General features: G+C 40.7%; 1 pseudogene; it reads right to left on the bottom strand.

The window, feature by feature from the left end:
• Positions 1-26607: 26607 nt before the first annotated feature.
• On the bottom strand, positions 26608-30189 carry LOC127095889 (probable uridine nucleosidase 2; annotated as a pseudogene).
• Positions 30190-72089: the final 41900 nt, after the last annotated feature.

Below are 72089 nucleotides of genomic sequence, written 5' to 3' on the forward strand. Positions count from 1 at the left end.
TGTGGATTTCCTGCGGATTTTTAAATCCATGCAGAAGCGCGCGCTAGGGTTTAGGTGTCCAAACTACGTCGTTTGGCTTTGGCGCGTTTCTGAATTCAAATATGGCCATGGTTCGAACCTGGCTGAGAGCTTTTCTCACATTGCCTTGTGTTTTTCTCCTTTTTTTTTCATATTTTCATGCCTTGGCTCCAAAATCATTTTTCAATTTTCCATGAACTTCCAAAATTCACCATACTTTGAAAACTCAACCAAATGATCTCCAATTTTTTGCATTGTGATCCTCATTCTATCTAGTTTTTTATGATCATTTATTTCAAAATTGTGCCTGGCCTGGAAAATATTTCGTCTAAGGAGTTTGAACATGTATGTATGTTTGACATTGCCTTGTTATATCATTTGTGAAATGCTTGATTCTTATCCAATGAATGTGAAATTTTGCATGCTATAACTAGACACATTGCTTGACATTTTGGTGTTGATTTGGTATTTTTATCAATTACCATTGCTGTTTTATGATCATGCTAAGTTGGTGTGACAATTTGTGTCACACCTTGTGATGTTCAACTTGAATGATGTGCTTGCCATGCCAAATGATCTCTAATTGCCCTGATTTTTTGTGTGATGCATGTTATAGATGTTCTGATTGCTCATGATTTTGGCTGGAATTTTTGGGATCATTTCTGATTTAATTGAGATTTTCCATTCTGGTTGGTCACATTTGAGCTTTAAAATTGCCTTGAATTTCATTTGATCACAAAATGCTTGTTTCTTATCCAATGCTTCTGAATTTTTGCATACTGTTTCTAGACATGTTGAGTGTTGTTTTGGCTTTGGTTTAAGGATTTTCCCAATTACCATTTCTGTTTTATGCCTATGCTAACTTGGTGTGACAATTTGTGTCTCACATGTGCTTGTCTTGACTTATGCTATGTGATTGCCATGCTTAATAATGTCCAATGCCTCTAATTTTTTGTGTGCTGATCATGTTGTATGTCCTGTTTACTCATGAAATTTGCCAAGATTATTTGAATCATTTTTGATTTAATGTGCATTTATTGCTTCTGATGTCACAATGTGGTCACAATTTGCATACCTTGCCATATTTGGTTCATGAAATGCTTTTGGTTAATGATATTGATATGGGACCTTTTGGAATATGTTCTTGAGCGATTGAAGTTGATTCATATTAAATTTCATGTTCTGTTTTGAATGTTTGACCCTCTTTTGACCCTAGGCTTTGACCTAGTGGTTTGGACTCACTATTTGGATTGTGGATTTCAGGTTAAGAAGCACATTACCATGGTTGAAGTGGTTCACTCATTTGGATTGATTAGTTGATTGATGTTGGCTAATATTGAGTTGTTTTGTAGGTTTTAAGAACAAGTTCCATTGAGCTTGTGCCTTGCACATTGTTGCCTATTGCCTTATCTGTCTGACTGTGTACTATTGCCTGATGATTGTTGTCTGTCTGTTTGTTTGACTTGTAAACTGATTGGTTTAGATTTTTTTAGGTACCTAAGTTGCTTTGAGTTCTTTTGAACTTGCTTTTGCTTTGCTTGGTTGCTTAACCACTGAGGTATAGCTCTCTGACTTCATGTAGTCTGGAAGACCTGTCCTGTTATGTGGGCAGGCACCTGTCTGAAGCCCTCCTTAAGAGGCAATGCTTGTGTTTGTTTACTTTTGTGCCAAGCAGGAAAAGTCCTCTTATGAGGCAATTGGCAGATAAAAGAGATGTGTAATCCATCTCCTGCTATTCAGTGTGTCATCCACTTTGCTCACACCATGTGTTGATGCATTGTGGATATTAACCCAAGATCTTTGTTGTGTCAGTCATATGTGGAGAAGAGTTCCTACTTTCTGAACTCCCACACTTTCATTTGTCTGAAGCTCTCCCAGGCCAGGGATAAGAGCTGTGAAGTCTTACCCTCACTCCCCATTTCATCTGCTTCACCCTAACTCTCAATGTTAGGGTTAAGAGCTAAATACACCCGATTCCAGTTGGCTTGTGTCTCACAGCCTAACCTTGTATGAGCCCAATTGTGTGCATATAGTGTGTGTGCTTGCTTTGTGTGCTTGTATGTATTTGCCTGTGTTGTTTAGGATAGCTTGCTCCCTGTGCAAGTTAGATAGAAACCTTAACTTAGGGATCGTATGCATGACAACTTCTAGGCTCGAGTCGTAGTCTCCCTAGTAGTTTGTGTCTCCCTTTGCATCTGGTTAGGCTAGTCCTTTTTCCTTGTGTAGGGGAACTACGTCGCCCTGATCCTCATACCAGATGAGGTACGTAGGCAGGAGATGAACTGATCTCTCCGGGCAACCTTTTGTTTTGTTTGTGTGAGTTGTTTCTCCCTTTCTGGTAGGAGTCTGACGTAATTCCAGCGATTGGCAGTTGGTTTCCTGTGTCTTGTTTGCTTGTTGGAGTCTGATGTAAGTCCAACAATTGGCATTTGGTTTCCTACCTGTGTTTGTTGGTTCGGAGTCTGATGTAAGTCCAGCGATTGGCATTCGGTTTCCATGTTTGCCTGTTTGTGTGGAGTCTGACGTAAGTCCAGCGATTGGCAGTCGGTTTCCTATGTGTGTTTTGTTTGACGTGTGTTAGCCGAGCTACGAGTGCTCTGATTCTTCTTCAGTCAGAGAAGATACGTATGCATAGGATGCGACATCCTAGCGAGTTATCTGATGTTTGTGTCTGACAGACTACGTAGGCCCAGGACGCGATATCCTGCTGAGTTATCTTCTTTCGTCTTTCTGTGTTTCCTTCCAGCCTTGTGCAGTGTTTGAGCAGTTTTAGCAACCTTTCTTCTATTCTTTTGTGCGTGGATCCCGTCGAGTACGACGGATGCGTAGGGGTGCTAATACCTTCCCTTCTCATAACCGACTCCCGATCCCATCAATCTCTGGTCGCGAGACCATGTCTTTTCCGGGTTTACTTCGAGCGTTTCCTTTCCCTCCTTTGGGATAAATAACGCACGGTGGCGGCTCTGTTGTTTCGTTTTCCCGCCGGTTTTTCGCGTAATGCGACAGTAGGCAAAGGGTTCATCCGTTCAAACACAAAAATAATAACTTGTATATTCTTTTCTCATCCCTTCAATCCATGTTTGCACAATAAATATTTCATAAAAAAATAACATTTCGTACAACAAGTTGTGAAAAGGGCTCCCTAGGAGTACCTAGGACGTTTTGGGTGCCTAACACCTCCCCATTGCGTAATTAACCCCTTACCCAGATCTCTGATCTTTTCATTAGTTTTCTATGCATAAAACTTAGGCTTTTGTTCGCTTTTTAGCCATTCCTTTGGATAAATAAAAGTGCGGTGGCGACTCGATTCTTTGTATGCTTTGCTTTTGATTTAATCAATAAATCATAAAGTGATGAATACACCGCTACAGTAACAACCATCTTCTGTATAATTTTCTTGATATTCTTATTAGCAGCTTCAACAATCCCATTCATCTTGGGTCTATAAGGGGAAGAATTATGATGTGCTATCTTAAACTCACTACACAGCTCTTTCATCATTTTGTTGTTCAAGTTAGATCCATTTTCAGTAATGATCTTATCTGGCACCCCATAGCGGCATATGAGTTGATTCTTGATAAACTTCACAACCACCTGCCTGGTCACGTTTGCATACGATGCCGCTTCAACCCACTTGGTGAAGTAATCAATTGCTACGAGAATGAATCTGTGTCTATTGGACGCTTTTGGCTCTATCATGCCAATCATGTCGATTCCCCACATGGAGAAGGGCCATGGTGATGAAATCACATCCAGAAGTGTCGGAGGAATATGAATCTTATCCGCGTATATCTGACACTTATGGCATTTCTTCACATATTTGCAGCAGTCAGACTCCATTGTCAGCCAATAGTAGCCTGCTCTCAACTTCTTTCTAGCCATGGCATGCCCATTGCAATGTGTACCAAATGAACCCTCATGGACCTTAGTCATCAACAGGTCTGCTTCGTGTCTATCCACGCATCTGAGCAGCACCATGTCAAAATTTCTCTTATAAAGCACTTCACCATTGAGGTAGAAACTGCCCGACAATCTCCTCAAAGTCTTCCTATCTTTCACAGATGCCCCAGGCGGGTAAATCTGGCTCTGAAGGAAACACTTGATATCATAATACCGTGGCTTATCATCTTTCACTTCTTCAATTGAAAATACGTGGGCTGGTCTATCCAAGCGCATCACAGTGATATTGGGAACTTCATTCCAAAGTCTTACCACAATCATCAAAGCCAGTGTAGCGAGAGTATCTGCCATCCGATTCTCATCTCGAGGAATATGATGGAAGTCAACCTCAGTAAAGAACGTTGAAATACTCCTCGCATAATCCCTATATGGGATGAGACCAGGTTGGTTCGTTTCCCATTCGCCCTTAATCTGATTAACAACGAGGGCCGAATCACCATAAACATCAAGATGCTTGATCCTAAGATCAATGCACTCTTCCAATCCCATAATATAGGCCTCATATTCAGCCATATTATTCGTGCATTTGAAAGTTAGCCTTGCGGTAAAAGGAAGATGTGTGCCCTGAGCAGTAATAATCACTGCCCCAATACCATTTCCATATTGATTTCCAGCGCCATCAAACACCATACTCCATCTGGAACCAGGTTCTGGCCCTTCGTCGAGTGTAGGTTCATCGCAATCTTTCATTTTTAAATACAGAATCTCCTCATCTTGGAAGTCATACTGAACAGACTGATAATCTTCGATCGGCTGATGTGCCAGGTGATCTGCCAAAATACTACTCTTAATAGCCTTCTGAGCTCGATACTCAATATCATACTCAGACAACAACATCTGCCAACAGGCAATCCTTCCGGTTAAAGCAAGCTTCTCAAAGATGTACTTGATTGGATCCATTTTGGATATCAACCAGGTTGTATAATTTAACATGTACTGGCGTAGACGCTTAGCAGCCCAAGCCAAAGCATAACACGTTTTCTCAAGCATTGAGTATCGAGACTCATAATCAGTGAACTTCTTACTCAAGTAGTAGATAGCATACTCTTTCTTTCCTGATTCATCTTGTTGACCAAGGACACAACCCATTGAGTCTTCAAGAATAATTAGATACATGATCAATGGTCTCCCTTTAACAGGTGGAGACAGAATCGGAGGTTCAGACAAATATTCCTTAACACTGTCCAAAGCTTTCTTGAAATCCTCGGTCCAATCATGAGACTGGTCTTTCTAGAGGAGCTTGAATATTGGCGCACATGTGGCAGTCATGTGGGATATGAATCTGGAAATGTAATTCAGGCGGCCAAGAAAACCTCGGACTTGCTTCTCAATTTTGGGTGCAGGCATCTCTTGTATTGCCTTGACCTTTGCAGGATCAACCTCAATACCTCTTTCACTGACAATAAAGCCCAAAAGCTTGCCGGAACGGACTCCAAATGTACACTTGTTCGGATTCAAACGAAGCTTGTACTTCCTTAAACGTTGAAAAAGTTTCAACAAGTGCTCTACATGTTCAACTTCCGTTCTTGACTTTGCAATCATATCATCGACATATACCTCGATCTCCTTGTGCATCATATCATGAAACAAGGTAGTCATAGCTCGTTGATACGTGGCTCCGGCGTTCTTCAAACCGAAGGGCATCACTCGATAATAGAATGTTCCCCAAGGTGCGATGAATGTTGTCTTCTCCATATCCTCGGGTGCCATTTTAATCTGATTATATCCGGAAAATCCGTCCATAAACGAGAAGACCTTGAATTTAGTTGTATTGTCTACCAACATATCTATATGTGGTAGAGGGAAATCATCTTTCGGACTAGCTTTATTCAAGTCTCCATAGTCCACATACATCCGGACTTTTCCATCTTTCTTAGGCACGGGCACAATATTGGCCACCCATTGAGGATAACTAGAAGTTACCAGAAACCCCGCATCAATTTGCTTCTGAACTTCTTCTTTGATCTTTACTGCCATATCGGGATGAGTTCTTCTGAGCTTTTGCTTCACAGGCACACACTCAAGCTTCAAAGGCAGGAAATGTTGCACGATATCAGTATCCAGACCGGGCATGTCTTCATACGACCAGGCAAAGACGTCAACGTATTCTCGTAGCAACTCAATCAACCCCTTCTTAACAGACTCTTCCAGGAGTGCCCCAATCTTCACTTCTCGCACACAATCCTCAGACCCCAAGTTGACTGTTTCCAGATTCTCAAGATGCGGCTGAATGACTTTCTCTTCATGCTCAAGTAGACGGGTAATCTCGTCAGGAATCTCTTCAACATCCTCTTCTTCTGCCTCAAATAAGGGAATTCAAAGTTGGGAGATGGTGTTGGATCATTATGTTCAATGGGTTTGATCAACCTGCATAATGATTTTGGATATAAAAGAAGCTTTAGAACTTAAACAAGGCAAATCATTATGCAGATGAAAAGATTGATTTTATTCTTATTTTTAGGGTTTTATGTGATCACCAATTTCATGCAAAAAGTGAAAAGGGAAAATAATTGGAAAAACAAACATTTAGCATGAATTTATTGAATGAAAATATCATTGAATTTATGTGCCAACAATGTCACCACTCCTCCTTTTGGCATGGGAGAAGGGTTTTCAAACACAATGAACATTACTTTGACTTATGGATAACTGTTGGAATATCCACAGCGACCCAATTATTGCAGACCCCTCCAGGGATGACGAAATTGCCAAGATCCTCTTCCAGAATGGTAGCAGCCTCTTCATCTCGACCGGTGTGGATGAAACCTCCACTCTTGAATAAACCTTGCTTATTGAAAGCACCAGAAGAATACCATATGCCAGCTCGAGATTTGTTGTCTTCCAACTTGATCATTTTCCCCAAACCAGCAGTTGCACCATGCTCAATGGCCAACTTTGCATCTTTATAGGAAGCAAATGAAGAAGTTCTCTTCTCAACAGGTTCAGCAATGGATAAAGCTTGGAAGGGAGTTCCAACTACATCTTCAGCATCTATATATGAGAAAGAAGACAAATGGCTTACCAGGAGAGCCTTTTCTCCCCCTACCACCACCAGCTTCTTATTCTTAACAAACTTCAATTTCTGGTGTAGGGTGGATGTCACGGCGCCAGCCTCGTGAATCCATGGTCTTCCTAGGAGACAGCTATACGATGGGTGAATATCCATAACTTGGAAGGTAATCTGGAAATCACTTGGTCCAATTTTGATTGGGAGGTCAACTTCTCCAATCAACGTTTTGTGAGACCCATCGAAAGCCTTCACAACTACTCCGCTCTGCCTCATGGGAGGCCCTTGGTATGACAACTTCGAGAGAGTGGTCTTTGGCAATACATTCAAAGATGACCCAGTGTCCACCAACACATTGGACATGGCGTCGTCTTTGCAGCTCATAGATATATGTAATGCCAAGTTGTGGTCTCTTCCCTCCTCGGGGAGATCAGCGTCACTAAAACTCAAATTGTTACAAGCAGTGATGTTTGTAACAATGCTATCAAATTGTTCTATCGTGACGTCGTGATCCACATACGCCACATCCAACACCTTCTGCAGAGCTTCTTAGTGTGTTTCTGAATTCAAAAGCTATGATAACACAGATATTTGGGATGGCGTTTGTAAAAGCTGATCTACAACATTGTATTCACTCCTCTTGATGAGCCTCAGCATCTCATCACAATCTTCTTTCGTATTGCCACTCTGGCCAACAGAAGCAGGAGTTTTCAATATAGAGGAGGGCTTAGCAACAAGTGCCAGATTCGGAGTGCTCACAGCATTTCCAATCAGGCGTTCAGGAAAACCAGTATCAACACTTCCTCGAGCATCAGCTTGAGGCTTCAACGGTGCTGAAAATACACGACCACTACGGGTCAAACCGCTGACGTCAGCAATATTAACATTAGATGAAGCGGGCAAGGACACCTCTTTCCCATTCTCTACTGCTACAACATTGTAGCGATAAGGAACCGCCTTCTCAGAAGAGTACGGTCCAGGGCCGACAGGCTTGATGACGAGAGTAGGAAGAGACTTTCTGCTTGCTACCATCATACTTGATGACAACAGGCTCAGGTATCCGGAATACCGGAGATATTACATTGACTTCAACAGCATCTTCGTCAACATTTCTATTCTGAAGGATCTCAATGACTCCCTCATCCAACATCTCTTGAACGTCTCTGCGCACTTGGTGACTACCTCTTTGATTGACATAACATACTCGACATCTATCGTGGTCATGCTCATAATGGCTATAGTGACACAGCAAGCGATGCATCTCAACCAACGATTGTCGGATATGACTGACATATTTAACTTTGTACTTGCCAGGGCAGCCCTGGACCATATTGACAGACTTCCCATGTTCGGGCAATGGGTTCTTCTTCACGTTCGGTCCTACGTCCTCAAAAAACAAAATCCCACTTCTCACAAGGTCTTGCACCTTGGTCTTCAAGGGATAACAATTCTCCACGTCATGTCCGGGAGCACTGGAATGATACACACAGTGAAGTTTAGGCTTGTACCACCACTGGGGGTTAGCAGGTACAGCGGGAAGGTCTCGCGGAGTGATCAACTTTTTATCGATCAGAGATGGATAGAGTTCAGCATAAGTCATCGGAATTGGATCGAAGGTGAATCTTTTCCTCTCATAGCTGGTGCTGGCATTGTTGTTATTTCGAGGCTGGTAGGCCTGCTGTTGTGGACGTTGTTGTTGTTGATATTGCTGAGTTTGCGTTTGTTAAAAATGTTGAGCTTCTATGAAAATAGGTGCTATATGAGCCACCTGACGCTGATCGTTGACTAGGCGAGCAATCTTCCTCTTCATAGAGGGTCTTCTCTTGACATAGCAAGACACAGCATGTGCCTCTCCCTCCTTCTTCTTTGCAAAGCTTCCATATCTCTTTGTTGAAGATCCTTCATCTCGGGTTAATCGTCCTTCACGAACCCCTTCTTCCAGTCTCATTCCCATATTCACCACTTCGGTGAAGTCTGAGGGAGCACTGGCTATCATCCTCTCGTAGTAAAACGAGCTCAAGGTCTTCAAGAAGATCTTGGTCATCTCTTTCTCCTCAAGGGGAGGTACTATCTGAGCTACCAATTCACGCCACCTCTGGGCATACTCTTTGAAGGTCTCCTTATCCTTCTGCGACATTGCTCTCAATTGATCCCGATCCGGAGCCATATCCATATTGTATTTGTATTGCTTGACGAAAGCCTCGCCAAGATCATTGAAAGATCGGATGTTCGAACTCTCCAAACCCACGTACCAACGGAGAGCGGCACCGGATAGACTGTCCTGGAAATAATGGATGAGCAGTTGGTCGTTATCAATTTGCGTCGAAATCTTGCGAGCATACATCACAAGATGGCTGAGAGGGCATGTGTTTCCCTTATACTTCTCAAAGTCAGGCACTTTGAATTTGATAGGGATCTTCACGTTGGGCACAAGGCACAATTCAACAGCACTCTTACCAAAAAGGTCCTTCCCCCTCAGGGTTTTCAGTTCCTTGCGAAACTCAAGGAATTGGTCCTTCATATCATCCATCTTCTCATAAACGTCTGGGCCCTCAGACGGCTCAGAGTGGTAGATGGTATCTTCGACCCTTGGTAGCGTGTGCACAACGGGAGGTGGCACAGACATGACCGGGCTAGATGCCGACAAAGAAGCAAGAGTTGGAGCAAAACCCTCTGGCATGAAATTGGCAGGCATTCCCCACGGGAACCCGGCTGGCATGGATGGTGCAAAGTGAGCAGTTGTAGCAGGCACAGTAGAAGTCACGATCTCCGAAATGACCGTCCTCTGTGGTGGAGTTGATGGCGTTGGAGAAGACTGGCTCTGAGCGGCCAAGAATGACTCCATCAAGGCAGTCAACCTGGCTACCTCCTCTTTCAGCTCGCGATTCTCTTGTTCCAAATGACCCATTAGTCTTGAAGAATTGGCTCTGGTGTAGTACCGGTGAGTCAGCTTGTCTTTGAAATAAATGAAGAACACAGAGTTAGACCATAGGACAAGAAGCCTGAAGCAAAACCTGCTTATGCACATGATGTATGCAATGCTTGTCATAATATTTGGAAAACATATTTTTACACCAAAGAAGTACAACATTGGTAACCAAGATACAATATAAGAGGAAAGGAAAATGATCATCCTATGGATCCCTAGAAACAATCATCTAAAGCTCGAGACACTGGAAGATAAGATGCACGAAGCCTCTTCACCTCCTCCTCATAGGCTGCCTCCATATCTGCCTTCTCCTTGGCGAGTCGATCGTACTTCCTCTTCCAAAACCTGGAAGACTGATGAAGTAGAGAAGTCCATGCATCATTAGGATCATCAATAACCTGATGCTCGAGAAACTCAATCAAAGCATCCTTCTCCTTAATCTGCTGAAGCAACTCTTCTCGTTCACGGATCCAAGCACGTGAACGGTCTTCATCTCTAAACTCCTCTACTCCTTGGTCAGGGAGGGTTGAAGGCCCAGCCATAACTATAGGTGTAGGTTCGGATACTCGTAAGGCATGAGATACTCAAAAGCTCTCTTCCTAACCTAAGCAGTGTACGGCTCCATAGCAACACAATTCTTAGGACACAACTCCTTCCTTCCCTTCCTATGAATCTTGCGCCAAGCGCGGACCATCCTAGCTTTCAAGCCTTGGGGATCTTTACCCTCTTGAAAGAATACTCCCTCTAACAGAATGTTATCGAGTTTATCCTTTTAGGGGAACCCAAGCTGACGACGTGCCAAAACAGGGTTGTAGTTAATCCCACCACATGTACCAAGAAGAGGTACATTGGAGAATTCACCACAAGAATCAATAATCTGAACGCCATCAGAAACACGATTGTACCAAAAGATATCATCATTAGTGAGAGACATAAGTCTCGTGGACTACCGTAGACATCCTTTGTTCTCCTTGAAAGCGACCGTCTGCGGTAAGTGAGAAATAAACCACTTATACAACAGAGGCAAACAACACACAATGGCACCACCACCCTTTGAATTCCTCATATGCAAAGAAAAATAAGTGTTACCCAACAGAGTCGGAACGAGATTAAGTGTAGTGAAAATCCTAATAGCGTTTATATCCACAAATTTGTCGATGTTAGGGAATAACACTAGCCCATAGATGAGAAGTACAAATATGGCTTCAAAGGCGTCCTCACTCATGGCCTTCCCATACATGGTAGCTTGAGAAATGAGGAACTCAGAAGGGAGACCTTAAATTCCACCTTTGGTAGTCACATGAGCACCAACCAGAGACTCATTTATATGCAACAGATCGGCTATCTCTCGAGAAGTAGGAACACTCTCTAAGCCACTGAACGACAACTGGTCTAAAATAGGTATACCCACAAGATAGGCATACTCCTCAAGCGTAGACAAAAGTTGAAATTCCGGAAACGTGAAGCAACGGTACAAGGGATCATAAAACTGCACCAATACACTCATCAATCCTTCATCCACCTGAGTAGTCAGAAGAGGAAGAAGCTTCCCAAAACGAGCCTTGAAACCCAAAGGATCTAATACATAGGATGTCAAATTCCTTAACTCTTTCAAATCTGGTTGTCTGAAGCTGTACTTCTTTGTATTCCTTCTTTGTTTTTCCATGTCTGAAAATTTGCAAATAGACCTCTTAAGTTCCTTGAAAATTTTCTTATTATTTTGATGATATGGATGCAAATGGGTGCATGAATGCAACAATCACACTCAAGGATCAAGCAAAGCACACCAAACAAAGGTCATGGGATGGATCATGTTATCCTTAATATCAATCATCCATTTTGGTGGATTATGGTTTACACCTTATCAACACCCAAGTTCCATTGATATTAAGGATACATGAACGGATCAACCATGAATCAAGGGTTTCTTGCAAGTCACGAGCATGGAGTCTTGGTTAAGAACCACCCAAAGGGAGTGTACTAGGGTTTAAGCCTGCCAAACATGTTCTACACAAAGTTCCCATAGTCATCATCCCATCTTTCGGATATTATCGGAGAAACGACTACTCGTATTCCAAAAATATACTCAAGAGAGACTCTTATGAGTGTAGTATCACGTAACAATCGTATCAAATCTTACACTTGAGTGACTTTCGCACTACATCCTAGGAATAGGCCAAGATGGGCTTGGTAAGCTAAGGTCCTTGGCTTCTAAGGTTTATATTTGGAAAGAGTAATGTCTAACCACAACTACTTGTGTGACATTATTGATCCCAACATGACCTCCACCAAGTGAATGGACTTGCAAGTCAACTTGCTAAGGAATAACTCCACACAAGTCAACAAGACTATGTCATTCTCCTATCCTAAGTGCACTCGAGTTCGGGTATAGAACTCATCTCACAAAGATCACCAAGCATATAAAGAATTAATATTCAAGCAATTCAATCATTACATACAATACAGTAATCCCAAATTGCACAAAAATATGTCACCAAACAAAATACAATACAATACAACAAACATGAAAAGTAGGCAAAACCCACTAGGCAAGAGTCTCCCCAGCAGAGTCGCCACTTTTCTGTAGCGGGGTATTTATTACCATCAGAGATATTGACTAAATCCAAGGTAAACCATACAAGTCGAGTCGCCACCGCACTTCTATTTATCCAAAGGAATGGTTAGAAAGCGAACCAAAACCTAAAAGTTTTATCGAATCAAAAACTAGTAAAAATGTCAGAGATCTGGGTAAGGGGGTTGGTTATGCAATGAGAAGGTTTTAAGCATCCAAAACATCCTAGGTACTCCTAGGGAGCCCTTTTCATATTTGTTGTAAGATTGGTATTTGGTGAAAATTTGTTTGTGCAAACATGATTGAAGAGATGAGAAAAGAATATACAAGTTTATTTACATTTTGTGTTTGAATGGATAAACCCATTGCCTACGTACCATCTTAAAAAAGATTAGGATCAAAACCTCGTAGTTCGGGGTAAAAATCTCAAAATGAGTTGGTGAATTGATTGGTCCGAAACCCTTAAGGTCTTTTGTTATCCAAGGGAGAAAACTCAACCTAAAACCACAGATCCATCATGTGAGGATAACTTCAACATGCTAGTGAGGGGTTAACCCTATAATAAGCATGGAAGACTCATTGTCCATCACTAAGGATAAAGGTGAGTATTACATCTACCTCAAGGATAACTCAAACCTAATAGCTAAAGGTTATGGGAAAAAAGTTTGATTAAGAAAGTGGCCATTGAAACCACAAAAAGACATTTGAATGGGTTATATTTACCAATGAAAAGTATTTACAAAATATGGTCAAAGTTTGCTTAGAAGTTCAATTCAAAATAAGTGTTATGAAAAGAAGTTTGAAAATCAAAAGCATAAGGCTTAGGTTTCTAATGTTTGAAAACAAAGGGTAAATGTTTGCACGAAAGTTTTGGCTTAGGTTATAGGGGAGAGAAGAAGGAGAATGGGTAAAGTCCTAATCAATACAAGAGGTGAAGGATAAGAAAAAAACCACCAATGGAGTTCCTCTCTTGAGATCATATTGATGATCCAAGTAGCTCCCATCCTTTGGAATAAGCAATCACATAAGCATAAACTCAAGCAATCAACAATCAAAAGAAGCAATTGGAAAGTTCCTCATTGTATCTTGGATCTCTCTCTCTTAGAAGCTCATGGTAATGGTTCCTCCATTTGGATCAAGTTGGAATCCCTAGCACAAAAAACACACACATCAAAAAGTTCTATAATACAATCAAAGAATGGACAAGGGGGAGTTTAGAATTTGGTCCTTTCAATGTTCATCTTCAAGCTTTAAGCATTCTAAAGGCATGAGGCCTAGTTGCTCTTTGACATTTAATCACTCTAAAGGCATGAGGCCTAGTTGCTCTTCAAACTCCATTAGCTTGGGTAAAGTCCTAAAGTCTAAGTCCATTTGTCCAAATCTTTGCATTTGGTTCACAACAAACAGACAAGCACAAAAGATATATACACAATTATATGCTCAAGTGAGCAAAAGGCAAATTGCATTAACATAAACATGTGCTCCAATGAGCAAAGGAAAAAGAAAATGAATAATATGTACAAGAATAGTAAATTGCATAAATGTGAAGTGCAGAAAGTAAATGTTAATAGTTAATGGTTAGTGTTAGTAGTTAGTGTGCCATAAGGCAAATTTAGCGCTATGTTAAGCAATCGTAATTGGACTTATGTAGAAGTCACAACTATCTGAGGCCGGTCAATAATAATGTAGGCAACAACACAAGTTAGAAGTCTTGATTAGTGAACCAAGTTCCAACAACTTGCCATGCCAAAAAAGGAAATGGGAAATGATCTTGTGTTGGTTTAAGTCCTTTGCATGATTTAAGAAGCAACTTATCCTTAATGCAAAGCCATTCACTTGATCATTTGATCAAGATGAATTAGATTTGAATCAAGGAAGATTAAACCTCCCTAATCAATGCTAACTTATCAACCTTTAACTCATTGATCAAAAAGAAAAAGGAAAAACAAGAAGAAGGAGATGAATAATGAAAAAATGGAAATGGAAATAAAAGAATAAAGTGCACTAAATGAAATTGAATGTACCAATCAACAAATGTTGACCAATGACATTGAGAATCATGGTCAAACAATCAAAAACAAAAGTGAGATGAAGATTGGAAGTCAAGAAATGAACAAAATATTTTTGGCATTTTTTAATATTTAAAATAAACTTGGATTAAAATAATAAAGAAAGGTCAAACTTCAAAATCACTTCAGATCAACCTTGAAAGGTCCAAGTGATTTATCCCAGGTTCAACAAGGTCAAACAAAGTTTTACAAAAAAATTCAGCATTTTTAAAAGTCAGAAACTATTTTTAATCAATTAAAAATGAATAAAAATAACGTAATTGAACTAAAATCTCAAATATATCTCAAATCAATTAAAAAATTGATGAGAATATTTTTCATAGATCCATCATCATTCAAATAGGTTGAGAAAATATTTTTGTATTTTTTGGATATCAAAAACTATTTAAAATGAATTAAAAATAACCAGAAAAGAGAAAATTCACAAAAAATATCAAATGACAAAATAAAAAATATTAAAATTCATTTTTAGAAACTAGAATTAAAAAGAGAAATAATGCAATTGGTCCCATGTTTTTTGGATTAAAAATGAAAAAGATATGAATTTTTGAAAATGAATGGAATAAAAGAAATTAAAACAGAAATTAGAAAAATAAAAAAAACCACAAGCGTCTGATCAAGCCTCATTAATTAACGTGGCTGATCAGACGGATGTGAGATGCGCGCCCATGGTGAGTCCAAGTCAAACGTGTCACACCTGGCATTAAAGCAAGTAATCCAAACGCATGGCTGAGATTAAATCGTGGGAGATGCATCCAACGATCCAAATTAAATCTGGCATGATGGACGGTGGCCAGCGCCACCGTCTTCTCCGGCGAGCTCTAATGCTCCGGCCAGAGTTGTAGGTCCTCCAAACTCAACCAAAACTCACGATCCAGGTACCAAATTAAAGTTGGGGTGATGTACATCACCCCTATGCCATCTATTTCTACTCTAGATCTCCATAGAGAGAGAAATCAGAGGTTGAAACTTGATGGTGTTCATCATGAACTTGCTTGATTTTGAAAATCGAGCATACATAAATGATGCCTCTATAGAGAGGACTTCAGATAACACAATAGCCAAGCAAATAGATCAAGGAATAGGGAGTTTCGACGAAAAAACCAGTTGATGAAAACCTTTGGATTTTGAAGTTTTAAGCTACCTCCCTTGCTTCCTCTTGCCAAACAGAACTTCTATGGACTGGATGATGAAGGTCTAGGAAGTTTAGATCTAAAGATTCAACCAAATTCAGTTGAATTTCAGAACTGAAATTTTTAAGAAATGTGAACTAGTTCCTTTGGTAATGGCTATGGATTCAGTTGTGCAGCATATCAGGCGCCTTTAGGTTACTTTTTGATGGAGGTATGCACCTCTATTTATAACTGAAATTGGTTGAGCAAGTGAGCTTTCTCGTGTGCATGGCAAGTGGATATTATTTGCATGGGCTTGCATGATCATGTAGAAGGCCCAAACTCAATTGCATTTGCATGCTGATGATCAATCAAATGGATTTGGACATGCAGATGGCAATGCAATGGCTTGTGTAATGAGTTTCAACATGTTATGCACAATTATGCCTAAACTTCACCTCTTCGAAAATGCCACTTGAAAAAATGAAACATAGGCATGTGGGTAATGGTTGGAAAGGTCTTGACATAAGGAAAAAATGTTATGTTGGGAAAAAATCCATTTGAAGTGTGGAATTTTATGAAAACAGACCATGAAGCTCATAGTACAAAACATGCCTTTGAGAATTTTGTCAAATTGGTCCAACTTCAAGCCCCTCTGTTTTGATTATGCAAGCCTCAAATGAAAACACCTCCAACATAAATGTTGTAGATCGTTTCAAGAAACTAAAAATGGACTTATAGTTTTCATCATTTGGATTTTTGATGAAGAAGTTATGGGCCCTTGAAGTTGGACTTTTTTTCCTTTCAATGCATTTGGTCCAAAGTGACCTATAATGTTTTGTATTATCACATGTATTTCCTTTGCGATTATGAAATTTTGTTCAACATAACATTTGAAGTAAACATCTTAAAATTTCCAATGCATTTGATCCCACATCTAAATCATACAAAATGAATAAGTTATGGTCTTGGGAATTTGAACCAAAATTAGGGTTTCAGTCAAAATGACCTATAATGTCTTGGAATAGAAGATGACCTTCAAAGCTTCAAATAAATTTTTGATGAAGATGAAAGTTGTTCATATTGTCCTTAAGAACATTTTTTCTTTTGGGATCATCTCCATTTGACCAACACATAAAAAGTTAGGTCTCATGGCATTTCAAAATAGTCACATGAATTGACTGATCAACTTCTCAAGTCCACAACTCATATCTTGATGAATTGATGATTGAGGATACACAAATAAGTTCAAATATGCATGAAGTTATGAATTAAAGAACTTACCTTGGTTGTATTTGATCATGGGCTGAGGTTGCTTCATGAGCAAGGCACACTTGGTACACAGATGAATTAGGGCTTCCTTGAGAAACAAGACCTCAAACCCTTTGACTTGCTTTGATCAAAATGATGAAATGAGATACTAGGGAGGCATATTTGATGGATGAGAGATTTGGTAACCATTACCATGATTGCTTTCATCTTCTCTTGGCCATATCTTTGCACAAAGGATATCCTTGAAGCTCTTGACCTTGTGATTGCTCAAGCTACACACAAGAAATGTTAGTGACATATTTTTGTGCTTTTGGTTAATAAACAAAGTAAGAAAAGAAATAATATACAATTCAAGCATGCTTGGTGATCTCAAACCACTCACAAGAAGTCCCACCCAAAGGCAAAGGGAACCAAGATGCTCATGATCCTTGAGGCTTTGCAAATGCAATGTTCTGATGCCATGAGGGATCTTAGGGCCAAAATTGGGGTCTTAAATTTGCCTAGTGTCGAATGTGAAGATTCCGATGAAGTTCATAGTCCCTGACTTTGAAAAGTATAAGGGAAACACTTGTCCACTAAGGCACCTTGTCATGTACGCCAAAAATATGTCAGATCAAACTGATAATGATCCGTTGTTGATTCACTACTTCCAAGATAGCTTGACTGGTGTTGCTCTAAGATGGTATATGGGTTTTGACAATGCAATTATCTGTACTTTCAATGATTTGGGTGAGGCTTTTGTTAAGCATTAAAAATACAACGTTGATATGGGGCCTGATAGAGACCAGCTGAGGTCTATGTCTCAGAAGGATAAAGAGACATTTAAAGAGTATGCTCAAAGGTGGAGGGAACTTGCTGCTCATATTAATCCTCTATTGGAAGAGAAAGAGATGAAAAAGATTTTCCTAAAGACCCTGAGTTCGTTTTACTATGAACATATGAATGCCAGTGCCCCTAGTGACTTTACCGAGATGGTAAATATCGGGATGAGGTTAGAAGAAGGAATTCGTGAAGGACGTTTGTCTAAGGAAGAAGTGTCGTCTAGTAAGAAGTATGGTATTGGTTTCTCCAAGAGGAAGGATGGGGAAACTAATTCAGTATTTGTAGGGAGGCAAGGGAGGCCTCATGTCAGAAGGAGTTCTCAACCTCGTCAACATCAACATCAAGTTTCATATGTAATTCCTGTATTTTCCAACAATTCCAACAATCAATCTGTTCTGATTCAACAACCACAACATCAATAACAACCGCAAAAAACCAACTTTAACAACAACAATAATCAACAACAAAAATTTGAGAGGAAGAAGGTCTCCTTCGACCATATTCCTATGACATGTGCAGAATTATATCCATCTTTGGTTCTCAAGAACCTTATTCAACCCAGAAATCCACCTCAAATTCCCGATCCACTTCCCTGGTGGTTCAAACCTGAACTCTATGTGCCTTCCATCAGAGAGCCCCTGACCACGACATTGAGAACTGCTACCCTCTGAAGTATGAGGTACAAAAGCTTGTTAAGAGTGGGATGGTGTCCTTTAAGGACCGTGCGCCTAATGTGAAAGCTAACCAGTTGCCTGCTCATGGTAATGCCTCAGTCGACATGGTGGATGGATGTCTAGGGAATTTTCGAGTGTTCGATGTACGACATATCCGTAGGTCATTTGTGGAAATGCATAAGACCTTGTGTACAATCAGTGACTGTGAGCACGACAATGATAGTTGTGCAATCTATAACATGAACCCCCGTGGGTGTATGATTGTCAAGAGATATCCAGAGGTTGATGGATGAGAATGTAATCTAGATTCAACAGTCAAGGGATATATATGATGTGAATGTGATTGTTCCTGTGTTTAAGACCCCCGAGCGGGTAGTAATCTAATTTGATAGCAGCAACAACAACAACGTCAATAGATCGGCATCACCGTTGGTTATACGGTTAGTGGGCCCCGTCCCGTATGCATCAGATAAAGTTGTTCCTTATCAGTATAATGCCACAATGGTGGAGAATGGTCAAGAGATTCCTTTACTTGTAGCAGACTCTGTGGTGAATATAGTTGATATTGCGAAGGTGACCCGTAGTGGTCGTGTTTTCGGTCTAGTCTTTTTGAAAGAGGTATAAGATATTTCAATCAGTAAGAAGGTGGAGATTCTAGTGGTGAATCCAGTTAGTGCTCCGGTTTGTCAGTCTGGTGAATCCATCAAACTGAAGACTAATGATGATGAAGTTTTAAGGCTAATAAAGAGGAGAGAGTTCAATATGGTAGAGTAGTTGCTCTAAACCCCGTCAAAGATTTCAGTGTTGTCTCTGTTGATGAATTCTGAGGCACATAAAGAGGCATTGCAGAAAGCGCTTGATCAAGCCTATGTTGAACACAATGTAATTGTGAATCAGTTTGACCACACAGTTGCCAACATTACTGCTTGTAATACTTTGAGTTTTTCTGATGAAGAGCTTCTTGAGGAAGGCAGATATCACAATTTAGAGCTGCATATTCCTGTAAAATGCAAGGAGGACACTATGTCCAATGTGTTGGTTGACACTAGGTCTTCTCTGAACGTGATTCCGAAATCAACTTTGTCCAGACTTTCTTACCAAGGCGCCCCAATGAGGTACAACGGCGTAATTGTCAAAGCGTTTGACGGTTCTTGTAAAACCGTCATTGTTGAAGTGGACTTGCTAGTTAAGATAGGTCTGAGTGATTTCCAAATTAGTTTCTAGGTAATGGATATCCACCCGGCCTATAGTTGCTTGTTAGGGAGGCCATGGATTCACGAGGCAGGAGTTGTGACATCTACTCTACACCAGAAGCTTAAATTTGTGAAGAACGGAAAGCATGTCGTCTGTAGCGGGGTTTTCGTTAATTTTAGGTTTATTGACTAAACCAAAAGTCAATATACAATTTGAGTCGCCACCGCACTTTTATTTGTCCAAAGGAAAGGCTAAAAAGCGAACAAAAGCCAAGTAAGAAGTTTTATCAAATCAAAAACTAATAAAAGTGTCAGAGATCTGGGTAAGGGGGTTGGTTATGAAATGGGAAGGTTTTACGCACCCAAAACATCCTTAGTACTCTAAGGGAACCTCTTTTTGCAAACGTGTGTTGTAGGTTGGTATTTGTGAAATATATGGAAAAGATTGGGGGGACGAGAAAAGAATAGATTATATTTACAATTTTGTTGTTTGAATGGATGAACCCATTGCCTACGTACCATCACAAAGGTAGGATCAAAACCTCGTAGTTCGGGGTAAAAGTCTCAAAGATTGGTGAATTGATTTGATCAAAAGCCTTAAGGTCTTTTGTTATCAAAGGGAGAAAACTCAACCTAAACCAACAATCCACCATGTGAGGAGAGCTTCAACATACTAGTGAGGGGTTAACCCTATAATAAGTATGGAAGGCTTATAATCCAATCACTAAGGATGAGGTGAAATTTACATCAACCACTATGATAACTCAAACCTATGACTAATGTTTTTGAAAAGGTTTTAATAAGGGTGGCCATTAGAACCACAAAATCAACTTGAAGTGAGTTGTATTTACAAGTTAGATTTATTTACAAAATAAAGTCAAAGTTGAATTAACATTTATTCACAATGAGTATTGGTGACGAGAGTTTTAAAAAATCAAAGGCATAAGGCCTAGGTTTCTAATTTGAAACAATGTCAAAGTTTGAAATAAAAGATTTTTGGCTTGGGTTAGAGTGAGGAGAAGAAGAGAAGGGCTAGTCCTAAAGCAAAAAAAGATAAGAGAGAAGATAAAACCCTTGGAGTTCCTTTTCTTGAAATCATAGAGATGATTCAAGATGCTCCTTTCCTTTGGACTTAGCACACAATCAAGCAATCAAACAATTTAGATTCAAGCTCCTAGGATCTCCATTTGGCTTGTCTCTCTTAACTTGGCTACTCATGACAATGGTCCTCCTTACTATCTCAAGATGGAATCCCTATCACACAAGAGCACACATCAAAAAGTTCACAACATAATAAGAGGAATGGACAAAGAATAAGTTTTGGAAAGGAAGTCTGTAGCGAGGTATTCGTTACCTTTAGATTTATGGACTAAATCAAAAGTAAATCATACAATTCGAGTCGCCACCGCACTTTTATTTATCCAAAGGAAAGGTTAGAAAGCGAACAAAACCTGAGAAGTTTTATCAAATTAAAAACTAATAAAAATGTCAGAGATCTGGGTATGGGGGTTGGTTATGCAATGGGAAGGTTTTAAGCACCCAAAACATCCTAGGTACTCCTAGGGAGCCCTTTCCACTATTGTTGTAAGGTAGGTTGGTATTTGTGAAAATTATTTTCGCAAACATGATTGGGGAGATGAGAAGAGAATGTACAAATTATTTACAATTTTGTGTTTGAATGGATAAACCCATTGCCTACGGACCATCTTAAAAAAGATTACGATCAAAACCTCGTAGTTCGGGGTAAAAATCTCAAAAGAAGTTGGTGAATTGATTGGTCCAAAAGCCTTAAGGTCTTTTGTTATCAAAGGGAGAAAACTCAACCTAAAACCACAAATCCACCATGTGAGGAGAGATTCAACATGCTAGTGAGGGGTTAACCCTATAATAAGCATGGAAGTCTTATAGTCACTCACTGAGGATGTAGGTGAGTATTATATCAACCTCTAGGATAACTCAAACCTAATATCTAATGTTAATGAAAAAAACATTGGCAAAAGTGGCCATTGAAACCACAAAGCAATTGAGTGAGTTGTATTTACAAATGAAAAGTATTTACAAAGGATGGTCAAAGTTGACTTAAGTATTCAATTCAAAATAAGTATTATGAAAAGAAATTTGGAAAATCAAAAGCATAATGCTTAGGTTTCTAATTTTGAAAACAAATGTTAATGTTTGCACAAAAGTTTTGGCTTGGGTTGGAGTGGAGAGAATAAGAAGAATGGCTTAGTCCTAAACATACAAAGATGAAAGAAGATAAATAAAACCACAATGGAGTTCCCTTCTTGAGATCATAGTAATGATCCAAGTAGCTCCCGTCCTTTGGAATAACAAGCAAATAGAAAATAACTCAAGCAATCAATCATACAAATCAAGCTCCTAGGAATCTTCCAATGGATCTCTCACTTTGGATGCTCATTGTCGCAGCCTGAAAAATACAGAGGTGCGAAAAAACAACCGGCGAAAGAAAAGTGACAGAAGAGTCGCCACCGTGCGTTATTTATCCCAAAGGAGGGAAAGGAAACGCTCGAAGTAAACCTGGAGAAAAGGAAAGGAAAAGACAAGGTCTCGCAACCAAATCTTGGGTTCGGGAGTCGATTATGCGAAGGGAAGGTATTAGCACCCCTACGCATCCGTAGTACTCTACGGGATCCACTCTTGTTGTTTCTTGTCTAAAGGGTGTGTGTTACATCTAATGTACTATTTACTAAAAGAAAGGGTCAAAGAAAATGACTCGCACGGATGTCGCATCTACTGCATACGTATCTCATCTGGAATGAGAATCAGAGTCTTCGTAGCTCGGCTACCTATGGGTTAAAGAGGAGTGTGCTCGCTAAGACATTGCGTCTTATGCCTACGTATCTCATCGGGAATGAGAATCAGAGCAAAATGTAGTTCAGCTAACTACGGGAACAAAGGTCTCGATTGCAACTAGGGCAAGAGAAAGGGAAAGTCTCGATCGCAACAAGGGCGAGAGAAAGGATCGCAACGAGGGCGAAAGCAAACAAGGATTAGTTGTTAGTTGTTAGTCAAACTCGGCAAGACATCGCATCTTGTGCCTACATATCTCATATGAACATGAGAATCAAAGTTGCCGTAGTTCGGCTACATAGGGACGCCAAACAAAACACACGCAGGAAACCGACTGCCAATCGCTGGACTTATGTCAGACTCCACACAAACAGGCAAACATGGAAACCGAATGCCAATCGCTGGACTTACATCGGACTCCAAACCAACAAACACACACAGGAAACCAACTGCCAATCGCTGGACTTACGTCAGACTCCACACAAACAGGCAAACGTGGAAACCGAATGCCAATCGCTGGACTTACATCGGACTCCGAACCAACAAACACACACAGGAAACCAACTGCCAATCGCTGGACTTATGTCAGACTCCACACAAACAGGCAAACGTGGAAACCGAATGCCAATCGCTGGACTTACATCGGACTCCGAACCAACAAACACACACAGGAAACCAACTGCCAATCGCTGGACTTATGTCAGACTCCACACAAACAGGCAAACGTGGAAACCGAATGCCAATCGCTGGACTTACATCGGACTCCGAACCAACAAACAGACACAGGAAACCAACTGCCAATCGCTGGACTTATGTCAGACTCCTACACACACAAAGGGTTTAACCGGACGCTGAATCGTCAGAAGCAACAACAAAGTTGAACAAACAAGCTAACAGGGAGTCTGGTACTCGAGCCTGCTAGTTGTCAAGCAAACACACACAAAAAAAGGAAAAGAGTGTACACACAGACTAACAGGGAGTCGGGAACTCGAGCCTGATAGCTGGCAAGCACAACACACTCAAAAAAGAAAAGGGTGAACACACAGACTAACAGGGAGTCGGGAACTCGAGCCTGATAGCTGGCAAGCACAACACACTCAAAAAAAGAAAAGGGTGCCCGGAGAGATCTCGTACGACCTCCTGCCTACGTACCTCATCTGGTATGAGGATCAGAGCAACGTAGTTCCCCTGAACGGGATTGCCATCTGAATATGGACTTACAAAGGAGGACACCAGTTGTGTCAAAGGAGAGTGGGCAATGTGTTCACGTCCTAGCAGTAGGTGTCGCAGCTCGCTGAATCGAGTCTTAGGCAGTTACCTCTTTGCAATAGAACGGACTACATGCCACAAGATCGGAGACGCTCGGAAAGGTCTAGAAGTGGGGAAGCTCTGCCCTAGAGTTGTCATGCAATATGTACTTAGGTGTTTAGGATTTACAAATGGGAATATCTACCTAACGTTAACATGCAAAGAATATGGGAATTCTACCTATGTTATCATACAAAAGAATAAGGGAATCCTACCTATGTTATCATACAAAGGGATATGGGAATCTTACCTATGTTATCATACAAAGGGTTCTATCTAATGGGTGCTACCTAATCGGAACAAGAGTTGACGAGTGGAGCAAGGAGAAGTGTTAGGGATAAGGGTAGATGGCGATGCATGAAGCAATCGACTTACAAGGTTGATGGCGATGCATAAAGCAATCGACTTACAAGGTTGATGGCGATGCATAAAGCAATCGACTTACAAAAGGGTGGATGAATACGTGCTGGTTCTGTTAGGTTTTGAAAAATGATTACTCGACGTTGGATCGAGGTTTTGATCTTGTTTTGAAATGGTTATCGAATGTTCATTTTAATTCTTGTATTAACAGATGAATAAAGAATGAAAGAATAAATAGTATACATTTCATGGGAGAGGGATACATTTGTTATGAATGGGGATTCAAAGTATTGGAATAATTAAATCGGGTCCAAACAATAAATAATGCAATGTATGAGTGTAAGTGCAAAGGAACCGACTCATTGTAAGAAAGCCCAAGAGTAAGCTATGTGAGGTCGATGGCGATGCTTAAAAAGCAATCGACTTACAAGGGTGTAAAAAATGGGCTCGATATTAAATCGAGAAAAAATATGATTTTTATAGTTTTAAAATGGTTTTGAACTAAATTAAAATACAACAACTATGCATTATTAACAAATGAAATTATGAGTATAATAAACATAAAAAAGAAAATGTTAATAAAATACTAAAATAAAAAATGCTAAAAGAAGATAAAATAAAATAATAAACAAAAAGTACTACACATGAGTATTGAACCCTCTCCACTTAATATTATGAAACTACCCTCTCTCCACTAGGCCATTCATGATTAGTTATTATTTTAGCAAACACTTGGGAATATAAACAGAACTAGCTAGAGATAGTTTAGAAAACAAATCAATTAAAAGAGGGGATAGGCTAATGTTACTGGACAGCCTAACTAAACTAAACAACATTAATATACACTATGTAATAAAAGAAAAGAAAAAAGAAATGCTAAACATATTACAAATTTTTGTGGTTTTTTATTTATTTATCTCTGTTTAACAAAAAGAAATTGAATTAATTAAAAAAAGAAAAGAAAAGAAAAGAAAAAAAAGGAAATGGAGACAAAGAAGAAGATGACAGAAGCTCGCCTTCCTCCGGTATTGCCCTCACGATCTTTCTTCTCTCCCAACCTTACACTTCTCTCTCAGCGCGCTCCTAACCCTCAATCTCACTCAAACGCTCTCTCAGCTCACAATCTCAAAGAAATATTCTCTCTCAACTCTCACAAATATTTTCAAACAACAAGCATATGAGAAGGATAAAGAGAAAGAAAGAGAGGTCCTTACAAAGTGTCACTGCGGTGGTGGTGAAGGATGCGAAGCTGGCCTCCAGGTACGATTTTGGGGTTTTAGGTTTTCTTTGTTTCAGATTTTCGCCTCCAAGTACTTCTGTTGTTGAATCGTCGCCCCTCTACTGATTTTCTCTCCCTTCTACTTATGCTCTGCTGATTAGGGTTTCAATTGGTATGGGGGAGTTCAAAGGGGTCTCTGCCAAATCCCTTTTGATGTGCTCAGTTGGGATTGGCCTTTTTGAGGCTTGATTCGAAAACGGTAACATGAACTCATGCCTTCCCTTTGAATTTTGTCTTAATGCCGATTTGGGAATTTCTAGAATTCTAACGCTTTACTGGCTATTATGTGTTACTGCAGTGAATTTCTTGTAACCTCCAGCTAATTCAATTGTGTTACTGCAGTGACTTTTTTTGTGAAAACTCAAGAGCAGTTTCGGTTGAGGTTCAATGGCTTTGGAGGTTTGGCTTGGCTTCAATTTGCTTCTACAACAGGGTTTCAAAACAGGTTCAACAACATGATTTCCACTGATGATGGATTGCATTTGCCAATTTATTTCATGTTTCTTTGGACTGAACAACTTGACTGCTTTCATTAAGAACCTCATTGTAGCTGTTATGCCTTGGCTTGATGATGAACATAGATGCTGCAGGATGCAAGACTGATGTGGTTTGGTGTGATATGAGGTCTTGACCATCTTCTTGCATTTCATGCCTTGCCTAGTTCTATCAAGCCTTCATTCATGTGCTGACTTTATTTTGTTATTATTTCTCACCATTAGTAGGTTGTGGCTTCAAGGAGGGTGGTGGTTGAACCATGGTAGTGAGCTGGTCTGTCTGCTGATAGTCATGTTGTTGTGCAGGTTTGGATTGGTTTCAAATTTCTTCTGCTTTCACTAAGAACCTTGGTTGCATGACCTATTTCAATTCCCATGCCTGGATCACTGGCTTGGTTCAGCTAGTATGCACCCTGGTATAGACAATAACATCATGGTCAACATGGATGGATGCTTCAATGTATGAAGTTGCTTTGGCCTTGCAGGTTCACATTGACAGGTCACAAAGAAATGTTGCAAGTTGGTATGACATAGGGCTGGAGCCAATGGAGCTGTTTGGACTATGGAACTGTTATGACTGGAACATGATTTGTTCAGTAGCAGGCTAGCACCTACAACAAGGTAGTGTCATGGTGCATTGATGCTTCACTGTAGTTGATACCTTGGAGGGTGGTTTGTTTTCACTGCAAACTGACTGCTGATTGTTGTTTTGATGCAGGTCTGGTAATCATGTTATGGCAAGGCAAGTTGGGTCGATGGCTTGAGTTAGCAGCATATGCTTCCAATGAGGAATGGGGTTGATGATTGTAGGTTTAATGTTGCTCAATTCTGCAGCACACATATCAAGTACAATGTGATTCGAATGTACATCTAAGAACAGAGGAGGCACCATGCTGACAGCTTCCTGTCTAGTGATATTTCCAATTTCATTTTCTAGCTTTAAGAATTCATGAAACTTCTTAAGTGATTGATTCTTCCTGAGCTGCATACGGGAAAAAATTAGAATGCCAAGCAGGATTTTCAGGATACCATGGCAAGGGTCTAATAGCATCCTCCTCATCCCCTTCAAGAACAATGGCCTGGAGAGCACGTGCAAAGTCATTTTCCAGCTGGGACCGAATATCGGCATGAAAAAGGCTACTGGAATTGATTCTAAATGCTGCAGGACCTTGATACCTTGGTCAAGTTCAGATGTGTGCTTAGTCTCATAGCAGGGTTCTTGTCCTGGTTCCAACTCATATGTTGCAGAGCTAACTGTAGGAGCATCAACTGTCACAGCTACTTTTACTGTAGGCATATTGGACCAATCAGTGACTTCTTCAAACCTTTTCTGTTTATTGTAGATTATTGTAAGTCCCCTTGTTATGCCACTGGTTTGGACTCTAACAGCACCCTCTGTGCAAGTTACAAGTGAAGGATCAACGACTGCAAGCAACGCTGTTGGGTCACGAAGGTAAACTCCATTGGTGTTGTATGCGTCACAATGGTAAGAGAAATACACCTCTAAGATTCCGGTCAGGTATTGAGCAAATTTTCCTTTAGAACTTGCTAACTTTTCTCGATCAGAACCTGACAATACGACTTGGTGAGTAACATTTATTCCAACTGCCAATACATCTGCACCACTTGTGAATACAACATCAGCAGCATCTGGATCACCAAATATATTTGCTTCAGCAGCTGGATTCACATTGCCGTTTACTGCAAAAGATCCACCAAGCAGAACAATTTGCCCGATGTTCTTAGCGAATTCCGGGTCCATCTGTATAGCCAAAGCAATATTTGTAAGAGGGCCCAACGCCACCACAGTGACTTTTCCAGGGTCAGCTTTCGCAAGAATTCAGCAGCTGATTCTTCAATGGGTTTCCCATTTGGTGGAGGAAAGTTTTGGTTGCCAAGTCCATCTGCACCATGAACAAAATCTACAATGCGAAGTTTCGTCCCTTTAGTTAATGTGACATGGGATCCTTCAGCAACTGGTATATCAGTTCTTCCAGCAACTTCCAACAGATGCAAGGCATTTCTGGTAGCAAGAGTAGTGTAAACGTTTCCATAGATAGTTGTAAACGTTTCCAAGGAATATAGCCATAGCATCATCGATTCCAGGGTCGGTGTCAATTATGATCCTCTTTGTAAATGGATATTCAATGGACAATTATGGGTGAATTTAGGGTTTAATGGATTTGGGTTGACTTTGGTCAAAGTTGACCAAAAAGTCAAATTGTTGACCAAAGTCAACAATTGGTCAAAAATGCCAAATTTTGTATTTTCTTGTATGGACTCACATGTAATGGTTTACAATGACATGAAATAAATTGAAATGGATTAACAAATGGTTTGAAGTTGGTTTCCAAATTGCTTTGTTTATGACTTGAGTGCTTGACCCTTTTTTAAAAAATAACATAACTTGACAGGCAATATATGTTAACAGGGCCATGAAATGATGGTATAAGATTAGGATTCGAAAGGGATATTTATGAATCAAATGGCATGACTAGCAAGTGGCTTGAGACACGAGAAGCTTGGTTGTTCAGATGACCCAGACCATAGATGTATCCACAGTCACATGAACAACACCATGACTTTGGACCAAGACCAATCCTCATATAAGACCAGAGTAAGGTTAGGCCAAACGTGCTAAACAAAAGTGAAAACATAAAAAAAAAATCAGGACCAAAATCGGAGTATGACACTCATGACAATGGTTCTTCTACTTGGCTCAAATATTTGGGATCCCTAGCACAAGAACACACAAATCAAAAAGTTCCACAATACAAATAAAGAATGAACAAGAGGGAGGTTAGAATTTGGTCCTTTCAATGTTCATCTTCAAGCTTTAAGCATTCTAAAGGCATGATGCCTAGTTGCTCTTTGACATTTTAAGCACTCTAAAGGCATGAGGCCTAGTTGCTCTTCAAACTCCATTAGTTTAAGTAAGGTCCTAAAATCTAAGTCCTTTGTCCATTTGCATTTGGTTTCCCACAATCAAAACAAAACAAGCACAATAGTATATACACAATAATGTGCTCAAGTGAGCAAAAGGCAAATTGCATTAACATAAACATGAGCTCAAGTGAACAAAGGGCAAAAGCAAATGAATTATATGTACAAGATATTAAATTGCATGAAAGTAAATTGCAAGAATTAAATGACTTGAATTAAAACTTAATGGTCAATAGTTAGTGTTAGTGTGCCATAAGGCAATTTAGCGATATGTTAAGAAATCGTAAGTGGACTAATGTAGTCACACCTATCTGAGGTCGGCCAATAAAACTATAGGCAACAAACACAAGTTAGAGAGCTTGACTAGTAAGCCAAGCTCCTACAACTTGCCATGCCAAAAGAAAATAAAGATGATCTTGTATTGATTTAGGTTTTTTGCTTGACAAAGAAGCAACCTATCCTTAATGCAAAGCCATTCACTTGATCTTTGATCAAGGTGAATTAGATTTGAATCAAGTAAGGTTAAGCCTCCCATATGTCAAGGCCAACCACCAATCTTTAACTCATTGATCAAAAAGAAAAAGAAGAAGAAGAAGATGATGAATAAGAATGTACATGAATTGAACTTCAAATGAGATAAGCAAAGTACATTTACCAAAGATAAATGGAATCAAGGTCAAACAATAGTAAACAGAAGCAAAATGGAACTTAGAAGTCAAGAAACAATTTTTTTTTTTTTGGTATTTTTGAAAATTTAAATAATACTTGAATTAAAATAATCAAATCAAAGGTCAAACTTCAAATCCATTTCAAATCAACTTGAAAAAAGTCAAAATGGATCATCCTAAGTTCAACAAGGTCAAACAAAGTTTGACAAAAAATTTCAGCATTTTTAGAAACCAGAAACTATTTTTAAACAATTAAAAATGAATAAAAAATAACCTAATTGAACTAAAATCTCAAATAAATCTCAAATCAATTAATAAATTGATGAGAATATTTTTCATAGATCCATCATCATTCGAAGAGGTTAAGAAAATATTTTTGCATTTTTTGAATATTGGAAACTATTTAAAATGAATTAAAAATAACAAGAAAATAGAAAATTAATAAAAAATATCAAATGACAAAATAAAAAATATTAAAAATCATTTTTAGAAACTAGAATTTAAAAGGGAAATAATGCAATTGGTCCCATATTTTTTGGAATTAAAATGAAAGAGTTATGATTTTTTGAAATAAAATGGAATTAAGATAATAAAATGAATTAATTCAAAAATAACAAATATCCTGGCCCGTTGGATTGAATCTCATTAAATGACCTGGCACATCAAGTGGCTTTCAGGCGCGCGCTCACCAAAGGCATGAGTAAACTGAGCAACACAGTGAATTAAAAATAGTCATAACATCCAATGGCCATGATTTAAACTGGGAACACAATCCAACGGCCTAGATCAAAACTGGCAAAGGGACGGTGGTGTACACCACCGTCTTCTCCGGCGAACACATGGATTCCGGCCAGAGTTGCAGGTATCGAAAACTCAACCAAATGAAGTGATCCTCATATCATTGGAAAGCTGGGGTGATGTACATCACCCTTGTACCATTGGTTTCTCCTCTAGACTCTCACAGGAAGAGAAATCAGGGAGAGAAAATCATGGTGTTCAAGCTGAACTTAATGGATTTACAAAATTAAATGCACAATTCAAATGCCTCTTATGAGAGGACTTCAGAGGAGCCAATAACCACAAGAAAAGAGCTATAATCAGTGAGTTTCGATTGAAAAAGTTTGGATATCAACCTTGGAAATGCAGATCTATGAAGCACGATTCCTTCCAACTCTTGATTGCAGTGTGTTCTTGAGATGGAGATGGAGCAAGGCTAAGGAATTTAAGTCCAATAATCAACCAATGAAGTTGAAAATTGGATCTGAAAAATGAAAGTGAAATTGCACAATTCCTTTAGAGTGAGGTTTGGATTGGGTTCTACAGCATATAAGGCGCCTTGAGGTTGGAAAATGATGAAGGTATGCACCTGTATTTATAGCAAAGCAAGCCGCAAGGCATGGGAAAATCATGTGTGCATGAAGTGGGGGCTTCTATGCATGGGCCTGTACAAGCGCATGGAGGGCCCAAATCCAATTGCTTTGGCATGCTGAAATCATAATAAGATGAAATGGACGTGCAAATGCAATTGATTTGGAGTGTGCATGAAGTTTCAACATGGTTTCTAAAAATGCACGTAATTCTTCATCTCTTCGAAAATGCATTTTCCCAAAATGAAACATGGCCTTGTGGGTAATGGTTGGAAAGGTCTTGACATGAGAATCAATTGTTATGTTGAACAAAAATCCATTTGGAGTTGGGAAATTAATGAAAATTGGTCATAAAGTTCAAGGTGCAAAACATGTGAATGTGAAATTTTCCAATATGGACCAACTTCAAGCCCTTCTGTTTCAATGATGCAAGCTTCAAATGACAAAACCTTCAACATAAAAGTTGTATATTTTTTCAATAAAATCAATTTGGACTTAAATTTTGAATCATTTTAATTTTGATGTGAAATTTATGGGCACTTGAAGTTGGACTTTTTCACATTTCAATGCCTTTGGACCAAAGTGACCTATAATGTTTTGCATTATCACATGTACTTATTTTAGGATTATGAAAATTTGTTCAACATAACAAATGAAGTATACATCTTAAAATTTCCAATGCATCTCATCCCACCTTAAAATCATAAAAAATGAGAGAGTTAGGTCCATGGGAAGTTGATCTAACATTAGGGTTTTAGTCAAAATGACCTATAATGTTTTGAAATGGACTATGACCTTCCAAGATTCAAATCAATTTTTCATGAACATGAAAGTTGTTCATATTGTTCTTAAGAAAAAATTTCCTCTTGGGGTCATCTTCATTTGACAAACACATTAAACTTTAGGTCTCAGTGTATTTCAAAATAGTCAGATGGATTGACTAATCAACTTCTCAAGTCCAAACTACAAATCTTGATGAATTGATGATTGAGGACACTCAACTAAGATACAATATGCATGAAATGATGAATTAAATAACTTCCCTTGATTGTATTTGATCATGGGTTGAGTTTGCTTCATGAGCAAGGCACAGTTGATGCACAATTGAATTAGGGTTTCCTTGGGAAACAAGCCTCAAGCCCTTTGGTTTGCTTTGATAAAATTGACACATTGAGATACTTGGGAGGCATATATGATGAATGAGAGCTTTGTGAATCATTTTCATGCTTGCTTTCCACTTCATCTGGCCATATCAATGAGCATAGGGGCCTCCTAGGAGCCTTAGATCTTGTGATTGCTCAAGCTACAAAACAAAAGATGTTAGTGACATATTTTTGTGCTTTTGGTTAGTTAACAAAATAACAAAAGCAATAATATACAATTCAAGCATGCTTGGCGGTCTCAAACCAACTCACACAAGTCCCAACCCTAGGGTAAGGAGCCAAGATGCTATGATCCTTGAGGCAAATGCAATGTGCAATGATATGATGCCATGAGGGATCTTATGGTCAAAATTAGGGTCTTACAGATGGCCCTATTTAAGGTCTTCTAACCGGAGATATGAAGGTTAAAATCTTCGTCTCGACGAGGTATAATAGGCTTAAATAATAACAAAGAGACGAATTTTGGTCCCTAAGAGACCTCGTGATGCAAATGTATGTATGCAAAATTAATGCTCTGTGGGGATATGTGTCCAAAAAGGTAAAAGGAATCGGGAGAAACTGAAAGTCCATATGAGTAATACACTTATAAATGAGATAGAGACTCTGGGGAGTAAAGGGGAAAAATGCGTGAGCAGGTCAAAACTTAAAACTTGTTGGAGACACGAAGGGATTCCATGAAAATAAATCAATGGAAAGACTCGAGCTGATGCAAAGATGCATGTATTGGGGAATATGCCAATACAGCAAAACTATCCACAAAGGATACTTCGGATAAAAATCCGGACTCAGATGGGGAAAACCCACCAAAGGGACTCATGCCAGGAATGTCCACAAAGGACTCAGCTGAGGAAACAACAAATGAGCTATTACCGGTTACTCGGTAATAAGCTCAAAGAGACATGTGATCAAAACACCGGTATAAGGGTGAGAGAACAACATGCTCGGGGAGAATGAATATCTAAGACCGGTATAAGGGTGAGAGAACAACATGATCGGGGAGAATGAACATCTAAGACCGGTATAAGGGTGGGAGATATCAATCATACAAAAAACATCTGAGGAAGACCTAACAAGGTATATTTCAACTCAGGAAAATCTGACTCCACAGGGGACAAAAAGTCATAATAGGGAGCAGAAAGGAAGGAACACCAGGGATACCGGTTACTGGGCATATAATAGGTGACCAACCAAGGCGTGAATTGGGGAATATTTACAAAACACTCATCATCTGAAAGGAGGGCTGAAAAAAGCAAACTCGATTACAGGATGGACATTCGATTCCATAAGGAAATACGAATCTTACTCAACTGGGGAAGAACAAAGACTTCGACTGAAGAGCGCATGAGATATATTATCTATTATTGTCAGAACGTAGATAACATACTCGCATGGAAGATTATCCACAACCGGTTACTGGGTTAATAAAGGATAAATCGACCGAAAAGAAAGGACATCGGGATACCGGCTACTGGGTACAAAATGATGACCAATCAAAGGGGGAGAAATGATCACTACCAACAAAAGGGTAAATGAAAGATGACTTGTTGGGATAAATTGCTTTATCTGAGCAATTATCCAAGAGATATATCGCCGGTTACTGGGAGATATACTCTAAAGGTGAGGGAATATCAATACTGAATATTGGATAAAGATAACCAACAAATAGGGGATTACATCTACCGGTTACTGGGTAGAAAACCACGGAGAAAGTAACCATCATCGGTTAGGATGAACGAAATTAAGGGTTAACTCTGCAAGGGGATAAAATGGGGTTTACAACTACCGGTATGAGGGTAGAAAACCACATAAATAGGGCTTACAACTACCGGTTACTGGGTAGAAGGCCACAAAACTCTGTCGGGGAAAAGATGGACAATTACTGGTTATTGAGCAATCATTCATCTAAACTACGGGGAAGCTGCAAGGGAAAATAGCAAGACTAGTCAATCTAGAAACAAACTAGAGAGACACAATGAAGTAAGACTCAACCCAATGAGGATATAACTCAGGGGAGCAATTCCATCCCAATACATGTTTTGAGAGGAAACTGAAACAACAATCATCCACGAGGACATAACCCAGTATGGAATATGGAAGAAAGGGTAAACACTTTCTGCCTATGGGGCTGACTCTATATGGAGAGATCAGACACAAACATCTGCTTGGAGAAATATGTATCACCAAATATCAAGAGACACTAACAAAGATATATGGCAAAGAATGCAACATGAATATCTGAATGTTATAATTATGCATGTATATGCGTGGTTTATGTATGATGAATACTGACGAACAGACATATCTAACACAAACAGGTCCAAGAATTAATGGACATACATCCGGTACTACATCTCAAGAGAGAAAGTCAGGCCCACTAGAGAAAATCCAATCTGGTGGGGGTAACCAAACACCAAATCTCTGCAGGGGATAAAGACCAATGCTGAGAAATCAAGCGAGGTCGCTGCCAGGGACGAAGATCAATGCTAGAGGAACAAGCGGGATCACCGAGAATCAGAGACTGCTGTTGGGAAAAGCAAGGGATCACAATCACCAAAGCTGGGGATCTTCCAACAGTATGCAGAGAACAGGATAAGATCAGAGAAGAAATCTACTAGGATCTTATCAGGAGGTGATGTAGGATTCTGCGGGGAACAACCACCAAACAGAAGCACATCAACAAATCACTTCTAACCACGGAGGAATATCCCTGTTGCGGAGAAGGAGAACCAGTCACTCTACTGGGGAAGGAAAAGAAACATCTTCTTCAGGAGTTCCAACGCCAAATCAGGATCAAACAGAGCCTCAGCTGGGGAACACATGGATAAGATTCCTTCGTAGAAGAAACTCTACTGGGGAACTATCGGGACAAGATAGGAAACTCTATGGGGAACAACCACCAAACAGAAGTTTCAAAAACCACTACAATTCCTCATACTGTTGGAGAAAATAGTCTCTGCTGAGGAAGGGGAAAACAACGCTCCACTGGGGATAGAAAATAAACATTTTCATCACCCGCTCTGCTAGGAGGAGAAAAATATCATCCGAGAAGGAGGAAGCAACAGCAATCAGGCTCCGATCAAGCAACTCTCCTGGGGAAACTGTTAGTGACCAATCCGAGGATAAATAGGGAAGTCAAATAGGGAAGTCTAAAATGAACAACCCTGTTGAGGATAGATGGGAAGTAAGCCTGTTGGAGATCATAGTACATGAATCTGTTGAGGATAAGCTACAAACCCAACTGTTGAAGATTCCACTCATGTTGGGGTTTCCTTCTCACTCCGTGGGAGAATTCCAACTAAACGAGGGAAATATCGACTTCCTCAAAAAGATAGCACATCAATTTATCAATCTATAAGGGATTTTAGGTCAATCCACACAAGGGATGACAACCCTATAATTGATAACACAAATGCTAAATCTACCAGGCTCTCTCAAGGAGTCGAGGGGGTTAGGGATATACTCCTCTAAATAAATCAGGACAAAAGCTCCAGACTCTCTAGGGGAATTAGTGATGCATAACCTTCTTCTACGCTCGCGGAGGAGACAACCTGAAAGGTAATGAAGAGGATACAAGTATGCTAGGAATAATGAACAAATATCTTACCCTTTTGGAGATCATACTATCCTTGGGAGAGCACTGAAGATGTCCCAATTATCCTTTTAGTCATTGTGAATGTTCACTTTGTTTAAAGACATTTTATAAAACTTTATTTATTTTTAAAACAATGGTATTTATCAATTAAAACATGCAAACATTTGTTGAACAGAAACAAATAAGAGTGCAAAGAATTGGATAAAGGATCAAATTTATTTGATGGAGTGGTAGTCTGCAAATGGTAAGACTCCATGGATCTTTAAGAAATTTGAAATTGATGATATATATTGGAAAAGGGCTAAATTGAATATAATGACCATTTCTCCACCAACTCTGAATCCAATGTATTTGAAGCTTCAGTTGACGATGACTGAGCGAGAATTTCTTACAGATGACAGTTGTAGAACAAAGTCTTGTCAGGATGCAGTTACTTGCCAAATCCCTAATTTTTGCCTAGATTTACCCAATGTGAGGTACTCAATCTAGCGGTGTAGCGGGGTATTCGTTACCATTAGAGATATTGACTAAATCCAAGGTAAACCATACAAGTCGAGTCGCCACCGCACTTCTATTTATCTAAAGGAATGATTAGAAAGCGAACAAAAACCTAAAAGTTTTATCGAATCAAAAACTAGTAAAAATGTCAGAGATCTGGGTAAGGGGGTTGGTTATGCAATGGGAAGGTTTTAAGCACCCAAAACATCCTAGATACTCCTAGGGAGCCTTTTTCATATTTGTTGTAAGGTTGGTATTTGGTGAAAATTTGTTTGTGCAAACATGATTGAAGAGATGAGAAAAGAATATACAAGTTTATTTACATTTTGTGTTTGAATGGATAAACCTATTGCCTAGGTACCATCTTAAAAAAGATTAGGATCAAAACCTCGTAGTTCAGGGTAAAAATCTCAAAATGAGTTGGTGAATTGATTGGTCCAAAAGCCTAAAGGTCTTTTGTTATCCAAGGGTGAAAACTCAACCTAAAACCACAGATCCACCATGTGAGGATAGCTTCAACATGCTAGTGAGGGGTTAACCCTATAATAAGCATGGAAGACTCATTGTCCATCACTAAGGATAAAGGTGAGTATTACATCTACCTCAAGGATAACTCAAACCTAATAGCTAAAGGTTATGAAAAAGTTTTGCTTAAGATAGAGGCCATTGAAACCACAAAAAGACATTTGAATGGGTTATATTTACCAATGAAAAGTATGTACAAAATGGTCAAAGTTGATTAAAGATTCAATTCAAAATAAGTATTATGAAAAGAAAGTTTGAAAATCAAAAGCATAAGGCTTAGGTTTCTAATGTTTGAAAAGAAGTGTTAAATGTTTGCACAAAAGTTTTGGCTTGGGTTATGTCGCATTACGCGAAAAACCGGCGGGAAAACAAAACAACAGAGCCGCCACCGTGCGTTATTTATCCCAAAAGAGGGAAAGGAAACGCTCAGAGTAAACCTGGAAAAGACATGGTCTCGCGACCAAAGAGAATGGGATCGGGAGTCGGTTATGCGAAGGGAAGGTATTAGCACCCCTACGCATCCGTCGTACTCGACGGGATCCACGCACAAAAGGAAGGAATATGGTTGCTAAAACACTGCTCAAACATCAAACACACACTGGCTGAAAGAGACACAAGGAAACAAACAAGATTGACTCGGCAGGATATCGCATCCTGGGCCTACTTAGTCTATCAAGCATAGACATCAGAGTCGAAGTAGTTCGGACTGGGGAAAACACATGCTCGCTAGGATGTCGCATCCTATGCATACGTATCTTCTCGGACGAAGAAGAATCAGAGCATACGTAGCTCGGCTCACACACACAAACAAAACCACAGGCAAACGTGGAATCCGAATGCCAATCGCTGGACTTACATCAGATTCCGAACCAAAACACACCTACACTGGAAACCAGATGCCACTTGATGGACTTATACCGGACTCCAAGCACACAACAAGAGGATACGGAATGCCAATCGCTGGGCTTACATCCATCTCCTAACACACACAAAGACAAAACAAAAGGGCGCCCGAAGAGATCAGCTCATCTCCTGCCTACGTACCTCATCTGGTATGAGGATCAGGGCGACGTAGTTCCCCTACGCAGGGACGAAGGACTAGCCTAACCAGACAACAGAGGGAGACACAACTAGGGAGACTAACTCGAGCCTAGATGTTATCATGCCAAATCATCCCTAAGTCAAGGTTGCTATCTAACTTGCACAGGAAGCAAGCTATCCTAAAGCACAGGCAATAGCAAAGCAAACAATCACAGATAGCACACACTATATACACACCAAGTGGGGCTCAAACAAAGGTTAGGCTGCAAGAGCAAGCCAACTGTATCAGGGTGATGTTAGCTCTTAACCCTAACATTGAGAGTTAGGGTGAAGCAGATGAAAGGTGAGTGAAGATGAGACTTCACAGCTCTTATCCCTGGCCGGGGAGAGCTTTCAGACAAAAGGAAGTGTGGGTTCAGAAAGTGGGAACCCTTCTACACTTATGACTGACACAACATGGATCTTGGGTTAGTATCTGCAATGCATCAACACAGTGGTGTGAGCAAAGCAGATGACACACAGAATAGCAGGGGATGGATTACACATCCCTTGTATCTGCCAATGCCTCTTCACTTAGGAGGTCTTTGAATATATACCAGGACAAAAGTAAACAAATACAAACATTGCCTCTTAAGGAGGACTTCAGACAGGTGCCTGGCCAAGTAACAGGCCAGGTCTTCCAGACTACATGAAGAAGAGATGTTATACCTCAGTGCTTAAGCTATCAAGCAAAGCAAAAGAAAGTTCACAAGGGAACTATAGCAACTAAGGTACCTGAAAACAATCCAACATAATCAGTACACCAGACAAACAAACAATGGTCAACAATCAACTGTACAGTCAAACAACAATCAAGCAAAGCAATGCACAAAGGTGCAAACCACAAGGCCTAGGTACAAGTCTCAAAACCTACAAAACAAACTCAAGGTTAGTCATAAACAAGCAATGGACCAACTCCAATTGAGTGCACATCATCGAGTATAAGCAATTGTGCTCTTTGACCTGAAACAAAGCTCAAACATTAAGCACTAACCACTAGGACTTGGCCTAGGGTCAAAATGGGAGCAATAAACCAAAACAGAACATGAACCTTATAAAAAATCAAGATCAATCAAATAAGAAACAAATCCAAGTGGTCTCACATTCATATCATCAACCAATATCATTTCATGACGCAAAGAGTACAAAGCATGCAATTTTGAACCTCATAGGACCAAACAGAATGATTCAATTCAAGTCAACTCACAAACAATTCAATAAATCACCAAAACATTCATGGTCAAACAGCATTCATAGCATGATCTACACACCAAATTTCAAGTCATTTGGATCAAGGGAAGCAAGTCAATTAAATTCATCAAATCAAAGCATGTTCAAACAAGCTCATACAAGGCACCAAATCATGCATCAACTTCAAGCAAGCATAAAACAGAATTGGCATAAGATAAATGAACCCAATCAAAGCCATGACAAACTTCAAGGTGTCTAGAATACACATGCAAAGTTTCAGGTCCATCCAATAAACAACAAGAATTTCACAAATCAAATAAGATCATGACTCACAAAAATTCCACAATTGGCCAAACAGGGGAGAAAATCTCAATCAAATTGGAAATGCAGTCAAAAATTTCAGGAAAATTCACAAGCAACTTTAACATTCATAAGTATCATCATGCAAAAATCCAAGTCAATCCAAGTTCAATAGGCATGGCAAAGAAATTCCACAAGTTGGACAAGAAATGGTGTGACACAAATTGTCACACGTCCAATGATCAGGTCATATCTCACAAACCAGGAATGCAAAAATCACAAACTCTATACCAAAATGCTCCTCAAGGTGTCTAGTTTACACATATAAAATTTCAAGAATTTTGGATTAAGTATCATCATTTCATGACCAAAAAAGCAAGCAAGGTGTAAATAACCACATGTATGAGCAAACCATAGCCAAAACAGAAATCCACACGTGCACAATTTTCATAAAAATCATCAAAAAATACTAGACATGGCAAGGATCATCATGGAAAAAACCTCATATTAATTGGAAAAATATTGAATGAGTTATGATTTTTGTAATGGCATGAAAAATAAAAAAAAAACATGTGAACAAGTGATATGAACATGGATAATGGATGAAATAAATTGCGAAAGCCAAAGGAGAAAATGTCTCCACCCGGAATCGATCTATGTAGCATTTCAAACTGGCGCGTTTCAAGTGAAACGCGCCGTTTCACTAATACACGTGGCTAGGCGTGACTGGCTTCATGGCTTACTAACACGAGAATCATGCAAACATACGGATACATGGATCAAACACGCATTTGCACTCAAATATTTAGGGTTCTTGATGTTCTTCATACAATTTCCAGCACATGAACAAATATCACCAAAATAAAAAATGAACATATCAATAGCTTCATCTTCTCAAGCACAACAACAATCGTAACATGATTTGTCCTAATTCTCACTATATTGCTTGGATCGAACAGAATAAGTTTTGACAAACAATCTTAAATTCAACATATCTCTCTTAATACTCAATGAAAATCAAAACTATAAAGTTCAGCATGCTCATGGATACAAGGTCTACAAAAACCATAGCATAATTTCATGAATCGAGAGACTCGAAATCTAACCCTCAAAGATTGGCAGAACTGGAATCGTGCTTTTCAAGCTTTGTAATGTTGAAACAGAAGTTCTTCAATGCTAGTATGATGATTTGGATGAATGTTGGATGCTCAACCTTGCTTAATCGTGCTCAAATCTACAGTTGCCATTAATGGAGCTTGATGTAACAATGCTTGAAACCTCTTGAAATCCTTGCTCTCTTGCTTCAATCCAGCTCAGTGATGATTGTAGATGATGATTTAATCGCGGAAATGGCAAGGGATTGGAAGGAACTTGCAGAAAAAGTGAGAGCAAAAGTTGAGAGAATTTGCACTTAGATCTAGATCTGAATAGAAATGAAATGCTAATGTGTTTTCTGTTTTGATTATGCATATATACCATCTGTTAATGATCTTTTCTAATCAAGATTAAGCCAAGCCTTGGTAATTAGTGAAATGAGTGTTTGTGTGCAAATTGCTAATTCACCTCATGTGCATGGAGTGCATGCTACAGTACACGAAATTGGGCCTAAATCCACTTAAAACTCTGTTTGTAAGCCAATGGAAATGTTGCAAAGTGTAAACAATGCATTTTTTAAGATTTGAAAATTCTATCCAAAAAGTCAAGTGAAAAATCAAATAATTTTGTGATGAGATTTGATGAAATGTAATGAAGGATTATGATAGCTCATGTCAAAAGGAGAATGTAGCAAAAAACCCCACTCAATTTGGCCAAATGGTGTGAAAGTTATCCAACTTTGAAGTTCAAAATATCCTGACAATGATTTGATCATAACTTGCCCACCACACATGAGAAATGGATGTTCTTGGACTTTTTGGAAAGGTGAGAGCAATATCTTCAACTTTCATGTTGGACAAAATTTCATTTGAAGCTTGCATGATGATGTAAATTTGAGGAGAAGACCTTTCCATTTTTGGCAATTTGAAATTACAGGTCACTTACTATTTTTGGAAACTTTTCATCTGACCTCAAATTCTCCAATCTTGATCTTTGAAATGTCAAATGAGACTTGTATGGACATGAATGAGGCCTTTCAAACCATCTCCCACCTTCAAATCCATGATTTCATGCATAGTTGACCACAATTGACTTTCTAGGGTTTCAGATGAAATTCAGCTTGACTGTTGAGCTTTGATCATCCAATCCTTGTCCAAACCACTTCAAAAGGATCCCTAGGTCATATGAACTTGTTGAATCAATTCCAAGGCTTTGCTTCAATAGGAATTGCACATGCTTGCTTGCTTGACTGATTCTCCTGACCAGTCGACCTAATCTTGTCTGATGACTTGCACTTGGGCAAATGGACAATGCAATGTTATGCAGTGGACAATGTTATGTTAATGACTTAATATGAAAATGTATGTACAAAATGGGAGGTGCAAATTTGAGGTGCTACAGGTTAGAGTGGAGGGAAGAAGAAGAATGGCTAAAGTCCTAAACATACAAGAGGTGAGGGATAAGAGAACAAGACCACAAATGGAGTTCCTCTCTTGAGATCATATTGATGATCCAAGTAGCTCCCATCCTTTGGAATAAGCAATCACATAAGCATAAACTCAAGCAATCAACAATCAAATGAAGCTATTGGAAAGTTCCTCATTGTATCTTGGATCTCTCTCTCTTAGAAGCTCATGGTAATGGTTCCTCCATTTGGATATAGTTGGAATCCCTAGCACACAAAAAACACACACATCAAAAAGTTCTATAATACAATCAAATAATGGACAAGGGGGAGTTTAGAATTTGGTCATTTCAATGTTCATCTTCAAGCTTTAAGCATTCTAAAGGCATGGGGCCTAGTTGCTCTTTGACATTTAAGCACTCTAAAGGCATGAGGCCTAGTTGCTCTTCAAACTCCATTAGCTTGGGTAAAGTCCTAAAGTCTAAGTCCATTTGTCCAATTCTTTGCATTTAGTTCACAACAAACAGACAAGCACAAACACAAAAGATATATACACAATTATATGCTCAAGTGAGCAAAAGGCAAATTGCATTAACATAAACATGTGCTCCAAGGAGCAAAGGAAAAAGAAAATGAATAATATGTACAAGAATAGTAAATTGCATAAATGTAAAGTGCAAAAAGTAAATGTTAATAGTTAATGGTTAGTGTTAGTAGTTAGTGTGCCATAAGGCAAATTTAGCGCTATGTTAAGCAATCGTAATTGGACTTATGTAGAAGTCACAACTATCTAAGGCCGGTCAATAATAATGTAGGCAACAACACAAGTTAGAAGTCTAAATTAGTGAACCAAGTTCTAACAACTTGCCATGCCAAAAAGGAAATGGGAAATGATCTTGTATTGGTTTAAGTCCTTTGCATGATTTACGAAGCAACCTATCCTTAATGCAAAGCCATTCACTTGATCATTTGATCAAGATGAATTAGATTTGAATCAAGGAAGATTAAACCTCCCTAATCAATGCTAACTTATCAACCTTTAACTCATTGATCAAAAAGAAAAAGGAAGAAGAAGAAGAAGGAGATGAATAATGGAAAAAAGGAAATGGAAATAAAAGAATAAAGTGCACTAAATGAAATAGAATGTACCAATCAACAAATGTTGACCAATGACATTGAGAATCATGGTCAAACAATCAAAAACAGAAGTGAGATGAAGATTGGAAGTCAAGAAATGAACAAAATATTTTTTGGCATTTTTTTAAAATTTAAAATAAACTTGAATTAAAAAAATAAAGAAAGGTCAAACTTCAAAATCACTTCAAATCAACCTTGAAAGGTCCAAGTGATTTATCCCAAGTTCAACAAGGTCAAACAAAGTTTGACAAAAAATTTCAGCATTTTTAAAAGTCAGAAACTTTTTTTAATCAATTAAAAATGAATAAAAAATAACCTAATTGAACTAATATCTCAAATAAATCTCAAATCAATTAAAAAATTGATGAGAATATTTTTCATAGATCCATCATCATTCAAAGAGGTTGAGAAAATATTTTTGTATTTTTTGGATATCAAAAACTGTTTAAAATGAATTAAAAATAACTAGAAAAGAGAAAATTCACAAAAAATATCAAATGACAAAATAAAAAATATTAAAAATCATTTTTAGAAACTAGAATTAAAAAGAGAAATAATGCAATTGGTCCCATTTCTTTTGGATTAAGATATGAATTTTTGAAAATGAATGGAATAAAAGAAATTAAAACAGAAATTAGAAAAATCAAAAAAACCACAAGCGTCTGATCAAGCCTCATTAATTGACGTGGCTGATCAGACGGATGTGAGATGCGCGCCCATGGTGAGTCCAAGTCAAACGTGTCACACCTGGCATTAAAGCAAGTAATCCAAACGCATGACTGAGATTAAAACGTGGGAGATGCATCCAACGATCCAGATTAAATCTGGCATGGGTGACGGTGGACAGCGCCACCGTCTTCTCCGGCGAGCTGTAAAGCTCCGGCCAGAGTTGCAGGTCCTCCAAACTCAACCAAAACTCACGATCCAGGTACCAAATTAAAGCTGGGGTGATGTACATCACCACTATGCCATCTATTTCTACTCTAGATCTCCATAGAGAGAGAAATCAGAGGTTGAAACTTGATGGTGTTCATCATGAACTTGCTTGATTTTGAAAATTGAGCATACATAAATGATGCCTCTATAGAGAGGACTTCAGACAACACAGTAGCCAAGCAAATAGATCAAGGAATAGGGAGTTTCGAAGAAAAAACCAGTTGATGAAAACCTTTGAATTGTGAAGTTTTGAGCTACCTCCCTTGCTTCCTCTTGCCAAACAGAACTTCTATGGACTGGATGATGAAGGTCTAGGAACTTTAGATCTAAAGATTCAACCAAATTCAGCTGAATTTCAGATCTGAAATTTTTAGGAAAAGTGAACTAGTTCCTTTGGTAATGGCTATGGATTCAGTTGTGCAGCATATCAGGCGCCTTTAGGTTGATTTTGGTAGTGAGCAATGCCTTCTATTTATAGATGGAGCTGAGGCAAAGAGGTGGAAAACTCGTGTGCATGGCAAGTGGATATTCTTTGCATGGGCTTGCATAATCATGTAGAAGGCCCAAACTCAATTGGATTTGAATGCTGATGATCAATCAAATGGATTTGGACGTGCAGATGGCAATGCAATGGCTTGTGTAATGAGTTTCAAACAAGTTTCCATAATTGCACCAAAATCTTCCCCTCTTCGAAAATGCCACTTGGAAAATTGAAACTGTAGGTGTTTGATTGGCTGCATTATATGGTAAAACACTAATGTCTTGACTGATGTCATGACATGTATATGTGACTACATTGTAGTTACTGCAGGACTAGCTAACACAGGATTATTGAATGCTGTGACATTCATACCTGTCAACAGATACTAAGGAACAGAAGTTCTGTTAGAACTTAGTATTCATTTGCAGTCTGGTTATCAAGGAAGAACCAGACCTGGCATAAGGCCTATTGACTGAATGTCAAACTGGATGTTGTGACATTCATCATTGACAGCAGCTACTGAAGATTAGGCAGAGTGGTGGTCTGCTATACTTCAGCATAAAACTTAGTTTGTTCTTCAAGAGAATAACAGAACTAACTTAAGGCCAAATGTATAAATGTTAAGTTGGACACTTTGACATTTATTAATGTAAGCTGTTACTGTAGTACGGTCATTTTGATCATGTACAGGTCAGCAAAATTGTACAGTCTGTTTTCTGGAAAAACAGACTCAGCATATGGACCTTGATGTCAAGCTGAATGTCGTGACATTCGTGCCTGACAGCATATGCTAAATTGTAGGTTGTTCAGTTTTCTGTTTCAGCTTTTTCTCAGGCTATTCTTTAGGGATTCAACAGCTGAGAGAAAATCCAGGAAATCAACAACCAAGCTACATTCAATGAACCTAACAAATAGCCTATTTGTTAGCAACCTAAATGTTGAATTTGAGGGAACTTGTGTGACCTAAAATTCAGGAAAATACAGGTGCAAAAGCCCAGGTGCTGCAATATAAAAAGGAAGGCATTCCTTCATTCAGTTTCGGGGATTTTGAGGCGTGAAGATTTAGTGTGTCCATCATACTTCACTGCTGTATTTTGTGAGTCTTGTATTAGACGTATCTTGTAAGCCAAGCCATTATCAAGTAGATGATTGCTTTGGCATAGGGTGTTCATTGAGTTGTAAGTGTTGTGTCACTCAAAGCTTTTAAGCGTGAGTGCTGTGTATCTTGATTTAAGCTGTGAAGCATAATCAAGAGTTGTTTTTGAAGTGTGACTTCAAAGTGTCTTTAATATCACTGAGGTGATTGAGGGGGAGTGAGTAGGAACTCTGATCTTAGGTTAAGATTGAAATTGCATTGGGTAGGGATTAAGTGATAAGTTGTAAACGGGTGAGTTTAGCTTTGAATTGATACTACTAATAGTGGATTTCCTCCCTGGCTTGGTAGCCCCCAGATGTAGGTCATGTTGGACTGAACTGGGTGAACAATTACTTGTGTTATTTACTGCACTTACTGTTAAGTTCTGCATAATCCCTGTCTGTGCAGAATTGGATGTCATAACAATCAGTGTGACATCCAAAGTCTGATAACTAGAATTTCAATTGGCATCAGAGCAGGCACCCTGCCTGTGAAGTTCTGGGTGAGATCTAGGGAAGTTACTTTCTAGTACCATGGACAAGGATTTAGGACACTCAAACAGACCACCCATGTTGGATGGATCTAATTATGATGACTGGAAGCCTCGCATGACAGCCTTCTTAAGGTCTCTAGACAGCAAAGTCTGGAGAGCTGTCAACAAGGGATGGGAACATCCAACGAGGACTAATGAAGATGGAGTCAGTGTGCAGATTCCTGAAGAAAATTGGGACAAGGAACAAGAGGCATTAGCTCTTGGAAATTCCAAAGCCTTGAATGCACTGTTCAATGGAATCACTAAGAACATCTTCAGGCTGGTGCACCATTGTGAACTAGCTAAGGAAGTTTGGGATACCCTCAAGGTAACTCATGAAGGTACTTCCAAGGTGAAGATGTCCAAACTTCAGATGTTGACAACCAAGTTTGAAAATCTGAGGATGAAAGAGGATGAGACTATTCATGACTTTCACATGAATATTCTTGAAATTGCAAACACCTCTGGTGGACTAGGTGAGAAAATGACTGAAGAGAAACTTGTAAGAAAGATTCTCAGGTCCTTGCCTAAGAGGTTTGCTATGAAGGTCACTGCCATAGAGGAGGCTCAGGACATCAGCAATATGAAGGTAGATGAGCTCATTGGTTCTCTCCAAACCTTTGAAATGGGCTTAGGTGAGTATGCTGAGAAGAAGAAAAGCATAGCCTTTATATCTAATGCTGAAGAAGAGTCAGAAGAAGGATATACTGGAGGTGATGAAAGTATATCAGAAGCCTTAGCCATGCTTGGGAGACAGTTCAACAAGCTCATAAAGAAATTTAACCAACAGGGTAGATCTAATGTCAAGAACGTCCCGTCTGACATAAAGAAAAGATCAACTCATGAAGAAAAGGCCAACCAAGGCAAGGGAATCCAGTGCCGTGGATGTGAAGGATATGGTCATAGTAAGGCTGACTGCCCTACCCTTCTCATGAGGCAAAGGAAAGGGCTATCTGTCACCTGGTCAGAAGAAGACACTGAGAGTGGATCTGAAGGAGAATCGGCCAAACAAGTCACTGCTCTAACCAGTGTTTGTGCCTCAGAGGATAACTCGAGTGGAGATGAACTCACCTTGGATGAGCTTGCTGTCTCATATAAAGAATTATGTGTTAAAAGCGCAGAAGTTTGCATCCAAGGAGAAAAGCATAAGAAACTCATCAAAGAACTAGAAGCTGAGAAACTAGAGCAGTTGAAAGTCATAGAGGGTCTGAAGGGTGAGATTTCGTTGCTGATCTCTAAGCTAGACCAAATGACCAAATCCATCAAAATGTTGAATAAGGGATCTGACACCTTGGAAGAAATCCTGAAGACAGGACAGAAGTCTGGAACCACATCTGGTTTAGGCTTTGGGAAAAGATCCTCAGCTGAACGCAAACGCCCAAAGGCTAAAGTTCAGAAATCCAAAGGGAAGTCTCATTCAAAGTCACAACATCGAGGAACCAGAATGAACAATCATCAGAAGAAGAAATTCAAGAGATGGAAATGTCATTACTGTGGTAGATTCGGTCACATAAAACCATTCTGCTACAGGCTGCATGGTTACCCAATCCAGACCCCTCAAGGTAGGCCTAAGAAAAAGGTGTCTACGCATAATGCCCCCATTAAGAAACCAACATGGGCGGCTAAGCAGACACCTCAGGTCAATCCTAAGCAGCTGGCATCTAAGACTCACTTCTCACCTGAGAATCAACAGTGTGTTGCTAACCTTGCTCACACTTCTTCAAGGGGACATATCAGACAAGATTGGTACCTTGATAGTGGCTGCTCAAGGCATATGACTGGGATGAAATACCTAGTGGTGAATCTACATTCCTCTAACACCAAGTCTGTGACATTAGGTGATGGAACTAAAAGAGAAGTCATGGGTGTTGGGAAGCTGGACTGTCCAGAAACTCCAAAATTGAGTGATGTATTGTTAGTAAAAGGACTAACTGTGAACCTCATAAGCATAAGCCAGCTGTGTGACCAAGGATACAAGGTGGAATTTACCAAGGGAGGATGTGTGGTGTTGAATTGGTGCAATCAAGAAGTGATGAGAGGAGATAGATCCAAAGATAATTGCTATCTATGGAAATCTAAAGACTCTATCAACCTTCCCAAGTGTCTTTTGGCCAAGGGAGATCAGGAAGGGAAGGTGGGACATGGAAGACTTGATGCCCCTCAGGTAAGAGGAGTGAAGAAGAGCAATTCCAAGGGAGCTATGAGAAGAGTCTCATATCTGTCGTTAGATAAAAGGACAGACCATGGAAAGTGTCTGCTCAAAAGTAATGAGCCCTTGGTTCCCATTGACCATCATACAACTGATATGACAGCAAGGGATAGACAGAGGGGTGTGTTATTGACGTCTGCAGAAACTCAGTACCTAGCTTGTGGAGGCAGGTGGTCATCTCTAGTTTGGAGGAACCTGATGCAGACAGAGTACAATGTCACCCAGAATGTCATGACATTGTACATTACTAAGAGTGAAAATAGTAAGGACAAAAAGGGAATGCGTGCGTCTGAAAAGTTATAGCAACTAATGAAGTTAGTTAGCTACTGTTTAATAAGTCAAATTATTAAACAAATGGTGAGCGCTGAGTGGTCAAAATCTAATAGACCTTACTCTTGCATAAAGCGTTTCACATTCAGTCGTTTCATTCTCCACTCGTGCAAACCCTCGTCCAAAGAAACGATTCATCTTCCCTCTCTGATTTTCAGCATGGCTCGTCAATCCGACACCTCCTCGTACACCACCATGTCTGATTCTCGCAGCACCGAGTCTTACCACCCTACCCGGGAGGATCCAGTTGTTGACGCAGCAACTTCGTCCCATGCAAGAAGACCTAAGGAAACGGTCACCGGGTTTTCATCAGAAATCGCTCTTGATGAACACACAAGGGAAGGGTCAAGGTATGTACATAACTCCATTGCAACTATCGTCACTCAGATACTATCTGGCAATCGAGATGTTCCTGGGGTTTCTGTTCCCTTGAACACAATCATTCCTGACATTGCTGCATGTCAAGATAAAGCTGTAGTGTTGAGGAAAAATGTCACTGACAATGTTGAGCAACCAGATGCTCATGAGGGATCAAAGGTTGAAAAACCCTCAGGCAAAGTTAGAGGTGAGAAGGCCAATGTTACTCAAGGTGTTGAGGACAATCCTAGGGCTGAAACTATTAACGTGGATGAGCTCTCAGACAATGAACTTCTGGCTACAGTTGTCCCTAGGATAGCCAAGAGAGTTAGGACCAGAAGGGAGAAAAAGGCTGTGGAGCTGAAGTCCCCCTCCAAGGAAGTTGGTGAAACAAATCCTCACAAGCAACCAGGGTCAGAGAGTGCACACAAGAGGAAAAGCTATGGACCTACAAAAGCTTGGAGCAAAGAGGTGCCTAAGAAGTTGAAGACCAAGGTTGTGGTGGTTGAGTCTGAATCTGATGCCCCATGTGATGTCACAACATCCATGTCCAGGAAGAAGCCTTCTTCCAGTAGGTTGGCAACCAGTGTCCCAGAAGTTCCCATTGACAATGTGTCCTTCCACTTTGCCTCCAGTGTTAACAGGTGGAAGTATGTATACCACAAGAGGCTGGCATTGGAAAGAGAACTGGCACAGAATGCACTGGACTGTAAAGAGATTGTGGATCTCATCAAGGAGGCTGGTTTGATAAGAACTGTGTCTCAACTTCCTAAGTGCTATGAGACCTTAGTGAAGGAGTTTATTGTAAATCTGTCAGAGGAGTGTGCTGATGGGAGATCCAAGGAATTTCGAAAGGTCTATGTGCGTGGCAAATGTGTGACCTTTTCCCCCTCTGTGATAAATCAGTACCTGGGAAGAGCGGATGAAGAGCAACCTGAGCTTGAAGTGACTGACAATACAGTCTGTCAAGTCATCACAGCAAAGCAAGTCCGAAAATAGCCTCTCAAAGGGAAGCTAGTAGCCAGCCAACTAAGTGTTAAGTATGCAATGCTACACAAAGTTGGAGCAGCCAACTGGGTACCCACTAACCACAAGTCAACTGTGTCTGTGGCATTAGGGAAGTTCATCTATGCAGTGGGAACCAAGGCAAAGGTGAACTATGGTGCTTACATATTTGATCAGACAATGAAGCATGCTGGGAGCTTTAGTGTGAAGGGACCCATTGCCTTTCCATCTCTCATATATGGAATTGTGCTGAATCAATTTCCACACATCCTGACAGATAATGACTTCGTGAAAAGAAGAGAGAGTCCATTGGCTTTCAGCTACAAACTGTTCCTGGGCAAGCATGTCCCTGACATTGTCTTGACATCGGGAGAGACTTCCAAAGCTGGCAACCAACCAGACAAAGCTGAAGTTATTACAGTTCTCAAAGAGACCTGCAAAGAGCTGGGAGCTAGAAAGCATGCACTGGAACAGCTCATCTTGCAGCTGGAGTCTACTGCTGAGGACACGGATGGAGCTGAAGGGCAAATGGCTGAGGAGGAGGAAGAGGCCAGCTCTGAAGAGGAGGCTGATGAGGAGGCTGATGATGAGGCTGAGGATTAATCACTTCTTTTGTGTTTTTCTGTCATGTGTGTAATTCTAATTACTATTTGTGGATCTGTAAATTAAAGTGTTGCTTTGGCAACATTTTTGACAAAAAGGGGGAGTGACAAGTGATACCCCAGGACAACAGAAGTTTACATTGTTAAACTTTATTAAAACAGGTTCCCATTCATGACAGATTGAAGTTTTCCCCTACTGCAGCTACTGTGTGATGAAGTGTGTATTTAGCTTCTGTGTGTATGTTGTTGTATGCCTCTGTGTGTATGCTGATATGTGTGTGAAGTTTTTATTTAACTTCCCTCCCCCCCTGCAGCTGATGTTGAAGTTTAGGTGCAACTTCTAATATGTGTGTGCTGCTATGTGAAGTTTTTATTTAACTTCCATGTGTGTGAGTGTGCTGCCACTCTGAGTGTATTAGCTAGTATTATTCCGCTGCTATGAACTCTGTTATGGGGATCAAAGTGTTTTAGCCAAAAATTTGCCAAAGGGGGAGTTTGTAGGTGTTTGATTGGCTGCATTATATGGTAAAACACTAATGTCTTGACTGATGTCATGACAAGTATATGTGACTACATTGTAGTTACTGCAGGACTAGCTAACACAGGATTATTGAATGCTGTGACATTCATACCTGTCAACAGATACTAAGGAACAGAAGTTCTGTTAGAACTTAGTATTCATTTGCAGTCTGGTTATCAAGGAAGAACCAGACCCGGCATAAGGCCTACTGACTGAATGTCAAACTAGATGTTGTGACATTCATCATTGACAGCAGCTACTGAAGATTAGGCAGAGTGGTGGTCTGCTATACTTCAGCATAAAACTTAGTTTGTTCTTCAAGAGAATAACAGAACTAACTTAAGGCCAAATGTATAAATGTTAAGTTGGACACTTTGACATTTATTAATGTAAGCTGTTACTGTAGTACGGTCATTTTGATCATGTACAGGTCAGCAAAATTGTACAGTCTGTTTTCTGGAAAAACAGACTCAGCATATGGACCTTGATGTCAAGCTGAATGTCGTGACATTCGTGCCTGACAGCATATGCTAAATTGTAGGTTGTTCAGTTTTCTGTTTCAGCTTTTTCTCAGGCTATTCTTTAGGGATTCAACAGCTGAGAGAAAATCCAGGAAATCAACAACCAAGCTACATTCAATGAACCTAACAAATAGCCTATTTGTTAGCAACCTAAATGTTGAATTTGAGGGAACTTGTGTGACCTAAAATTCAGGAAAATACAGGTGCAAAAGCCCAGGTGCTGCAATATAAAAAGGAAGGCATTCCTTCATTCAGTTTCGGGGATTTTGAGGCGTGAAGATTTAGTGTGTCCATCATACTTCACTGCTGTATTTTGTGAGTCTTGTATTAGACGTATCTTGTAAGCCAAGCCATTATCAAGTAGATGATTGCTTTGGCATAGGGTGTTCATTGAGTTGTAAGTGTTGTGTCACTCAAAGCTTTTAAGCGTGAGTGCTGTGTATCTTGATTTAAGCTGTGAAGCATAATCAAGAGTTGTTTTTGAAGTGTGACTTCAAAGTGTCTTTAATATCACTGAGGTGATTGAGGGGGAGTGAGTAGGAACTCTGATCTTAGGTTAAGATTGAAATTGCATTGGGTAGGGATTAAGTGATAAGTTGTAAACGGGTGAGTTTAGCTTTGAATTGATACTACTAATAGTGGATTTCCTCCCTTGCTTGGTAGCCCCCAGATGTAGGTCATGTTGGACTGAACTGGGTGAACAATTACTTGTGTTATTTACTGCACTTACTGTTAAGTTCTGCATAATCCCTGTCTGTGCAGAATTGGATGTCATAACAATCAGTGTGACATCCAAAGTCTGATAACTAGAATTTCAGAAACATAGGCACGTGGGTAATGGTTGGAAAGGTCTTGACATAAGGAACAACTGTTATGTTAGGCAAAAATCCATTTGAAGTGTGGAAATTTATGAAAACAGGCCATGAAGCCCATAGTACAAAACATGCCTTTGAGAATTTTGTCAAATTGGTCCAACTTTAAGCCCCTCTGTTTTGATGATGCAAGCCTCAAATGAAAAAACCTCCAACATCAAAGTTGTAGATATTTTCAAGAGACTCAAAATGGAATTAAATGTTGCATCATTTGGATTTTTGATGAAGACGTTATGGGCCCTTGAAGTTGGACTTTTTTGCCTTTCAATGCATTTGGTCAAAAGTGACCTATAATGTTTTGTATTATCACATATATTTCCTTTGTCATTATGAAATTTTGTTCAACATAACATTTGAATTAGACATCTTAAACTTTCCAATGCATTTGATACCACCTCAAAATCATAAAAAATGAATGAGTTATGTTCTTGGGAATTTGAACCAAAATTAGGGTTTCAGTCAAAATGACCTATAATGTCTTGGAATGGATGATGACCTTCCAAGCCTTAAATCAATTTTTGATGAACATGAAAGTTGTTCATATTGTCCTTAAGAACATTTTTTAGTTTGGGATCATCTCCATTTGACCAACACATAAAAAGTTAGGTCTCATTGCATTTCAAAATAGTCAGATGAATTGACTGATCAACTTCTCAAGTCCACAACTCATATCTTGATGAATTGATGATTGAGGACACTAAAATAAGTTCAAATATGCATGAAGTGATGAATTAAAGAACTTCCCTTGATTGTATTTGATCATGGGCTGAGGTTGCTTCATGGGCAAGGCACACTTGGTACACAGATGAATTAGGGCTTCCTTGAGAAACAAGACCTCAAACCCTTTGACTTGCTTTGATAAAAATGATGAAATGAGATACTAGGGAGGCATATTTGATGGATGAGAGATTTGGGAACCATTACCATGCTTGCTTTCATCTTCTCTTGGCCATATCTTTGCACAAAGGATCTCCTTGAAGCTCTTGACCTTGTGATTGCTCAAGCTACACACAAGAAATGTTAGTGACATATTTTTTGTGCTTTTGGTTAGTAAAAAAAGTAAGAAAAGCAATAATATACAATTCAAGCATGCTTGGTGATCTCAAACCACTCACAAGAAGTCCCACCCAAAGGCAAAGGGAACCAAGATGCTCATGATCCTTGAGGCTTTGCAAATGCAATGTTATGATGCCATGAGGGATCTTAGGGCCGAAATTGGGGTCTTACAAGCGGGATATATATTCATTTTTCATGTCTCTACCTTTTTCCTGGATCGCCCTTTCGGGTTTTCAATCCACCGAGACGCTCATTTTTGCCTAAGTCTCCCTTTCGGGTTTTCAACTTAGCGAGCCATTCTGTTTTTATTTTAGGCGAAGTATTTCTTGACTGCATTTGAATTCACAGGACGAGTGAAATCCTCCCCATCCATAGTTGTGAGTATCAAAGCACCGTCTGAAAAGGCTCTCTTAACAACATATGGACCTTCATAGTTTGGAGTTCACTTGCCCCTGGAATCGGGCGCGAAAGACATGACTTTCTTGAGCAAAAGGTCACCTTCTCGGAACACATGAGGCTTGACCTTGTTATCAAAGGCTTTCTTCATCCTTTGCTGATACAACTGACCATGGCACATGGCAATTAATCTCTTCTCTTTAATTAAATTCAGTTGGTCATAACGACTCTGAACCTATTCAGCCTCAGTCAACTTGGCTTCCATCAAGACTCTCATTGATGGGATCTCCACCTCTATTGGGAGCACATCCTCCATGCCATATACAAGGGAGAAAGGGGTTGCCCCTGTTAAAGTGCGGACAGATGTACGATAACCATGCAAAGCAAATGGCAGCATCTCATGCCAATCTTTGTACGTAACAACAATCTTCTGGATAATCTTCTTAATGTTCTTATTAGCAGCTTGAACAACCCCATTCATCTTGGGTCTATAAGGAGAAGAATTATGATGTGCAATCTTGTACTCGCTACACATCTCTTTCATCATCTTGTTGTTCAAGTTAGATCCATTATTAGTAATGATCTTATCTGGCACACCATAACGGCATATGAGTTGATTCTTGATAAACTTCACAACCACCTGCCTGGTCACGTTTTCATATGACGCCGCTTCAACCCATTTGGTGAAGTAATCAATTGCTACGAGAATAAACCTGTGACCGTTGGACGCTTTCGGCTCTATCATGCCGATCATGTCAATTCCCCATATGGAGAAGGGCCATGGTGAGGAAATCACATTCAGAAGTGTCGGGGGAATATGAATCTTATCCGCATAAATCTGACACTTGTGGCATTTCTTCACATACTTGCAGCAGTTAGACTCCATTGTCAGCCAATAATAGCCTGCTCTCAACATCTTCGTAGCCATGGCATGTCCATTGGAATGAGTACCAAATGAACCCTCATGGACTTCAGTCATCAACAGGTCTGCTTCGTGTCTATCCACGCATCTGAGCAAAACCATGTCAAAATTCCTCTAATAAAGCACATCGCCATTGAGGTAGAAACTGCCAGATAATCTCCTCAAAGTCTTCTTATCTTTAGCAGATGCCCCAGGCGGGTAAATCTGACTTTGGAGAAAGCACTTGATATCAAAATACCACGGTTTTATCATCCTTCACTTCTTCAACTGCAAATACATGAGTTGGTCTATCCAAGCGCATCACTATGATATTGGGGACATCATTCCAATATTTCACCATAATCATCGAAGCAAGTGTAGCAAGAGCATCTGCCATCTGATTCTCATCTCGAGGAATATGATGGAAATCAACCTCAGTAAAGAACATTGAAATCCTCCTAGCATAATCTCTGTATGGGATGAGGCCAGGCTGATTCGTCTCCCATTCTCCCTTAATCTGATTAACAACAAGGGCCGAATCACCATAAACATCAAGATGCTTGATCCTAAGATCAATACACTCTTCTAAACCCATAATACAGGCCTCATACTTCTCCATATTATTCGTGCATTTGAAAGTTAGCCTTGCTGTAAAAGGAAAATGTGTGCCCTGAGGAGTAATAATCACTGTACCAATACCATTTCCATATTGATTTATAGCGCCATCAAACACCATGCTCTATCGAGAACCAGGCTCTGGCCCTTCATCGAGCGTTGGCTCATCGCAATCTTTCATCTTCAAATACAGAATCTCCTCGTCAGGGAAGTCGTACTGAACAAACTGATAATCCTCAATTGGTTGATGTGCCAAGTGGTCAGCCAAGATACTACCTTTAATAGCCTTCTGAGCTCGATACTCAATATCATACTCAAACAACAGCATCTGCCAACGGGAAATCCTCCCAGTTAAAGCAGGCTTCTCAAAGATATACTTGATTAGATCCATTTTGCATATCAACCAAGTCGTATGATTTAACATATACTAGCGTAAGCGCTTAGCAGCCCAAGCCAAAGCACAACATGTTTTCTCAAGCATTGAGTATCGAGACTCACAATCAGTGAACTTCTTACTCAGATAGTAGATGGCATATTCTTTCTTCCCTGATTCATCTTGCTGACCAAGGACACAACCCATAGAGTCTTCAAGAACTGTCAGATACATAATCAAGGGTCTCCCTTCCATGGGCGGAGACAAAATCGGAGGCTCGGACAGATACTCTTTAATACTGTCAAAGGCCTTCTAGAAATCCTCCGTCCAATCATGACGCTGATCTTTCCTGAGGAGCTTGAATATAGGTGCAGATGTATTACTTTGACCTTGGCAGGATCAACTTCAATACCCCTCCTTCCAATCAAGCGGCCAAGAAAACCTTGGACTTGCTTCTCAGTTTTGGGCGCAGGCATCTCCTGTATTACTTTGACCTTGGTAGGATCAACTTCAATACCCCTCTTGCTGACAATAAAGCCCAATAACTTGCCGGAACGGACTCCAAATGTACACTTGTTAGGATTCTGAGGAAGCTTATACTTCCTCAAACGCTGAAAAAGCTTCAACAAGTGCTCTACATGTTCAACTTCCGTTCTCGACTTCGCAATCATATCATCAACATATACCTCGATCTCCTTGTGCATCATATCATGAAACAAGGTAGTCATAACACGTTGATACGTGGCTCCGGCGTTCTTCAAACCGAAGGGCATCACTCGATAACAGAATGTTCCCCAAGGTGTGAGAATGTTGTCTTCTCCATATCCTCGGGTGCCATTTTGATCTGATTATAACCGGAAAATCCATTCATAAATGAGAAGACATTGAATTTAGCTGTATTATCTACCAACATATCAATATGTGATAGATGAAAGTCATCTTTTGGACTAGCTTTATTCAAGTCTCTATAATCCACACACATTCGGACTTTTCCATCTTTCTTAGGCACGGGCACAATATTCGCCACCCATTGAGGATATGTAGAAGTCACCAGAAACCCCACATCAATTTTCTTCTGAACTTCCTCTTTGATCTTCACTGCCATGTTGTCGCAACCTGAAAAAAACAGTGCGCGAAAAAAACAACCGGCGAAAGAAAAAGACAGAAGAGTCGCCACCGTGCGTTATTTATCCCAAAGGAGGGAAAGGAAACGCTCGAAGTATACCTGAAAAAGGAAAGGACAAGACGGGGTCTCGCAACCAAATCTTGGGTTCGGGAGTCGGTTATGCAAAGGGAAGGTATTAGCATCCCTACGCATCCATAGTACTCTACGGGATCCACTTTTATGGTTTTTGTCTAAAGGGTGTGGGTTTACCTAATGTGTTTATTTACTAAAAAGGTTAAGAGAAAAGACTAGCGCGGATGTCGCATCCACTGCATACGTATCTCATCTGAATATGAGAATTAGAGTCTTCGTAGCTCGGCTGACCTATGGGTTGGGGGATGTGTGCTCGCTAAGACATAACGTCTTATGCCTACGTATCTCATATGGAATGAGAATCAGAGCAAGCCGTAGTTCAGCTAACTACGGGGTTGTGGATTGGGTTTTGGACGAACGACGTCACTACGCAATCTACCGGATGCTCGACCTTTGGAGACTTACTCGCCTGTAGTAGAAGGAGTAAACGTGTGTTATGGAGAAGAAAAATCAATGAAGGGTTTGTTTGCATTGTAGGAACGCGCATGCAAAAGGGTAATGAGGATAAGACCTCATAGCTCTTAACCCTGGACAAAGGAACCTGCATAAAGTAAACACAAAAACATTGCCTCCTGTCGAGGTCTTCCAGCTAGGAAAGCAGTAAAATGCGGGAAAAATGTAAAAGTACCACACGGATAAAGATCCGAAGTAACAGCAATTAAAGGAACGATAAACCCTGAGATCCTTCCAAGCTAACATCATCAAAGAAAGTGGGTCAGTACAAATAATCGGAATGAACCTCCAGGGGGTATCCCACAAATAAAGTGGGAAACCACGCAAGTTATCCCTGCAAACGTCATGTGAGCCCTCACAAAAAAAAAACTCAACAAACAGGTTAGAAAAACAAAATAGGGTAACCAAGAGTTGCCCCTAAATCAAAATGTAACCACATGAATAATTCCATCAAAATTTACAAAAAGCTCACAAAAAGCAACCAAGGGCAGGAGGCCTAAACCTCTTGTCAAACACATGCATCAAAAGGGTATCAAATTCAACCATAATACCTCATACATTTAGAGCATTCAAATTAAAGGCATAAAGATGATGGATATAGGGCAAACCTGATTGGAGAGCTTGATTGAAATTGAGTTGCACGCGTGAGGTTTACAAAACAATCTTTAGGGTTTATGTGAGGCAGAAGTGATTCTGTGCAGTTGAGTTCCCTTTAGGGTTTGGAGGCTGCTCTGAACTCTGTTAGTTCTTCTCTCACTATCTTTTTCCTCAGGGTTTTGTTACAAGGAAACCTCAGAGTATTTTGCTTCTCTCCCTTTTTCTCAAGTGAAGCCTTGGTATTTATAGACTGAATTCCATGGCTTTGTGGGCTCAAATGAGAAAGACCCAAGTCCAAAAAAAAATTTGTTATATTTTATTTATTTAGTTTTAACTTTTTTTTTTCTTTTCGTTTTTTTAAGTTTCTTGGATCTAATTCCGATTGACATGATGAAATGCAATGTATCTAATGTTAAATGACCTAAAAATGAATGCATGCATGAGGTGTAAAGCGTATGCTTCCAGGAAAAATGAAGGGTAAATTTTGGGGTATTACAGCTGCCCCTATTCAATCAACTGGAGACCCGGAAAGAAGATGGCAGCTGCTTTCGCACTTTCGAGGTATCAAGGGATTGAATACAATAAAAGCCCAAAAATTTGCACTGAAGTGAAGTGAAGTAACAATGTCTGTCAGAATCGGCAAAGAGGTGGTCTTGAAAGAAGAATCCGTCTGGTACGGTGAGAGTCAGTCTGAATACCAAAAAAGGATGTTAAAATGGATACCAAAATAAATGGTAACACAGAAATAACCATGGCCTGAATGCCGCTCATCAGTCTGAATACTGGAAAGGACTTCGATCTGAACATCGGAAAATTGGCCTGAATGCCACAAGTCGCATCGACCTGAACGTCGGAAACTTCTTCGATCTGAACATCGGAAAGACTTGGCCTGAATGCCACTTCGATCTGAATATCGGAACATTAGCCTGAATGCCACTTCGATCTGAATATCGGAACACTGGCCTGAATGCCACAAGTCGCATCGACCTGACCGTCGAAAACTTCTTCGATCTGAACATCGGAAAGACTTGGCCTGAATGCCACTTCGATCTGAATATCGGGAAAACTGGCCTGTATGCCACTTCGATCTGAATATCGGAACACTGGCCTGAATGCCACTTCGATCTGAATATCGGAAATTGGCCTGAATGCCACTTCGGTCTAAATATCGGAAATTGGCCCGAACGCCACTTCGATCTGAATATCGGAAATTGGCCTGAATGCCACTTCGGTCTGGATACCGGAAAACTGGCCTGAATGCCACTTCGGTCTGGATACCGGAAAACTGGCATGAATGCCACAAGTTGCATCGACCTGAATGTCGGAAACTTCTTCGATCTGAACATCGGAAAACTTCATGCCTGTCAACATTGGCAGAAATAGGGAATGATAATAAAGGCGACGCATGGGCCAATGACACTTACTGGGGATAACCAAGGTGGGTCATGAACAATCTTCAGTCTGAGTACTGGAAACAACTTCTAGCTTATCACTTGGGATACCGAGAATGTTTTATGCTTACATGCGTATGTTTGAATTTTTCAATGGCGTAATGCTCCATGAAAATGGAAATGCTACGCGATTTGGAAGGATGCAATGCAATATGATTCTACATGCAGGGATGCGAAATGTTGGGTAGAATGCCAAGCTGAGGCAAGGGGATCTACTGGGGAAATGATCACCATCTTCTGGACCCTGGCAAGGCTGTTGGAGATGCACAGCGCAAAGAATTCTGTGGGGAAATGACCCGCCACACGGTGTTCTAGCAATGATGAAATACCGAGATTCTGACTGGGGAGAGAACGACACTGAACACCTGCTGTTGGGGAAAGCGATAGTGGTTTTGGCAACCACGATCTGCGAGATATGACTCAACAGGGGAAGCAAACACTGATACGGTACCGAGGTTCTGCTTCAAGGAAAGAAACCATGGATCTGGCATTGGGATTATCGATCTGGCCTCGAACTCTAAGGAGCAGCCACTTCTGCTGGGAAGATACAATCTGGCACTGTCAACTCCGCTGGGGATATATAGTCTGGCACTGTCAACTCTACTGGGGAGTGTATGTCCTGAAAAAAACGCTAGGGGAAGTACAGTGGCGAGAACCTGCTGGGGATTGAAGAATCCAACACTCTGATCAGCTCTGCAGGGATAAGACACCAGATTCGTCTGTTGGCGACTTCATTGGGGAAGATATTCACGATCATCTGCAGGGGATTTTAAGGAAATGCCCCGAGGGTATCTGTTCTGAATAGACGATCCAAAGCACTTAAAATTTACAGCAATTTTAAATGTTTATTAAGCATGTACCTGTAAAGCCCTTATGTGTCATGATGCAATGTTTATCAAAAATTCGGACGTCATTTTTGCAAACAAAACAGTAAAATGAAAATGGAAACAGAGATATACTGAATAACATGATTTTATTGATTGAATGGCCTCTGAATAGGCATTTACATCAGGAAGCAATCCCTGGAAAGAGGTAATCGCAAAACAGAAATTAATCTAATGGCAATGTGAAATGGATTTCTATTGGGTTCCAATTCTGCTATGACTTGCCCGTCTTTAAGATCCTCCAGATGATCAGCCTTCTGAAAAGGTGATTGGACTGTTTCCTACCTTTCGAAAATTTCCAGTCATCGACATGAGATGAGATTCAGAACTAACTCAGAACGCAGTCATTCGCTTAATCCCTAACTTTTGCCTGGATCGCCCTTTTCGGGTTTTCAATCCATCGGGATACCCATTTTTGCCTAAGTTGCCTTTTCAGGTTTTCAACTTACCGGGTGTACGATCTTTTCATTTTTAATCCCTAATTTTTGCCCGAACCTTTTCATTTTCTTGATTCGCCGGGATGCCTATTTTTTGCCTGGACTATTCTTTTTACTGTCCAGCGGGTCTATTTTATGCGAAGTATTTTTTAACTGCGTCTGAGTTCACAGGGGAAGTGAAGTTTTCACCATCCATAGTTGCAAGCATTAAGGCCCCACCATCAAAAACCTTGGTGACAATATACGGTCCATCATAGTTAGGAGTCCACTTGCCCCTGTGATCTGTCTGAGGAGGAAGGATCCTTTTCAACACTAAATCTCCGACTTGGAAACAACGAGGACGCACCTTCTGATCAAAGGCTCTCTTCATCCGACTCTGATACAACTGCCCATGACAAATGGCTGCCGTTCGCTTCTCTTCGATAAGAATCAACTCATTGAACCTTGTCCGAATCCATTCGGCTTCGTGTAACTTGACATCCAACAAGACTCTTAGAGAAGGAATCTCCACTTCAACAGGTAGGACTGCTTCCATACCATACACCAGGGAGTAAGGGGTTGCCCCGGTCGATGTACGTACTGAAGTGTGGTACCCATGCAAGGAGAAAGGTAGCATCTCATGCCAATCTCTGTACGTGACGACCATCTTCTACACAATTTTCTTTATGTTCTTATTTGCCGCCTCAACAGCGTCGTTCATCTTAGGGCGGTAAGGGGAAGAATTGTGATGCTGAATGTTGAAGCTCTGACATAACTCCTTCATCATTTTGTTGTTGAGATTAGAACCATTATCAGTAATGATTCTTTCGGGAATCCCATAGCGACAAATGATTTCTTTCTTGATGAAACGGGCAACCACATGTCTGGTGACATTCGCGAACGACGCTGCCTCGACCCACTTGGTGAAATAGTCGATGGCAACAAGGATGAAGCGATGCCCATTGGAAGCAGTCGGCTCAATCTTTCCAATCATGTCAATGCCCCACATAGAAAACGCCCACGGCGAAGTCATCACATTCAGAGGATTTGGCGGTACATGCACCTTATCAGCATAAATCTGGCATTTATGACACTTCCGAGCATATTTGAAGCAATCTGACTCCATGGTCATCCAATAATAACCCGCTCTCAACAATTTCTTAGCCATTGCATGTCCGCCGGCATGAGTACCGAAGGAACCTTCATGAACTTCCTGCATTAACATGTCCGCCTCGTGCCTGTCCACGCATCTGAGCAAAACCATGTCGAAGTTCCTCTTATACAGCACATCGTCTTTGTTCAAGAAGAAACTGCCTGCCAATCTTCTCAAAGTCTTTCTGTCATTGTTGGATGCCCCTGCAGGGTACTATTGATTCTTTAGAAAGCACTTGATATCGTGATACCAGGGCTTGTCATCGACTACCAGTTCAGCAGCAAACACATATGCGGCCCTGTCAAGGCGCATCACATCGATCCTGGGAGCAAGGTTCCAGCGAATTACCTTGATCATGGAGGATAGAGTAGCAAGTGCGTCTGCCATCTGGTTCTCATCACGAGGTATATGATACAATTTTACTGTTGTGAAGAAAGTCAACAGTCTTCTCGTGTAGTCTCTATAGGGGACCAGAGTGGGCTGGAGAGTATTCCAATCACCAGAGCTGAATCTCCGAAGATGTCCAGAGTCTTGATTCTCAGATCAATGGCTTGCTCAATACCCAAAATACAGGCCTCGTACTCAGCTTCATTATTTGTGCACTCAAAAGTCAAACGAGCGGTGAAAGGTATGTGGGCACCTTTCGGAGTTGTAATGACAACACCAATTCCACTTCCTCTAGCATTGACAGCCCCATCAAACAACAAAGTCCACTTTTCGTTTGGATCAGGTCCCTCCTCAACAACTGGCTCTTCACGGTCTTTCATATTGAGGAACATGATGTCTTCATCAGGCAATTCAAACTTCATCGGCTCATAATCATCAATCGGTTGCACGGCAAGGTAGTCTGACAGAATACTACCTTTGATGGCCTTCTGTGACGTGTACTAAACATCATACTCTGTTAAAATCATTTGCCAACGAGCGACCCTTCCGGTGAGAGCTGGCTTCTCGAATATGTATTTCACTGGATCCATCTTAGAAATCAACAAGGTAGTATGGTTCAACATATACTGCCTCAGTCGGCGAGCAGCCCAGGCCAAAGCACAGCAAGTTTTCTCAAGCTGCGAATATTTGACTTCACAGTCGGTAAACTTTTTGCTAAGGTAGTATATGGCATGCTCTTTTCGACCAGACTCGTCATACTGTCCCAATACACACCCCATCGAGTTCTCAGTCACTGATAGGTACATTATCAGAGGTCTCCCAGGAACTGGAGGTATAAGGATCGGAGGTTTCTGTAGATACTCTTTTATCTTCTCGAAAGCCCTTTGACAATCTTCATTCCACCTGATAGCCTGATCTTTCTTCAGCAATTTGAAAATTGGCTCACACGTGGTTGTTAGGTGAGAGATGAACCTTGCAATGTAGTTCAACCTCCCTAAGAAACTACGGACTTGCTTCTCTGTTCTTGGCTCAGGCATTTCCTGTATCGCTTTCACTTTGTCAGGATCCACCTCAATCCCTTTTCCGCTAACAATAAAACCCAGCAATTTTCCCGATCTCACCCCGAAAGTGCACTTGTTCGGGTTAAGTCTCAGTTTGAATTTCCTCAAACGCTCAAACAGTTTCTGCAAATTCACCAAATGTTCTTCTTCTGTCTGATATTTGGCAATCATATCATCCACATAAACCTCGATTTCATGATGAATCATATCATGGAACAGAGTTACCATAGCTCGTTGATATGTTGCTATTTTTCAGACCAAACGGCATCACCTTGTAGCAGAAGGTGCCCCATGGGGTTATGAAAGTTGTCTTTTCCATGTCTTCTGGTGCCATCTTGATTTGGTTATAGCCAGAAAAGCCATCCATGAAGGAGAATACCGAGAACTGAGTTGTATTCTCCATCAAAACGTCGATGTGAGGTAATGGGAAATCATCTTTAGGGCTAGCTCTGTTCAGATCCCGGTAGTCGACACACATCCGTACCTTTCCATCCTTCTTAGGTACTGGGACGATGTTTGCAACCCATGGCGGATAATTGGTGACTGCTAGAAACCCTGCATCCAACTGCTTTTGCACTTCTTCCTTTATCTTGACAGCCATCTCTGGTCTTGTTCTTCTGAGCTTCTGCTTGACCGGAGGACAACCTTCTTTGAGAGGCAAGTGGTGTACCACGATGTCTGTGTCCAGCCCAGGCATGTCCTGATAAGACCAGGCGAAGATGTCAACGTATTCTTGCAACAATTCAATCAGCCCTTTCTTCACATTGTCTTCTAAAGCAGCCCCTATCTTGATTTCTCTCTTGGCGTCCTCGGTGCCGAGATTAATCACTTCAACAGACTCTTGATGCGGTTGAATAACCCTTTCCTCTTGTTTTAATAACCTGGTAAGCTCTTCAGGGAGTTCACAGTCTTCATCACCCTCTTCTTCAGCTTGAAAGATTGGAGTTTCAAAGTCGAAGCGAGCCATAGCAGAACCGTTATCAATAGGATCCGGTGATGTGCATCTGCATGAGTGATGGTATGTGCTTATGAGTGTGAAAAAAAAGTGAAAACTAAACAAAACATTGCCATTTTTTTTATTTTGAAAAACTGAAAAAATAGAAAGACAGGGAACGAAATATTTGAATGCAAAAATACGTCCTTTATTTATGATAAAAATGCAAGTGTCACATAGACGGGCCCTACAATGAGTCATTACGCCCTGGGCGGAACGTAAGACTTGGATATGCATGAATAAACAAAGAAAATTACTCTTCAAGAAGAGTGACTTGGATAATCTCTTCAGAAGACCAATTGTTGATGACTTCACCCGGGATCCTCGGACGCACCCAGTTGTCAATGTCACAATCACTATCCCCATCTTCTTCGTTGACCGCAGAGACCTGGCCATACTGAATGATGTCAGCACTGGAGAAAGTGATCGGCCCCTGAAGTGTTGTAGAAGTCAAAACTGGCTGATACCCAATCCCGAACTTATCTTCTTTCACTGGTAATTCCAACAGACGCCCCCAACCGGGAGCAACACCTGAATCCACCACGGCCCGTGCCTGCTTAAAAGATGAGATAGAGGCACCCGCTTTAACCTCTTCCACCGGAGTTGCATCCTTGATTTGAACTGACTCAAAAGCCTGACACAGAGTCTCATGAATTTCACCTTCTACTTCTACATACTTGAATGTAGACAGGTTACTGACCAGGATGTCCTCCTCACCACAGACGGTGATAATTCGTCCGTTGACCGGAAACTTAATCTTCTGATGTAGAGTTGAAGAGACTGCCCCAGCATTATGGATTACAGAATTAGTAGGAACAACATCTGCGAATTCATCAGTAGCATCTTCAAACCCTTCTTCCTCAACCCCTTCCACAAACTCTTGGACAGACAGATCTTCAACCTGGAGGATACCTTTGTCGAGCAAGGCCTGGATACCCTGCTGTAGCTTCAAACAACCTCCACTCTGAGTGGCACAATCCAAACAACCCTTCCCACAACCGGGGAAAACATCGGCCTTCAGCAAGCATCCTTTGATATCCAACAATGGAGTCTTCAACTTCAACACATCCTTAATGGACTTGGCTTTTCCCTCTATCATGTTAACGTTCGCACCACCATGCTGGGGCATGGGATTGTTGACGACATTAAGAGCCGGTGCAAGGTCGATGGCTTTTGAATCTATGAGGTCCTGAACTACGTGCTTAAAAGCTTTGCAGTTCTCAATATTGTGGCCAGGTGCCCCAGAGTGGAAGCTACACCTAGCGTTGGCGTCGTAACCCACCGGAAGTCTACCAACAGGAGGAGCCAGAGTGCGCAGTTGCACAAGTTGTAGTTGTTGAAGACTAGAAAGCAACTGAGCGTACGACATTGGAAGGGTGTCTAAACGCCGGGCCATCATCCTTTGCCTCTGTTGCTAAGCGGGTCTGTTACCCGGTTGCTGCTGCTGTTGATACTGAGCTGGTTGACGTTGTGATTGTTGTTGTTGTAGTGGCGCTGCAGTTGGAATGGTCACAGCCGCAACATACGGTTGCTGATGATAATTCTGAAAATTATTCCTCCGGTTATCCCTGTTCTGATAAGAAGATATGGCATTTGCATCCCCTTCTCTCCTCTTCTGTCCCTGAATGAACGGCTTCTTCACCCCTGATGAGGATCCACCTCCACTCTGGCTCTTATAGGTCTTTAGGTAATTCTCCACCCTTTCTCCAGTAGAGACCACATCAGCAAAGTTGGAAGCGTTGCACCCCACCAGACACTCCAGATAAGGTCCAGGCAGCGTATTCATGAACATATTGGCCATTTCCTTTTCCAACATAGGAGGCTGAACACGGGAAGCTGTATCCCTCCAGTGTTGAGCGTACTCCCTGAAGCACTCATTGCTTTTAAGAGACAGATTCTGAAGTTGAGTTCTGTCCGGAGCCATGTCTGCATTATACTGATACTGCTTCACGAAAGCCTCTGCCAAATCCCTCCAGCAACGGATGTGGGCTTTGTCCAGCCTCATATACCATTCCAAGGATGCCCCAGCCAGGTTGTCCTGGAAGAAGTACATAAGTAGCTTCTCGTCATCAGAGTATGCAACCATTTTACGGAAATAGGCTTGCACGTGAGTTTTGGGGCAAGAGCTGCCATTGTATTTGTCAAATATCGGGACTTTGAATTTCGGTGGCACTCTCACACCTGGGACCAGCCCCAAGTCAGCAACATCTACTCCCAGAGGATTTTGTCCTTCCACTGCTTTCAACCTCTCTTCCAATCTTCTAAACATGGGGTCCATGCCAAAGTCTTCCTGAAGCAAGGGAAACTGATCATCCTGACCATCCTGAATGGGTTGTTGATCTTGGTTGACATGCGGGATCGGGATAGGCCCCGGTCCATTGGGACCATTAGCCTCTCCAGCTGGAGGATCAGCCAACGTCTCCGGTTGAGGAATAGGGGGATCCCTCTATACCAACAATCTAAGCTCCCGCTGTCCTTGAGCCACCCCTTGAACCAAATCCATGAATTGATTCATGCGAATCTTCATCTCGGCGAGCTCTGCTTGTAGGCTCTCTATCGCTCTCTGTTGATTCCTTTGGGTACCGTATCGGTGAATGCCTGAGTTAGCTATCCTGCTAGTGGGACACCAAACAATATGAGAACACTGCAGCGGTACCTGTTATGCAAGATATGGCAATGAATATGTAAATGCAATGCCATGTTTATCAAATCCAAAAGGTATTCTACCCCCTTGATTCCAGTCTCACATCAGGCGAATAGTGCAAGAAGACTGAGTCATGGATAAACTTCTGAGATCAAGATGCAACAAAGGGAAACCAACATACAAATGAGTTCCAGGAAAGGGGCCTTAGCCAAAAGTACATCAAAAGAGGATCCCCACAACAAGCCTGTGGATTATCACTACACAGCAACAAAACAACAAGTAAAGGGAGGAATATAAACCAGGGATCAGCCTCCTGTATATAACCCATAAGGACTGCTCCTCACTTCATCCAGTAATGCCACCGTGTCGGGATGATCTGGAGATTCTGTCAAATGCCGGATAAGCAGATTCCTCTTGTGAATGATCCCATCCAGTTCGTTGATGTGCTCTCTGTAGTAATTCCCATCATCTTCTCCGAATACCTCTTCAAGTCTGGATTTCTTCAAACCTGCCAACACCTTGAGTTCTTCAATCTGTCCTCGAGCCTCATGGAGTTGATCTGTGATGTAGCCATTAGTAGAACGGGCGCACAGAAGCTCATTGTTTTTCCCCTTCAGCAAAGTCGTCAATTTCTCTATCTGACCAGTCAGTTCGGCTACTGTCTCCTCCTCCTTTGCCTTCCGAGAAGTTGAAAATGCATCCCATTGCTCCTGCCACCCAGCTAATTTACCATGAGCATCTACTAACTGCTGCTTGACTCGCCTCAACTCAGAACTGGATGATCTCAAGGCTTCGTCTGTCTTCCTGAAGAAGTCCGCCTCCACAGCAAATCTCCTCTCTGCTTCCTTTTGCACTCTGACGGCTTCCCCCTTCTGATATTCTGCCTCCTGGAATTGATGCATACAGTCTTGCAACTTCTCACTTAACTCTGAGTTCTTGGTTTGAAGTCCCTCCATGGCACTCTTCAACTTGTCGTACTCCTCTCGGCTCACCATTGTTGACTGCTCAGGAGTAGGTGGATACAAAGGTTCTTCAATAAGGAACGGCAGACCAAACTCTTCGACTCTTCCTTGAAGCCACTCTTCATACCGAGGGTAAGTTCTACAATCTCCTTTTCCAAGGACGGTTCTTCCTCTCTTGATCACCTTGAGCCAGGCCTCAGCTGCCTTACGGGATACCGTCAAATCAGGCGAAGAATGGAAAAACAGAGATTCTTCCACATCCTTTTCCAAAGGAGGAGTTCTTAAAGCATATCCAAACTGTCTAACTGCTAGAGAAGGATTATAGTTGATTCCTCCTCTTCTTCCTACCAACGGAACATTTGGGAAGTTCCCACAACTATGAATAATATCTGCCCGAAGCAAGCTCCGGTCGGACCACCAAGGAATATCTTCAGCTCTCAACCTTATCAATCTCTTCGACCAACTCAACGAGTCCTTGACATTAACGAACACTCCAGATTTGGGTAGGTGAGAACTGAACCACCTATAAAACAAAGGCACACAACAATTCAACAATCCCCCTTTTCTACTCTTATTTATGTGGTGCACTGAATAAAAGAAATCTCCTAGCAAGGTCGGTACTGGATTTCTCAATACGAAGAGGCGTATTGCGTCCATGTCTACAAATTTGGCGACATTAGGGAACAAGACAATCCCATACACGCAAAGAGCCAACACAGCATTGAAACCCCTCTGGTTACCGTCTTCCAGCTTCTTCTTTGCTTCTCCCAGTAAGAAACTCATATGAAAACCACTAACTTCTCCCTTCTGACACATATTAGCCTTCCAGACTGATTCCTCCAAATATGTGGCTGAAGCAACCATGCTGAGATCGGGCAGAAACTCAGAACTGTAGAACAATAATTGTGACCTGATAGGAACTCTGAGAAAACTGGCAATCTCCTCCAGAGTAGGGACCAAGATATAATCCGGGAATGTGAAACACCTCAATGGAGGGTCATAGAACTGTAGCAGTGTGAATAGGGCATCATGTTGATCTTTGGAAAGAACCGTGACGAAACTTAGAATTAGACCGTAATCCTCTCGGAATCCTTCTAGAGAACCAGGATCCATTAACTGCATCAACTGTTGGATGGGCTCCAGACAGACCACCGGAAACTTGTAGGCGACAAGTCTCTTTCTGCCAATATCCATCTTAAGAGAACCAGAAAAACTCCGACTGGAATCAAGAAGAAGATGTAAACCCCCTTGAAATGGATAAACATGTGTTAAATGATATGAATGCGAATGATGTGATGATGTGAATGCAATGCAGTGGTATGTCAATCAGGATTGTTGTATCTGCTTGAACATCTGTCGGGTTACACTGTCTGAAGAGAAAACCACTGAGCAATATAATACAAGATCAAAGCTCTGCTCCAGAAAACCGGGTTGGTTGGAGGTTAAGGTTTCCTGAATTTAGCCCGCCCCTCACTGGTAGGTTCTAAGAACAGAAGTTCGTCAACTTCAGCCCTTCAGTCGCGAATAATACGTTTACCACTGAAGGTTTGGCATTATTACGGGCTAAAAGACCTCCACTGACTCCCCTCAACAGGACATCCTAAAGCAAGTTCCCAGTCTCGGGGTCCTCGGATTGATCAGCAAGAATGCGCCCACCAGAGCTAACATAATCACGTCTCGGAGGAGAGGCCTCGACTGAGTTCTCGGGAAATGGTCACCAGAGTCGACGATTTCTAAAGGAACATCATGTCGTTACGGAACATCCGTAGGACATAATATATCCAAGAGAAACCTCGTCTGGGTGTGGTTCTTCACGAGCGACTTAACATAGCAACATGCCACGCAAGCCTCATGATCATCCACTCTAAAACCTGTGTGTGCACTCAAGCCTGGGTAATGGGCTTATCTCTCGTAGAACATCCCATCCCAACAAACAAACAACAGCTCCAACAGATACAGCAGATGAATGCAAGCAAGTAAGTAAATAAATGTACAAAAGCATGAACACCCAATGAACAAGAAATCACAAAAGCTAGGAGGGACTCGCTTAGGGAAGATGGACCAGCAAGAGGTCAACTTCTTTTGTCCCCAGCAGAGTCGCCAGCTGTCGCAACCTGAAAAATACAGTGCGCGAAAAAAACAACCGGCGAAAGAAAAAGACAGAAGAGTCGCCACCGTGCGTTATTCATCCCAAAGGAGGGAAAGGAAACGCTCGAAGTAAACCTGAAAAAGGAAAGGACAAGACGGGGTCTCACAACCAAATCTTGGGTTCGGGAGTCGGTTATGCGAAGGGAAGGTATTAGCACCCCTACGCATCCATAGTACTCTACGGGATCCACTTTTGTGGTTTTTGTCTAAAGGGTGTGGGTTTACCTAATGTGTTTATTTACTAAAAAGGTTAAGAGAAATGACTCGCGCGGATGTCGCATCCACTGCATACGTATCTCATCTGAATATGAGAATCAGAGTCTTCGTAGCTTGGCTGACCTATGGGTTGGGGGATGTGTGCTCGCTAAGACATCGCGTCTTATGCCTACGTATCTCATCTGGAATGAGAATCAGAGCAAGCCGTAGTTCGGCTAACTACGGGGTTGTGGATTGGGTTTTAGACGAACGACGTCACTACGCAATCTACCGGATGCTCGACCTTTGGAGACTTACTCGCCTGTAGTAGAAGGAGTAAACGTGTGTTATGGAAAAGAAAAATCAATGAAGGGTTTGTTTGCATTGTAGGAACGCGCATGCAAAAGGGTAATGAGGATAAGACCTCATAGCTCTTAACCCTGGACAAAGGAACCTGCATAAAGTAAACACAAAAACATTGCCTCCTGTCGAGGTCTTCCAGCTAGGAAAGCAGTAAAATGCGGGAAAAATGTAAAAGTACCACACGGATAAAGATCTGAAGTAACAGCAATTAAAGGAACGATAAACCCTGAGATCCTTCCAAGCTAACATCATCAAAGAAAGTGGGTCAGTAAAGATAATCGGAATGAACCTCCAGGGGGTATCCCACAAATAAAGTGGGAAACCACGCAAGTTATCCCTGCAAACGTCATGTGAGCCCTCACAAAAAAAAAAACCTCAACAAACAGGTTAGAGAAACAAAATAGGTTAACCAAGAGTTGCCCCTAAATCAAAATGTAACCACATGAATAATTCCATCAAAATTCACAAAAAGCTCACAAAAAGCAACCAAGGGCAGGAGGCCTAAACCTCTTGTCAAACACATGCATCAAAAGGGTATCAAATTCAACCATAATACCTCATACATTTAGAGCATTCAAATTAAAGGCATAAAGATGATGGATATAGGGCAAACCTGATTGGAGAGCTTGATTGAAATTGAGTTGCACCCGTGAGGTTTACAAAACAATCTTTAGGGTTTATGTGAGGCAGAAGTGATTCTGTGCAGTTGAGTTCCCTTTAGGGTTTGGAGGCTGCTCTGAACTCTGTTAGTTCTTCTCTCACTATCTTTTTCCTCATGGTTTTGTTACAAGGAAACCTCAGAGTATTTTGCTTCTCTCCCTTTTTCTCAAGTGAAGCCTTGGTATTTATAGACTGAATTCCATGGCTTTGTGGGCTCAAATGAGAAAGACCCAAGTCCAAAAAATTTTTTGTTATATTTTATTTATTTAATTAATTTTGATTATTTATTTATTTTTAACTTTTTTTTTCTTTTCGTTTTTTTAAGTTTCTTGGATCTAATTCTGATTGACATGATGAAATGCAATGTATCTAATGTTAAATGACCTAAAAATGAATGCATGCATGAGGTGTAAAGCGTATGCTTCCAGAAAAAATGAAGGGTAAATTTTGGGGTATTACACATGTCAGGATGAGTTCTTCTGAGCTTCTACTTCACAGGCACACACTCAGGCTTCCAAGGCAGGAAATGTTGCACGATATCAGTATCCAGACCAGGCATGTCTTCATATGACCAGGCAAAGGCGTCGACGTATTCTCGTAGCAACTCAATCAACCCCTTCTTTACAGACTCTTCCAGGAGTGCCCCAATCTTCACTTTGCGAGCACAATCCTCAGACCCCAAGTTAACTGTTTCTAGATTCACAAGATGTGGCTGAATGATCTTCTTTTCATGCTTAAGCAGATGGGTAATCTCGTCAGGAATCTCTTCAACATCATC

The sequence above is a fragment of the Lathyrus oleraceus genome, chromosome 1 (assembly GCF_024323335.1).
Source record: "Lathyrus oleraceus cultivar Zhongwan6 chromosome 1, CAAS_Psat_ZW6_1.0, whole genome shotgun sequence".
Taxonomy (NCBI): domain Eukaryota; kingdom Viridiplantae; phylum Streptophyta; class Magnoliopsida; order Fabales; family Fabaceae; genus Lathyrus; species Lathyrus oleraceus.